At 44.7% G+C, this 60948-nt stretch overlaps 1 protein-coding gene across 1 annotated transcript; it reads right to left on the reverse strand.

Annotated features, from left to right (window-relative positions):
- Window positions 1-26730: 26730 nt before the first annotated feature.
- LOC141258292 (zinc transporter ZIP9-like) lies at window positions 26731-53831 on the reverse strand. The gene is made up of 7 exons (XM_073673300.1): window positions 53551-53831; window positions 37471-37576; window positions 36987-37163; window positions 34374-34442; window positions 30760-30845; window positions 28970-29104; window positions 26731-27252 (listed from the first exon to the last, which is right to left on the reverse strand). Exons 1-7 carry the CDS (start codon window positions 53644-53646, stop codon window positions 27013-27015), a joined length of 909 nt encoding a protein of 302 aa, XP_073529401.1. The 5' UTR covers window positions 53647-53831; the 3' UTR covers window positions 26731-27012.
- Between the last annotated feature and the right edge of the window lie 7117 nt (window positions 53832-60948).

Raw genomic sequence — 60948 nt, forward strand, 5'->3', positions numbered from 1 at the left:
GTCCTGCAGGGAGCTCGCTGCACGTGGCCTGCAGGTGACTTTGCAGGCTGCCAGGTGGCGCTTGCTGCTGGTCATCATCACTCTCATCATCCACCTGCCTCTCAGGCTGCAGCCCCATCTGCCTCTGCTCTCTGTTATCAGCCATTTCTCTGAAGCGTTCTTCATTAATCAGTTTTTCCTTAAAAGGACCACACTGCTCCCTGATGGTGGCTTTCCTTAGTTCCAGCAGATGAATTTCACCGGTGAGTCTTTTTACCTCTGCTTGGAGTTTTGCCTTCCTCTGTTTGGAGGCCCCCGCAGCTTTTGCGCTTCTGCAGCGCAGCTCCTCCCGAAGTCTCCTGACCATCTTACTGGCATCTTCATACTCACGGAGGTGGATCATGACCCGGGAGGCATAGGTGGACACAGACTCCCGGGGTCCCTGCAGCGCCCAACCCCCGTCAGTGAGGTCAGCCTCACCTCCGTGAGCACTCAGCTTTCCTCCGGAAGGAGCACTATCATGCACGCCGCTGTCAGGCTTTACCTCCATGCTGGAAGCCTTGCGGCTTCTGGGAGTCTCCACAGTCCCGGGGGGAGTAGGAGCCACATTGCTGCGACTCCTGGTGGAGCGTCTCACCCCCGAGTCCTCCAATGTGCAGGCCCGGTTGCTGGTTTCTCCTGCCCCCCGCCGGCCTGGTTCGGGAAGCAGAAGCCTGGGACTTGGCTCCATCACTCATCCCAGAAACCCGCTCCCTCCCTAGGTAAGAGAGAGAGCAGATCCCCAGGTGGAGAGGTGTTGGTTCACAGAGAGATCAGGAGCTCACAGCCACCACACCCGTAATCAGCACACTGAGCAGCAGCTGATCCAGAGCTGCACTCACTATTCTGCTGGTGCAGTCACTGTGTATATACATTACATTACTGATCCTGAGTTACATCCTGTATTATACCCCAGAGCTGCACTCACTATTCTGCTGGTGCAGTCACTGTGTATATACATTACATTACTGATCCTGAGTTACATCCTGTATTATACTCCAGAGCTGCACTCACTATTCTGCTGGTGCAGTCACTGTTTACATACATTACATTACTGATCCTGAGTTACCTCCTGTATTATACTCCAGAGCTGCACTCACTATTCTGCTGGTGCAGTCACTGTGTACATACATTACATTACTGATCCTGAGTTACATCCTGTATTATACCCCAGAGCTGCACTCACTATTCTGCTGGTGCAGTCACTGTGTACATACATTACATTACTGATCCTGAGTTACCTTCTGTATTATACACCAGAGCTGCACTCACTATTCTGCTGGTGCAGTCACTGTATACATACATTACTGATCCTGAGTTACATCCTGTATTATACCCCAGAGCTGCACTCACTATTCTGCTGGTGCAGTCACTGTGTACATGCATTACATTACTGATCCTGAGTTATATCCTGTATTATGCTCCAGAGCTGCACTCACTATTCTGCTGGTGCAGTCACTGTGTACATACATTACATTACTGATCCTGAGTTACCTCCTGTATTATACTCCAGAGCTGCACTCACTATTCTGCTGGTGCAGTCACTGTGTACATACATTACATTACTGATCCTGTACTGACCCCGAGTTACATCCTGTATTATACTCCAGAGCTGCACTCACTATTCTGCTGGTGCAGTCACTGTGTACATACATTACATTACTGATCCTGAGTTACATCCTGTATTATACTCCAGAGCTGCACTCACTATTCTGCTGGTGCAGTCACTGTGTACATACATTACATTACTGATCCTGAGTTACATCCTGTATTATACTCCAGAGCTACACTCACTATTCTGCTGGAGCAGTCACTGTGTACATACATTACATTACTGATCCTGAGTTACATCCTGTATTATACTCCAGAGCAGCACTCACTATTCTGCTGGTGCAGTCACTGTGTACATACAATACATTACTGATCCTGAGTTACATCCTGTATTATACCCCAGAGCTGCACTCACTATTCTGCTGGTGCAGTTACTGTGTACATACATTAAATTACTGATCCTGAGTTACATCCTGTATTATACCTCAGAGCTGCACTCACTATTCTGCTGATGCAGTCTCTGTGTACATACATTACATTACTGATCCTGAGTTACATCCTGTATTATACTCCAGAGCTGCACTCACTATTCTGCTGGTGCAGTCACTGTGTACATACATCACATTACTGATCCTGTACTGATCCTGAGTTACAGCCTGTATTATACTCCAGAGCTGCACTCACTATTCTGCTGGTGCAGTCACTGTGTACATACATTACATTACTGATCCTGAGTTACCTCATGTATTATACTCCAGAGCTGCACTCACTATTCTGCTGGTGCAGTCACTGTGTACATACATTACATTACTGATCCTGAGTTACCTCCTGTATTATACTCCAGAGCTGCACTCACTATTCTGCTGGTGCAGTCACTGTGTACATACATTACATTACTGATCCTGAGTTACCTCATGTATTATACTCCAGAGCTGCACTCACTATTCTTCTGGTGCAGTCACTGTGTACATACATTACTGATCCTGAGTTACATCCTGTATTATACTCCAGAGCTGCACTCACTATTCTGCTGGTGCAGTCACTGTGTACATACATTACATTACTGATCCAGTACTGATCCTGAGTTACCTCATGTATTATACTCCAGAGCTGCACTCACTATTCTGCTGGTGCTGTCACTGTGTACATACATTACATTACTGACCCTGAGTTACATCCTGTATTATACTCCAGAGCTGCACTCACTATTCTGCTGGTGCAGTCACTGTGTACATACATTACATTACTGATCCAGTACTGATCCTGAGTTACCTCATGTATTATACTCCAGAGCTGCACTCACTATTCTGCTGGTGCAGTCACTGTGTACATACATTACATTACTGACCCTGAGTTACATCCTGTATTATACTCCAGAGCTGCACTCACTATTCTGCTGGTGCAGTCACTGTGTACATACATTTCATTACTGATCCTGAGTTACATCCTGTATTATACTCCAGAGCTGCACTCACTATTCTGCTGGTGCAGTCACTGTGTACATACATTACATTACTGATCCTGAGTTACATCCTGTATTATACTCCAGTGCTGCGCTCACTATTCTGCTGGCTTTAGAGTAGGAATCTCTCAGTAGTCCCTGCTTGTTCAGTGTTTGCAGAGCTGCCTTCATCACTCCAGGCTCCGTCATATAGTTCTTCCTTACAATAACTTATCTTCATCTTTCTCCCCTTTATTATTTATCGCCCATTGACTTCTTTGATGGTGCGGACTGCACTGGGGGAGTAGTTGCTCTTTGCATGGATCGCTGCTGTGTGTTACTTGCAGTTAATATACTTTGATATTACTGGACATTTGTCAGTCGGTCGACTCCGTTATGTTCAGTAACTTACACTTCTGTTTTTTTTTTTTCTTTCCAAGATTCCAGTTGCCTTTTGGTTTTTATGCAGTGGCCGAATGAAAGTAATGCTGTACTGCCATCTGCTGGACATGTTATATACTGCTTCTGACAATTCACATAAGAGGTGGCAGTGGGGCAGATTTATCAATACTGTCCAAGTTCTATACTGCAGGTGGCAATCCATCAGTTGCTTCACGGACTGTGCAGCTTAAATGCCGCGGTCAGGGATTGATAGCAGCAACGCGGGAGTTAACAGCAGCAATCAGGCATGGTCCATCCTCATGTTCAAGCATGGTCCATCCTTAGGTTGTAGCATGCTCCATGCGCCGTACATGGATGAGTGATGTCAGGAAGGGGTTAACTCTATCTATGCTGGAGATTTGGCGCTTTGTATAAAAAAAAAAACTGTTCTGGAGGCAAATTTTTAACATCAGAAACCTCCGAGAATGAGTCAAGCTGTGGATTTCAATAAACGCTGCAGACAGTCACTGTGCAGCCGCTCAACGAGTCCTATCACCATTTACTTTACCTCCACATTTCAAAGATGTTGGTTTTTTTTATATATCTGTTGGAAAAATTTCTGATCTTTGAAAAGTCTAGGTAAACTTTCTTTTATATGCTTTTTTTTTTTAATTAGAATTTTTTTTTCTCGTCATATCACAGGTACCTTTGACATAAGAAGTAAATGTAGAAAGAGGACAAAAAAAAGAAAAGAAAAAGCAACAACTGGGTGTGGGTAAACAATACAAATCCAAAGTTCAGGGGCATAGGAAGGACGACAATGGGTCAACTTTAGTAAGAGAAACATAAAAGGTTCCAAAATCGACTTCTCGCCCACCTGGATTGGGACACGGAGGGGCAAAAATAAAGGAATACTAAACCCAAAAATTAACTTAGCGCATCTCTATCTGTTTGTGCGCCATAAAGTGAAATCTATCATTTGTGCACTTGAAGCATTTATATGTCTTATCTCCCTACTGCCATCATTGGGGGGAGGCGCCTGCTGCAGCCTTAGAGAAACACGTAGTACGAAAGCTGAAGGGGTCTGATCTACCGAGACAGAAAAATACTATATTTCTTCCACTTTTGAATGCAATATGAGACAAGATGGGATTAAAGAAAAAAAGAATGAGTTTTAGCTTTCACTTTTTGTGTTTTTACATCTTTTACTTTCTATCTAAAAGGGGTATTCCTATCTCCCACATTCTATCCCAATATTTAGTAGGTATAATAATAATAGCAAATACATCCAATTAGAAATGTATCATAGTTCTCCTGATTAGCTATGTCACTTACCTCTTGTGCAGGACATTGCAGTAGCTTAGGTATCCATGGTTATGACCACTCGTATAGTGACATTAAGTTGCTAGTGGTTGTAACTGTGGATATCTAAGCAACTGCAATGCCCTGCACATGGGGTAAGCGACATAGCTAATCAGGAGAACTATATTGCATTTCTAATTGGAGGTACTGTATTTTTCGGACTATAAGACGCACCTAGGTTTTAGAGGAGGAAAATAAAAAAATAAAAATTTAAGCAAAAAATGTGGTCATGATGCACTTTTAAGGGGGAGGGGGGTCTTCTGCTGACTCTGGTATAGGGGTAATGTCCCCCAATTCTGACAATATCCCCCATCCTGGTATATATGCCGCCCCCCTTCCTTTTAGATGTGGTCCCCATCCCCACCCTGGTATGCCTGGCATCCCTCCATCCTGGTATGTATGGCACCCCTCATCCCTGTCCTGGTATGCATGGCACCCCTCATCCCTGTATGCATGGCACCCCTCATCCCTGTCCCGGTATGCTTGGCACCCCTCATCCCTGTCCTGGTATGCATGACACCCCTCATCCCTGTATGCATGGCACCCCTCATCCCTGTCCCGGTATGCTTGGCACCCCTCATCCCTATCCCGGTATGCATGGCACCCCTCATCCCTGTCCCGGTATGCATGGCACCCCTCATCCCTGTCCTGGTATGCATGACACCCCTCATCCCTGTATGCATGGCACCCCTCATCCCTGTCCCGGTATGCTTGGCACCCCTCATCCCTATCCCGGTATGCTTGGCGCCCCTCATCCCTGTCCCGGTATGCATGGCGCTCCTCATCCCTGTCCCGGTATGCATGGCGCCCCTCATCCCTGTCCCGGTATGCATGGCGCCCCTAATCCCGGTCCTGGTATGCATGGCACCCCTCATCCCTGTCCCGGTATGCTTGGCGCCCCTCATCCCTGTCCCGGTATGCATGGCGCCCCTCATCCCTGTCCCGGTATGCATGGCGCCCCTCATCCCTGTCCCGGTATGCATGGCGCCCCTAATCCCTGTCCCGGTATGCATGGCGCCCCTCATCCCTGTCCCGGTATGCTTGGCACCCCTCATCCCTGTCCCGGTATGCATGGCACCCCTCATCCCTGTCCCGGTATGCATGGCACCCCTCATCCCTGTCCCGGTATGCATGGCACCCCTCATCCCTGTCCCGGTATGCATGGCACCCCTCATCCCTGTCCCGGTATGCATGGCACCCCTCATCCCTGTCCCGGTATGCATGGCACCCCTCATCCCTATCCCGGTATGCATGGCACCCCTCATCCCTATCCCGGTATGCATGGCACCCCTCATCCCTGTCCCGGTATGCATGGCACCCCTCATCCCTGTCCCGGTATGCATGGCACCCCTCATCCCTGTCCCGGTATGCATGGCGCCCCTCATCCCTATCCCGGTATGCATGGCACCCCTCATCCCTGTCCCGGTATGCATGGCGCCCCTAATCCCTGTCCTGGTATGCATGGCACCCCTAATCCCATGGACGTGGAGAGAGGTTGAATATTCATGCCCTTTGACAGCGGGCACAGGAGATAGCCAGCAGCAGCGTGGCTACACTGTATACCGCTATTAAGGAGCATGAATATTCAGTGTTCACCACGCCCCATGGGCGTGGGGAGCAGTGAATATTCATTTTCTTTAGCAGCGGGGACAGTGTAGGCTGCAGTGGGCGGCTGCTGCCTCCTGTGCTCTGCACCTCCACCGATAACGCTCCCCCCACACCACACAAATATACACCCCCCAAACATTCAGACTATAAGACACCCCCCCCCCCCCATTTTCCTCCAAAATTTTGGAGGAAAAAAGTGCGTCTTATGGTCCAAAAAATACGATATTTGCTTATATTATTATTACTACATATTGGGATAGGATCTCGGAGATGGGAATACCCCTTTAATTCCTGATTTTGAATAGAATTTCCCTGGATCGGTTGCTTTTAAGCAGCTGTGAGGAAATCCTTACATGATGAATTTAGTGAGTAGAAGAGAGACTGGTACGGATATTTATAGAGCCAGAGGACAATGCCCGGCCTTCAGCACCGTCTCACTGTGTCACGGGGCATCATTGCCCCGAATCATCTGTTGCTCTCATCTTGGATCTTGTAGTAGTACAGGAGTGATCCGGGATTCCTATATTTTCTAAAAACCTCTGAAATCTGAAGATAATAAGAAAATAATAATTGTCGGGAAGAATTGTATCCACAGTGATGTTACATGACCACACGGTCCAATGGCTGCTGCGAGGCCTTTATTATAGACTATCACTGTGGCCTACAGCCGGGTCTAGTGAACATAGGGGAAAGATGAAAAGTTTTAACTTTATTTTTTTTCCACAGGTATTTGTTGATATTTTACTATTTCAGGCCAATGGAAAACCTTTCCAAATACTTAAAGGGTTTTTTTTTTTTTTTTTTTAAGTGAGGAAATATCACTATTTCTCAGGCCCTGAAAAAAACAGCCCATCATCTTGTGGTTTCCTGACTCAATTATTTAAAGACATGCCACAAGCTAGTGCTGAATTTCACGTCTCCGTGTTGTAACGTGACCACTGAGCAGATGTTCGGCTGCAATAACAGACAAGTCCCAGCGACTGTCGACACCACAGCGTTATATGGTATATTGGGCTACAAAAATCTCAGCCCGTGGAGAACTCGCTCTAGATATATTGTTCTCTGCCTGGTACTAATGCAAATCAGACAAAAACTGTGGACGCTAGACAAAGCTTTGATGCAGTAGAAGGGTCCAAAAATAATCCAAAAAGGCTTATACATGGAAAAATAAAAATCAGGTCCACGCTACACGCCGACTTCTGCCATCTGTGGCACAGACCTGGACCCCATAAGAGCGGTCTCAATGACATGAACACAGGGCCAGCGTCAGCACCCGGCGCACCCGGGCAAATGCCGGGGCCCTGTGACGTCTCAGGTCAGAGGGCGCGGTGACGCCTTTACACCGCGCCCTCCCCTGAGCCGTCACAGGGAGCGCTGAGCGGGACAACGCCGGAGACGCTGGAGTCCGGACCCGAGCAGTGGACAGCGGGCAGCGGGCGGTTGGTAGCAGGTGAGGAGACGGGAGGTGAGTATTTGATTTTTTTTTTTTTTAATGTATGGAGGCATGGGGCAGTATAAAGAGAGGGGGGGCATCCTGCATGGGGCATTATAAAGAGGAGGGGTGACAGCCTGCATGGGGCATTATAAAGAGGAGGGGTGACAGCCTGCATGGGGCATTATAAAGAGGGCGGGGGGCATCCTGCATGGGGCATTATAAAGAGGAGGGGTGACAGCCTGCATGGGGCAGTATAAAGAGAGGGGGGGGCATCCTGCATGGGGCATTATAAAGAGGAGGGGTGACAGCCTGCATGGGGCATTATAAAGAGGAGGGGTGACAGCCTGCATGGGGCAGTATAAAGAGAGGGGGGGCATCCTGCATGGGGCATTATAAAGAGGAGGGGTGACAGCCTGCATGGGGCATTATAAAGAGGAGGGGTGACAGCCTGCATGGGGCATTATAAAGAGGGCGGGGGGCATCCTGCATGGGGCATTATAAAGAGAGGGGGGGGCATCCTGCATGGGGCATTATAAAGAGGAGGGGTGACAGCCTGCATGGGGCAGTATAAAGAGAGGGGGGGGCATCCTGCATGGGGCATTATAAAGAGGAGGGGTGACAGCCTGCATGGGGCATTATAAAGAGGAGGGGTGACAGCCTGCATGGGGCAGTATAAAGAGGAGGGGTGACAGCCTGCATGGGGCATTATAAAGAGGAGGGGTGACAGCCTGCATGGGGCATTATAAAGAGGGCGGGGGGCATCCTGCATGGGGCATTATAAAGAGGAGGGGTGACAGCCTGCATGGGGCATTATAAAGAGGAGGGGTGACAGCCTGCATGGGGCATTATAAGGTGGGGAACAGCCTGCATGGGGCATTATAAAGAGGGGGGGCATCCTGCATGGGGCATTATAAAGAGGAGGGGTGACAGCCTGCATGGGGCATTATAAAGAGGGCGGGGGGCATCCTGCATGGGGCATTATAAAGAGAGGGGGGGGCATCCTGCATGGGGCATTATAAAGAGGAGGGGTGACAGCCTGCATGGGGCAGTATAAAGAGAGGGGGGGGGGCATCCTGCATGGGGCATTATAAAGAGGAGGGGTGACAGCCTGCATGGGGCATTATAAAGAGGAGGGGTGACAGCCTGCATGGGGCAGTATAAAGAGGAGGGGTGACAGCCTGCATGGGGCATTATAAAGAGGAGGGGTGACAGCCTGCATGGGGCATTATAAAGAGGGCGGGGGGCATCCTGCATGGGGCATTATAAAGAGGAGGGGTGACAGCCTGCATGGGGCATTATAAAGAGGAGGGGTGACAGCCTGCATGGGGCATTATAAGGTGGGGAACAGCCTGCATGGGGCATTATAAAGAGGGGGGGCATCCTGCATGGGGCATTATAAAGAGGAGGGGTGACAGCCTGCATGGGGCATTATAAGGTGGGGAACAGCCTGCATGGGGCATTATAAAGAGGGCGGGGGGCATCCTGCATGGGGCATTATAAAGAGAGGGGGGGACATCCTGCATGGGGCATTATAAAGAGGAGGGGTGACAGCCTGCATGGGGCATTATAAGGGGGGGGGACAGCCTGTATGGGGCATTATGTGGGGGGTAACAGCCTGCATGCAGCATTGTATGGGGGCCAGTATCCTGTATGGAGCGTTATAAGGGGACCGGTATCCTGTATGGAGCGTTATATGGGGGCCAGTATCCTGTATGTAGTTTTATAAGGGGACCAGTATCCTGTATGGAGCGTTATATAGGGGCCAGTATCCTGTATGGAGCTTTATAAGGGGACCAGTATCCTGTATGGAGCGTTATAAGGGGACCGGTATCCTGTATGGAGCGTTATATGGGGGCCAGTATCCTGTATGTAGTTTTATAAGGGGACCAGTATCCTGTATGGAGCGTTATATGGGGGCCAGTATCCTGTATGGAGCTTTATAAGGGGACCAGTATCCTGTATGGAGCGTTATATGGGGACCAGTATTCCGTATGGAGCCTTATATGGGGGCCAGTATTCCGTATGGAGCCTTATATGGAAGCCAGTATTCCGTATGGAGCCTTATATGGGGGCCAGTATTCCATATGGGGGCCAGTATTCCGTATGGAGCCTTATATGGGGGCCAGTATTCCGTATGGAGCCTTATATGGGGGCCAGTATTCCGTATGGAGCCTTATAGCATTATAAGGGGGGGACAGCCTGTATGGGGCATTATGTGGGGGGTAACAGCCTGCATGCAGCATTGTATGGGGGCCAGTATCCTGTATGGAGCGTTATAAGGGGACCAGTATCCTGTATGGAGCGTTATATGGGGGCCAGTATTCTGTATGGAGCCTTATATGGGGGCCAGTATTCCGCATGGAGCCTTATATGGGGGTCAGTATTCCGCATGGAGCCTTATATGGGGGTCAGTATTCCGCATGGAGCCTTATATGGGGGTCAGTATTCCGCATGGAGCCTTATATGGGGGTCAGTATTCCGCATGGAGCCTTATATGGGGGTCAGTATTCCGCATGGAGCCTTATATGGGGGTCAGAATTCCGCATGGGGCCTTATATGGGGGCCAGTATTCCTTATGGGGCCTTATATGGGGGCCAGTATTCCGTATGAAGCGTTATATGGGGGCCAGTATTCCGTATGGAGCCTTATATGGGGGCCAGTATTCCGTATTGAGCGATTCACCGGTTTCTGAGCTATTGTGGAATTTACAATAGATATCACTCATGTAATGTAAGAAGTGAAATCTTTGCATTGTACTATATATATATATATATATATATATATATATATATATATATATATATATATATATATATATATATATATTTCTCCGCCGTATCTTTGCATCATGAATCGTGGTATGTGTTAAAGGGGCCCACTGAGACTCTTTCGCCCGGGGCCCAGAAAAACCTGGAGCCGGCCCTGCATGAACACCCTTGCCAACCCGGATGTCAAGATGTAACTCTATGGATGAAGCTGGCAGCTGTGCCCTCTTACAGCTGGTTCCCCCCATCTCTCTCTAGGTTAAATAATTTTGTCACATGCAGGCATCCATAACATTGCCAGATTTTAGTAACAAAAGAATTAGCCACAAACCTAAACTTGAAATATAACCTGTGGCAAGACGACTCACTCGGCTGCAGTAGGAAGTAGACACAGGAACGGTTTCGGTTGCAGGTTTATTTTAACAGCATAAAGGACTGCAGACTTCAGCAAAATAAAACTCTGACTTGCTGGCATAAAGGTAAAACAAAAGACAAAGGATAACACAGTCCATATGTGTGTGGGTTCGCCTGCACCACCTTGCAGCAAACTTCAGCTCCTCCTGAGCTGAAACTCCACAGTCTGGAGACTTCACTCTCCAAACTCCCAACGACAAAAAAACAAACAAAAAAAACAGTGACTGAGCATTTAACCTTGCTCAGCCACACCCTGAGGTGGAGGTATGGTGAATGACTTCCCTCCCATCTCTATGTCATTCACCGAAAACCACTCCCTTCATGATGGGGATTTAACCCCCAACATACAACATGCTGGAGAAAAGTTGTTGGTTCAGTTCACTAAGGCTAGCAGCCATAGTGAAACATACCTCACCTCACAAATAACACCAGTGACTCTCACATATTCCCCCCCTCTGCCCAAAGCCAGGGGTTTGGGCACCTTCAGACACTAAACAGGGAAAGCAGGAGAGGGCATCAGCATTAGAGTGTAACTTCCCGGGTCTATGCTCTGCATGAAAATTAAAGTCGTGGAGACCTAAGAATCACCTAGTTACTTACCCTTCTTTTCCCTCAACCATCTCAAGGGGGCATGGTCTGACACCAGTTTAAACTTTTGGCCAAGTAGTTAATATCTTCGCGTGTCTATGGCCCATTTTATGGCTAAGCACTCTTTTTCCACAATGGCATAATTTTTCTTGTAGGACGAGAGCTTCCGGCTCATATACAGGATGAGATGCTCTTCACCATTTATTTGTTGGGACAGCACGATTCCTAGGCCAACTTCTGAGGTGTCTGTCTGGACAACAAATTCTTTAATAAAGTCTGGTGCAACCAGGAACGTCTGCTTACACAGTGCCAGCTTTAGCTGTTGGAACGTCATCTCAGTTTCAACTGTCCATTTCACCATCGTTGATTTGAGACCTTTCAGAAGGTCCGTCAGTGGTGCGGCAACCATAGCAAAATTTGGGATAAATCGCTGCTAATATCCCATGATTCCAAGAAACGCTCTCACCTGCTTCTTGGAGAGCGGTTGCTGCCAGTTCTGAATTGCCTCGATTTTATTGACCTGTGGCTTAGTTTCGCCTCTCCCAACGACATAGCCCAAGTACTTGACCTCCTCCTTTCCAATGGCACATTTTTTCGGATTTATAGTAAATCCCGCCATCCTCAGAGCATCCAGAATCGCCTGTCCCTTTGGCAGATGACTAGCCCAGTCTGGGCTAAACACGACAATGTCATCAAGGTAGGCTTTGGAATACTTCTTATGTGGGCTGAGGATCCAATCCATGGCCCTCTGGAAGTTGGCTGGGGCTCCCTGCAGTCCGAAAGGCATTCGGGATGCATTGGAAACACCCATCAGGCATTGAGAAAGCCATCTTCTCCTTCGCACTCTGTGACATGGGGGATCTGCCAGTAGCCCTTCGTCAAGTCGAGGGTGGTAATATACCTCGCAGGTCCAAGCCTCTCGATGAGTTCATAGACGCGGGGCATCAGGTACGCGTCACAATTCGATACCTCATTCAGCCTGCGGTAGTCATTACAAAATCTCCACTCCTTCGGGCTTTGGCACGAGAACGATTGGACTCGACCAATCGCTCTTTGATTCCTCGATCACACCGAGGTCCATCATCCTCTTCACCTTGGTTAAGATCACCTCACGGCGGGCTGCAGGAATCCTATAGGGCTTAAGGTTTACCCTAACATGTGCTTCCGTCAGGACGTCATGCTTGACCACCTGCGTACACTCTGGCAGCTCTGAAAACAGGTTACGGTTCCGCTGCAGCAGCTCTCTACACTGTTGCTTCTGTGCCGGTGATAGAGTCTCTGCTATAGTGACGTCCTCAACTTTGGTTTTGGGACTGGTTCCCAAACGAGGAGCCCCCAACGTTTCTCGATCTTGCCATGGCTTGAGCAAGTTCACATGGTACACTTGGTGTGGCTTTCTTAGGCCAGGCTGGTGGATTTTGTAGTTCACTTCGCTGTGTTTTTCTACCACCTCATACGGGCCTTGCCACTTGGCCAGGGACTTGCTCTCATTGGTGAGAATAAGCACCAGAACACGATCTCCAGGCTGGATCTGCCTCAGCCTCCCTGATCGGTTATAGACCCTTGCCTGGGCCTCTTGTGCCTGGGGGAGATGAACCTTCAAGATAGGCATCACTTTCACCATTCTCTCCTGCATCTGGGCGACGTGTTCTGTGATGCTACAGTGGGGCGTAACCTCGGCTTCGCAGGTTTCCTTGGCAATATCCAGGAGCCCTCGCGCATGTCGTCCATACACTAGCTTAAACGGGGAAAAACCAGTAGAGGCTTGTGGAACCCCTCTTACCGAGAAGAGCTGGAATGGTAGCAGGTAGTCCCAGTCACGACCATCCTTCTCTACGACCTTTTTGAGCATAGCTTTTAAGGTTTTATTAAAGCGTTCCACCAGGCCGTCTGTCTGCGGATGGTAAACGGAGGTTCGCAGCTGGGTAATCTGAAGGACTTTACACCGCTCCTTCATTACCTTGCTCATGAATGGGGTTCCTTGGTCCGTTAATCTCTCCTTCGGCAGACCGGTCCTGGCAAATATATGGACAAGTTCCCGGGCTATGCTCCTACTCGACGAGTTCGCATAGTCCATGACCACCAGGATGTATTGGTGGCCCCGTGCTGATTTAACTAAGGGCCCCACTAGGTCCATAGCAATCCTCTCAAAGGGGATTTCTATCATAGGTAGTGGGATTAAAGGACTACGGAAGTGGGAAGAGGGGGCAGTTATCTGGCAGGTGGGGCAGGACCAACAATAGTTTAGGATCTCCCGGTAACGCCCTGGCCAATAAAACCTTCTCAATATCCTCTCTTGAGTCTTCTCGACCCCCAGGTGTTCCCCCAGAACATGTGAATGGGTCATATCTAATACCCTCCGTCGGTATGGCCCTGGAACTAACAGCTGCTCCACTATCTCATCACCCCTTGGTTTGGTCACCCAATATAATAACTTCCCCTGAACTGCGAAGTGTGGGTACCTGGTGTCTGCCCCCGGCTCTTGAGCAACCCCATTACAGACAGTAACATTATCCCACGCCCCCTTCAAGGTCAATGCTCAACCTCGAGCAGACCCAAAGTTCTCTCCGGGCACCTCTAACTCAGGGAGGTCGGCCTCCTCAATCACAGTCTCGTCCTAGTCGCCGGCAAGGACACACAATGGGAACTCATCCCCTTCAGATTTCGACGGGGCTATTTCCCTAGGGACCTGGCTTTTGCCCATGCTACTCAGTCTGGTTCCCTTCCCCCACAAAACCCAGAACAAAGAAAAATCGTGCCCCAATATGACCAGATGTATGAGGTCCTTGACCACCCGGACCTCGTGGGATTGGGCACCACAGTCTGTTTCCACTGTCACTCTGGCCACAGGGTAGTCCTTGGCGTCGCCATGTATGCAGCAAATGCCCACAGTTTTGACAGGGATCACCTGGTGGGGAAGGGTGGCACTGATTAGGGTCACCAGACTCCCTGAGTCCAATAGTCCAAGCACCATCACCCCATTAATGGACACGGCACATGCCTACGGCCCCTCTCCGGGTTGACCATCCACGCTACACGCCAGTTAGGCATAATAGGAGCAACGCCGGCCTAGGCTGCAGTCCATTGGTTCAGGGGACATATGGCACCGGGCGGCTATGAATCCAGGATTATGACACTGCCAACATACCACATCCCTCACAGCAGTCTTTGCCGGGCCCTCAGTGGGATTGGGACGACCCCAGTTTGTGACTCTAGACCACATACGTGGTGAGCCCGATCCCCTTTGGGTACTCCAGTACGGGGAAATGTCTATGTCTGGTTTCCCAAGGGAATTTTCAACCACTTGGTACCCTTCTTCCAGGCCCAAGAGGTCGTCCGCGTTCCGAGGGTCGCCCTGGACAACCCAGGTATGTACCGGCCTGGGTAGGGAATGGATGAACCTGTCCATCACCACACACTCAACCATCTGGGCAGGAGAGGAAGACTGACTGCAGCCACTTCTGGACTAGATGTAGTAAGTCAAACATGTGCGAGCGAGGAGGTTTGTCGCTAGCATACGCCCAGTGGTGGACCCTTTGTGCTCTGACAGACAGTCACTCCTGAGCGTGCCAAGATCTCTGTTATTAATTTGGCGTACTCCTGTGGTGCATCCTGTAGGGCCAGGTCATAATAGGTCTTTGGGGGTTCACCCGTTAAATAGGGGGCCAGCATCTCCGCCCACTGCTCCGGCGGCATTTTATCCCGCTTTGCTACCCTTTCGAATACAGTCAGAAATGCCTCAATATCATCCCCTGGGGTCACTTTTGCATCGCATGCCTTACCGCCTTCCGGACGTATGAAACACCACCTGGACTTGGGTGAGGGGCGGTTTCCCTGCTGCAGATCTCCCCTGCTAGGAGGTCCATCTGCCGTTGCTGCTGTTGGATCTGCTGCATGAGGAGTTTATTTGTCTCTTGCTGTATTTGCTGGCTCTGCTGCTGCTGCTCTTGTTGCTGATGTAGAAGCTACCGATGCTGTTGCTGCATGTTCTGTTTACTCTGCAGGTGCTGCTGATGTTGCTGTTGTTGGCTCTGGAGAGGTTCTTGAGGAGTTCCTCCATGCTGCCGGACATCTCTGGCCTACTGGCGGCCTTTACCCAGGACATCCACTGATCTCTGTGGCAGGTACACGTGTTCCTGGAATCTTGTCCGCATTCTCCACCAACTGTGGCAAGACGGCTCACTCGGCTGCAGTCGGAAGTAGACACAGGAACGGTTTCGGCTGCAGGTTTATTTTAACAGCATAAAGCACTACAACCTTCAGCAAAATAAAACTCAGCCTTGCTGGTATAAAGGTAAAACATAATACAAAGGATAACAGTCCATGTGTGTTCGGGTTCACCTGCACCACCTTGCAGCAAACTTCAGCTCCTCCTGAACTGAAACTCCACAGTCTGGAGACTTCACTCTCCAAACTCCCAACAGCAGAAAAAAAACAGCGACTGAGCATTTAACCTTGCTCAGCCACACCCCGAGGTGGAGGTATGGTGATGACTTCCTTCCCATCTCTATGTCATTCACCCAAAACCACTCCCTTCACAATGGTGATTTACCCCCCCCAACATATAACCTGCTGGACAAAAGTTGTAGGTTCAGTTCACTATGGCTGCTGTAGTGAAACATACCTCACCTCACAAATAACAACAGTGTCACAAACCATATAGCCTCATTTTGGTTCAGTTGAAACGCGTGTAAAACAGCTGCAAAAAGCCTGTAACCCCTGATCTAGTCAAGATTGTTTCTACTAATAGGGCCGGATGGTGGAACAGTAGAACGTTTGAGATCTATGCAACTTGGATGACTAGTTCCAAGGCAGATTCCCGGCGTCTCCTCCACACCCTGCTCCACTAGACAGACACACATAGGGAGAGACCTGTCAGTCTAGGGGAGTGCGGTGTGGAGGTCCCCTAGTGGACTGGTATCTTGGACTGGACATTTGCGGCACATGGTCTCCGAACGGCTTTTCAAAGTCTATTCTCCTTTAAATACTGCAGCGTTTCAGAATAAAACAGATGGCTGCAATCAATTTCATGACAGGTTCCCTTTAACCAGGAGGAGAAATAAAGGTTTATGGTGACATAATCTGAAGCAGAGGGGCTCCTCAGACCCACCACCCTGGGCTTGCAGCAGTTATTACAATCCCTTCTATACTATGATACAACTCCATTGAATGAAACCTCGTTATAATATAAACTAAGTTCCCACTATACCCATGGGTGCAAAAGAAGAAACCTGCACAGACCAATTGCATATTTTTCAGCCCTCCTATATAACTAGGATTTTGCAGGCACCGGTGACGACTACTTTACTGGTACTTAGGTAATGGGAAGGGAAAAAAAAAAAAAACATTAAACCTAAAGATGGGGGATCTTGGTCCAGGCATCTATATTTGGGGCTCACAGTGACGTTTTTCTACATACATCTGTGACACCAGTGATCATGTTATACCGTAATACATTTTAATTAGAAAAATACATTTTAGTTGTGAAACACATCCAACAATTTAATTTCATTTCTGAGAGATCTCAAGTAAAAGGCAAAATACGACACGGACAGGCGGCTTATAATTAATGTAGGAATGATGAAAATAAAGTTAGCAGGAAACGTGAAAAATGACAAAAAAAATGCGAAAAATTCAGATTGAACCTCCGCTATCCCCCAGCTCGTCATGTCACACTCATATCGGATGCGGCTTTAGCTTTTCCTGTGATCTATTTATTACAAGACCCTCGCAAACAGCTCCTCATATCTCATCATCCAGGGCCGCTATGAATGTGGCATTGAGAGAAGAGGGTTATTAAGGTTTACTGCAGGTGTTGATTGGAGTTAAAGAAGAAAAAGTACAAAAAGGTATAAATCTAAAAAAGTACCTACTCCCCGCCACTGCTACAGTCACTCATATGGTATTTAAAGAGAATGCAGAATCCGAAAATTGCCTTTTTTTTAATGTTACATTTATTTTTAGCAATTTTCGTATCACAAGCTACATTTAGGCTAGGGCTCCACGACGACTTTGGCCACGATACCAGTCACGCAGAATCAGACTAGACTTTTTGAGACTTGCTTGTTGTGGCTGTGTAAGTATTGCAATTCTACCTCATTGACTTCTATAGCGCTGTAATGTACCAGCGGCTCCGAGCGAACTATGGTCGCATAATGGCTGTCAAGGCCAAAATCTCCGTGTAGCCCTAACCTTTAAAAAGAAAAAAATAAATAAATCTTGTAGTTTTCATACTGACCACTTGGGATTTTTTTAGTCTCATACTTCCTGTTCTTTTCAGAAGACTTTTCAGTAATCTCATTATCATCACAGACAGGATTACAATGACAGATAATAGCTCTACTTACAGTAGATAACATGATCCACCAATCACAATAGGTGATGTTACAGGTGACCTCCTCCTGTATAGCGATTGATAACAACGGGATCCATCATAGACAATAGGTATAGGTGATGTCACAGCACACCTCCTCCTTATCCTGTACAATGACTGATAACACTTCTATATACAGTAGGTAACACAGGATCCACCAATCACAATATGTATAGGTGATGTCACAGCTCACTTCCTCCTTATCCTGTACAATAACTGATAACACCTATATACAGTAGATAACAGGATACACCATTCACAATAGGTGATGTCACAGCTCACCTCCTCCCCCTCCTGTACAATGACTGATAACACCTCTATACACAGTAGATAACACAGGATCCACCAATCACAATAAGTATAGGTGATATCACAGCTCACCTCCTCCTCCTGTACAATGACTGATAACACCTTTATATACAGTAGATAACACAGGATCCACCAATCACAATAGCTATAGGTGATGTCACAGCTCACCTCCTCCTCCTCCTCCTCATTTCACATGCTCATTAGATGCTTCTAATGTACATGTGGATTTTCTGAAAGTACAAGTATCTGGTTTTGGTGAGAGTCGGCCCCAGCGGCAAATTTTGACAGGTAGAGCTAATAGGGACTAGGAACTGGTGTCATGAGGACATTGATGATCATCAATAATGATAAAAGGCACGGATTCATGATTGTTGGGTCACTCTGGACACATTTGTTAGGACTAGGTGGTCTTCGGTGGGTACTTATAGACCACAGTGGTTGGGTGATTTGACCTTTTTAGCTGATTGTGGTTATTTTTCCTGAGATAAGTCAGTAATGGAGACAAAAATATCTCCTAAAGGAATGAAGGTCATATTGGTAAAGGTCTTACATCTTGGATGGCCACCAAAGCCAAAGGATTACAAGTTTAGGAGTCAGACCTCTGACCGTGCAGCTCTCAAAGATAACCAGGATTGACTTGAATTACCCCTTTAATAGATTTAGTGCCAAGGGCTCCATCTTAGGCTCTGTGGCTCAATCCACACAATGGCTACCCACGTTATATCGTGACCAATAAAGGCCGCCGCTACAGGACTCAGTTTAATGAGCTGCCCATGTTGGAAATGCCTTATGTTTAGGATAATCCCTTGACTAAAAGCTAATTACAGGGAGCCTTGCTGCGGAGATCCTCAGCGATCAGCTTTAACCAGGTGGAAAGTATTCAATTCCTCTGCAGCACCACCACAGGGGAAACGAGGTATTACACAGTTCTTAGTGAGATCACTAGCCAGCCTAAACCAGGTAGATGGGCGCACATAGAAAAAAATTGACAGGCTGCATTTATTGCATGGAAGTGACTTTTATCTGTATTTTTTTCTTTCATTTTTTATCCCACTTTTTGTTAGTATAATGAAAAAGCTACATTTTTGGAATTTTTTTTACGGTGTTCATCGTATGGGTTATGGTACAGTGTTATAGCTTGTGGTCGTTTTGGACGTGCCAATAAGAAAAGTGTACTTTTTTGTTTACTTTTGATTTGACATAAAACAGCGTTTTTAGTGGCAAAATATTTTTACGCCATTTTTTTACAACTTATTCCCTATAACTTTTACTTGCCTAATTGCTGATCCAATATCCTGCAATACTTCTGTAACGCAGAATATTAGATCTGTCAGTTTAACACTGATTCTTCCCGCTAAACCTAGCGCCATGATTGCTCCGTGCATCTATGACAGGTTGCAGAAAGTCACCTCCAGCTGCGCTGTACATGTGCGGCTGCTGTTGTAAAGGGGTTAAAATAAAAATCCTCCTCTCCATACTCACCTCCCATCATCTATTCAACAACGCGGGAGACGCCGCCGTACCAAAACACTGTGCTCATCCGAATGTGTGTTGGGAGCTCCAGAGCCCAGCGGGCCGCAGATGGCACCCTCAGGACCCTAAATATAAGTCCAGTAACTTCCTGTTGTCACTTCAGCTCATGTGCTCAGATGGTAGTCACCCGGACAGGAAGTAAGTGATCACTGGGCAACCTGAGCTCACACGACTTGCAGAGCACAGGGGAGCTTTAACAAGTTTAGGATTGGGCCATTTTCCCCCCATTCCTGACCAGGCACATTTTCGGGTTTTAGTGTAGATTTTTTCGTTGCAGGCAAAAATTTGAATATTCTTCATACATAAAGCTTAATTGTTATTTCATTTTTATATTCTATTTTTTTTTTTTTGGGGGGGGGGGGGTTGCTGAAATCGGGTAAAAATGTAGAGAAAAATATTTTTTACGACCACCAAGGACAGCTAAAAAGTGTTCCCCTTTACGTTTAATTTATTTAATATATTGGATTTTTTTTTTCAACAAGAGCAATTCAGACTTGTGGCGTTTTTCAGTTTGTTTTTTTCCTTGATTTTTTAATTTATTTTACACACTTTAAAGACCTTATGGGGGAGGTAAAGACTTTTGGGGTGGCAACTGAACAAATTTATACATTATGTTTATTATATATAACAATAGTATATTAACCTCAGTTATCCTAGGACCCAGCAATAACATGATCACTGGGTTGGGAGGTGGAAGCACTGTCAGTGCTACCCAATCTCTATATACAAGCGCAAGTTCAGTGTTGTGTACATGGCAATCATGAAGGCAAACATGATAATAAATCAGGTCTGCCTTCTCTAAGGGGAATCTGACAGCTGGCTCCCCACCCACACAACATCTTGCAAACTGCTTACTCTGCATTGACATTTTACAATGTCAGTGCACAGTAAATTGTGGACCACCCAGATGTTTAAAGTCTATGGGCGGTCTAGAAGTAGCTAGGAAAAAACAACAATACACTAACATATGTTATAAAACCAATGATATCACATGTTGTCAGTACAGAGGCGTTAGGCAGTTTATAAGTTGTACGCTTGACTTATTCGGTAAACTTAAACAAGAAGGCAGCGAGGAAGCGCTAATATCTTATAGGGAAAAAAACTAAATCTGTAAGAAACAAATAAGAATAGCAAAAGAGGAGACAGAGAGACTAATTGCCAAGGAAAGTAAAACGAATCCCAAACTGTTCTTTAACTATATAAACAGTAAAAGGATTAAAACTGATGGAGTTGGCCCATTGAAAAATAACCTGGGTAAAATCATAGAGGGCGATGAGGGTAAAGCGAACCTACTCAATAGCTTCTTCTCCACTCTTTTCACAAAAGAAAACAATTTATCGGAGGAAATGCAGAGTGATAAAGTAAACCCTCCGCTAAATATCACCCACCTAACCCAGGAGGAAGTTCAGAAACGCCTAAATAATATCAAAATAGACAAGTCACCAGGCCCAGATGGCATACACCCCCGGGTACTAAAAGAATTAAGTAATGTGATAGACAGACCGCTGTATCTTATATTCAAGCACTCTTTATGGACAGTGACTGTCCCACTAGACTGGCGCCAAGCAAATGTGGTACCAATATTCAAAAAGGGGTCTAAAAGTGACCCTGGGAACTATAGACCAGTAAGCTTAACGTCTGTTGTGGGTAAATTGTTTGAAGGATTTCTTAGAGATGCTATTGTAGAATATCTTAATGATAATAACTGTCTAACTCCATATCAACATGGATTCATGAGGGATCGCTCCTGCCAAACAAACCTGATGGCCTTCTATGAGGAGGTGAGCTCACAGCTGGACCGGGGAGAGTCAGTGGATGTTGTATACCTGGACTTCTCCGAAGCGTTTGATACCGTGCCACACAAAAGGTTGGTATATAAAATGAGAATGCTTGGTCTGGGGGATAATGTGTGCAAGTGGGTAAATAGCTGGCTGAGTGATAGAAAGCAGAGGGTGGTTATCAATGGAGTAAGCTCAGGGGGTGTCAGGGTTACTAGCGGGGTGCCTCAAGGGTCTGTCTTGGGCCCTATATTATTTAATATATTTATTAATGATCTAGTGGGAGGGTTGCATAGTAAAATAGCAATATTTGCAGATGATACTAAACTTTGTAAAGTAGTTAATACAGATGAGGATAGGGCACAGCTACAGGAGGATTTAGATAAATTAGGGAGTTGGGCCAAAAAATGGCAAATGGGGTTCAATGCCAATAAATGTAAGGTCATGCACATGGGAAAGAAAAACAACAGTCACCCATACATATTAAATGGGAAACCGTTGGGGAAATCTGACATGGAGAAGGACCTGGGCATCTTGGTTAACAGCAAATTAAATTGGAGTGCCCAGTGTCAGGCAGCAGCTGCGAAGGCAAATAGAGTCATGGCATGCATCAGAAGAGGAATAGGGGCATATGATGAGAACATTGTTCTTCCTCTGTATAAAGCGCTGGTAAGGCCGCACTTAGAATATTGTGCACAGTTCTGGGCTCCGGTGCTCAGGAAAGACATATTGGAGCTAGAGAGGGTACAAAGGAGGGCGACTAAGGTAATAAAGGGAATGGAGGGACTAGAATACCCAGAGAGGTTGTCAAAATTAGGCCTATTTACGTTCGAAAAGAGAAGGCTTAGGGGAGACCTCATAAACATGTATAAATACATCAGGGGGCAGTACAGAGATCTCTCCCATGACCTGTTTATACCAAGGATGGTGACACAGACGAGGGGGCACACTATGCTTCTGAAGGAAAGGAGGTTCCTGCACCAGCATAGAAGGGGATTCTTTATGGTCAGAGCCGTGAGACTCTGGAACTCTCTGGGAGAGGAAGTGGTGATGTCCAACTCACTTAATGAGTTCAAGAGAGGCCTGGACGCCTTTCTTGAGAACAATAAAATTACATCTTATGCTTAGTGATAGTTAATTAATCCAGGGATTTAATCTGACTGCCAGATTGGAGTTGGGAAGTGAATTTTTCCTCAATGATGTAAATTGGCCTATACCGCATAGGGTTTTTTTTTGCCTTCCCCTGGATCAACGCTGCCGAATAGCTGCAGTGCACAAGAAATAGGCTGAACAGGATGGACGCTTGTCTTTTTTCGGCCTTATAAATTATGTAACTATTCCATCTTCTGTGTAAAACTAGGTAACATTGGTTTTCTCTTGCCTGATACTCGTGTCAGTAATTAAAGAGACAGAGACTGCCATTTATAAGGCCAACCTTATTCCTGCTGAGAAATTTGGCTATGTACGCACCATTTGGCCAATTAAGGCCTCAGAGGATAGGGTGTGATTTTTTGGCAACCTAACAATTAGTTATGAGATGTCCTGCTATTGGAAACCCCAGAAAATCAGCGATCACTGCGCATGAATCTGGCAACAAATGTTAGATTTCCCTGAAGCGCCTCCACAGGTGAAATGAAGCAGTACACAGCTCCAACCGGAAAAAATTGGACTGTCCATGTGCACCTCTAGGACTCAATGGGAGTTTGTAAGCTCAAAATGACTGTTCAAAATGAGCACAGGCACTCGGTGTACCCTTGTCATGGCCGAGCATTTAAGAGCAGCTTCCCATAAACTTGTGTTTAGTCTTTCTCTGCCCTCCTCTTTCTTGATTGACAGCTCTGGCTTTACACAGAAGGCCAGAGAAGGATGCAGATAAATGGAAAACTAGTTGGCGTGAAGGTGCACAGAACTGGTGGGCGATGCCAAGGGTGCACTGAGCGACTTTGCTTGGTTTGAACAGTCATGTTGTGCTGACAGACTCCTTTTACTCCCTGTGCTGTCCAAAAACGTTGCATAAATCAATAGCACAAGGAAACTTTGTAATATATTTTTTCAGAGGGTCCTGCTTCTTTCTCCACCTATGAGGGTCTTCTTACCATCCACTATGGAAAAAAAAACCCAGCTCAAATCCTTCTTGTGCGGGACAAGATGGACTGCCAGCACAGCGAGGTGCTGGAGTACGATAGGAGGTGTAATCTATAATGAGGGGATGGGGAATGAGATGTGAGGAGCAGTGTGAGAAAACAGGCAGAGGCAGACACAGACAGATAGTGCTGAGCTTTGCATAATGTCTTCTCTCACTCTGGAGCTGGATTCACAGCTACACTGCTCAGTACTGCTGTATAATTTCCTCCATTCTGCTGCTGATTCTGTGTGCAAACTAATGAATAAAAACAAAAATCTTCGTGTGTTGTGGGGTTTATATATTACAGCAGCTAATCTACTCCAACTAGCTCAGAGTTAATTGTAAATTAAGAGATGGAACATACAGAGGGGAAGACTGTTTAAAATGCAGGATACAAGTCATATAATGGTCAGATATAGTGTTAATTCTTCACAAACAGGACAGCTTCTTCTGAAAAGTTATTCTAAAGTTCGGTTACTATTTAAAGACCACAGGGCAGGGGTGTACCGTCCGTAGCGGCTCATATAGGGTCTGTGAGTCAGGGGCCAGATGAAACTTCACACCGGGCCCGCTCACCTCCCATCATCATAATTTCATCAGTGTCTGCATCCTCAGGACGTGGATACCATTGGATAATATGGTGGGTCAGGGAACCGTTATCAACCATTCAGCATGTACCTGTGAGTCATACTCTGTACTGCAGGCGTGATGATGTCACTACATTGCGCCTGCTGTGCTTAAAGGGGTTTTCCCATGAACAAAAGTTGATTTTAATCAATAGGTCTTGGAATAATAATAACTTCCACAATTGGATGTGTTTTAAAAAAATGTTCCTGTGCTGAGCTAATCTTATAAATGTGCCCCTGCTATGTACTGTGTAATGTCTGTGTCTGACCGTACAGGAACATGATCTGATCATACCACATCTCCTGGGCAGGGGAGGAAGAAAAAGAGTATACAGACACTACAGCACGGGATTGCAGCTGATTCCTTCTTTGAAGTAAAACATTGTTTAAAAACAGGCAGGGAAATGTTTTACCTCACAAAAAGAACCAGCTGTGATCCTCTGCTGTAATGTCTGTATACTCTTTTGCTTCCTCCCCTGCCCAGGAGATGTGGTATGATCAGACCAGGTTCCTGCACGGTCAGACACAGCCATTACACAGTACATAGCAGGGGCACATTTATAAGATTATCTCAGCACAGGAACATATTTTTTTAAACACATCCAATTGTGGAAGTAATTATTATTCCTAGATCTATTGATGAAAATCAACTTTCGTTCATGGGAAAACCCCTTTAAGAATCTGTACTCACACAGCACAGACAGGCGCAGCGGGTGAATGGGGCAAGGCGAGTAGTGTTTTTTTTTTTTTTTTTTTAAATGTCAGTAATTGTGGGGGCCAATCATACTGAACGGGGGCAGGTGGAGGCCAATCATACTGAATTGGTGGAAGGTGGGGGCCAATCATACTGAAAGGAGGGCTGGTGGGGGCCATTATGCTGAGAGGGGGCCACATACTGAATGGGAGGCTGAGAGAACTGTGAGGACCCCCATACTAAATTGGGGATTGTGAGGATCCCTGTACTGAGTGGTGTGCTGTGGGAGTCCTCATTCTGTGTGGGGGACTGTTTTGGTCTTAATTCTGAGTGGTGCACTGTGGGGGCCAATATACTGCATTGAAGCCCTCATACTATGTGGGGGCCCTTATACTGAGTAGAGGGCGGTGGGGGGGGGGGGGGGACTATGGAGACCAATATACTGCGTTGGGGCCCTCATTCTGTGTGGGGGGCTGTGGTGGCCTTCATACGTGTAGGGGCCCTTGTACTGAGTAGAGGTGCTGGGGGGGGGTAGGACGACGACTATGGAGACATACTATAGAAAGGCACTTTAGGGGCATCATGCTGTGGGGTTATTATATGGTGTTGGTGGCACTGGGGAGACATCATACTTTGCTGGAGGCAATGTGGTGTCATCGCGTACAATACTGTGTGGGGTGAAAAATTATTAATTTTTTTTTTTTTTAGGTGGCAATTAGAGCTTTTGCTGTGGGATCCTGTGATTTCTATGTATGCCAGTGTCCCAGAGGTCTGGAGCGGAGTTGACCTAAGTCAAAATCCAAGAATAATGGGACAACACGATCTACAAAGCGGCCATGAGAACGCACCTTAAACTCCACAAATCTACAAGAATCTACAGTACAGTGAATGTAGTGTTCACATCTAGAGGAAGAAATCCGTGCTGAAATACGAAAATGTAATTGAAATGCAATGGGTGAAACCTGTGCCCAGCCTGACATCCCTAAACCTGTATAAGTGTAGATTTAGCGCTGGATGAATACAATCCTATTACTACTGCAAGGAACATACAGGGAAGAGAAAAATGTACAAGATGGATTTTTATGCCCAAAGTACATCAGGTCCTATAGGACATTGTATAGATTGTAACTTCCTCTGGGCACTTTCCATCATTGGTACCAAGAGGAGTGAATTAAATGGAAGCGTTTCTAATGAGAAACTCCCTAAAATTACTGATATTGTTATTATAGGTGAGGACTGATGACCAGCGACTCTCCTTCTGCAAAGCCAATCAGTTGCTTCTCTTAAAAGGAACCAGTCAGGCCTATTTTACTACTGAATCTAGTGGATTGGCTGTATTCGTCTTAGCACAACGATAAAAATGATACCTGTTTTGTAGTAATCCGATGTACCAGTGCTGAGAAATTGAGCTTTTAAGCCACATGCAAATAAACCCGGAAGTGCATCGACACGCCCCCATGCACTTCCAAGTTCATTTGCATGCAGTTTCAAAGTTCGATTTCTCAGAACTGGTACATCCGATTACTACAAGACAGGTATCATTTTTATCGTTGTTCTAAAACCTACACAGCTGTACCACTAATTCCAGGCATAAAATCGCCCTAAGAGGTCCCCTTTAATTTTCCAACCTCATAATTGTTATGGATAACTCCTCCAATTTTCTCCCTCGTATTCATTTGGATAAACTTTCCACACTTAGTCAGAAAACATTCAATAAAAGGTATAGACCTAAAGTAATAAAAGTGTGTATTGGTCCTTGCTCATCATTCTAGAGCCTGTCCTCACATCCCGGATGTGACATAAGGCCAGGCTTAGGATCACTGCCTCACATATGTCATTGTTACACTACAACTCCCAACATGTGCAGTTTAAAACAAAAAATAGAATCCATCATACAAAAAGTTCATCGCTGTGGACTGAAGACTTCATTCACCGGTCACTATCGTGCAAGACTTAGAAACTGCAGTATCTACTAGAGACAAGGTGGAAGGCACGGACACCGCAGACATTTTCATCCTTCGTGGAGTCCTAAGGAAAGCAGCACCGGGAGAAAGGCTCCGACCACCAGCGTCAGGCTCTCCAACAGTCCCAGGCCTTGAGGTCTGAACTCTGAGGTTTCATGGTGTTGATGGTGCCCCCTGCCACTAATCTCTGGTAACACGTGGACAGTCGCTACGTAAAGGAAAGTTCCGGCAGAGAACAACATCCCATTTCCCGTTGCGCTTAGTCTGTGCTGAACGGAGCCCCCTGTCTGTGACAAAAGGAAAAACAAGAATCAGTAATTCATGCTTTATCCAAAACTGGTAGATAATAAACCTGTTGTTCAGTCCTTTTACACCAATCTATTGGCCGTGTGGTAGATCGTCCCCGGTTATCTCCTATTAGTCAAGATCTGTACATTCCTACCTAGTGATTTACTCAGTTAATGTTTTTTTTACTTATCCTTTCATTTTGCAGAGTGTGGATATCTGGGGGCCGTTAAAAGGAAAGTATCATCAGAACATGACCTTTTGTTTCAATGTATTTTTAAAAAAGGTTTGGCAATGTTTTTTATTTTCATAGCAGTCTGTATTAAAAGTAATAAATAAGAAATCTTGCAAATTTCACACTGATCACTGGAGCCATTTTAGATTTCTACTTCCAGTTAATTACAGAAGATTTTGCAGAAGTCTCAATCATCACAGGCAGGATTACAATGACTGATAACAGCTCTATATACAGTAGATAACAAAGGATCCACTATTCACAATAGGTGAAGTCACAGCTCACTTCCTCCTCCTGTACAATGACTGATAACACCTCTATTTACAGTAGATAACACAGGATCCAGCAATCACAATAGATGATATCACAGCTCACCTCCTCCTGTACAATGACTGATAACACCTCTATATACAGTAGATAACACAGGATCCACCATTCACAATAGGTGATGTCACAGCTCACCTCCTCCTCCTGTACAATGACTGGTAACACCTCTATATACAGTAGATAACACAGGATCCACCATTCACAATAGGTGATGTCACAGCTCACCTCCTCCTGTACAATGACTGATAACACCTCTATATACAGTAGATAACACAGGATCCACCATTCACAATATGTGATATCACAGCTCACCTCCTCTACCCCCCTCCCTTCACAATGACCTTTGCACACGTTCAGTAGATGCTTCAATACAAAAAGTAGGATCGGAGTCAGTCTATTGCTGCTAATAGCCATTGGTAGTTGTGAAAATTGCAAGACTTCTGTATTTTTTATACAGAATGTGATATGAAAAATATAAGAAAAATATTACCAAAATTGAAAAAAGAAATTTCCCATAAAAAAACTTTTTAAAACAGTAGGTCATTTTATGATGACAAATTGCCTTTAATAGGGGTCTTGTTGTTCATGGTGGTCTAGGGGAAGGTTAACTTTGGAGGACAGCATGTGATAAGGTCTCCTTGAGACACATCTATCCTTCATCAACTTTGTTACATATCTATTCCTTGTTAAGATAAGAAAACATCTACATAGAAGGTATCACTAGAACTAGATCTGGTCAGACCCCAGCTGTGACCTTCTGCAGGATTTAGGACACCATGCGTGGATTTAGGCCACTGAATAGGTGATGATCACTGAGGATCCAGCTGCTGAGATTCCAACCTACCAACATGGCTCAGAAGTGATGGTCGAACATTGAGGCCACTGCTCCATTCACTGTCTGTAGGGCTGAGGTCAGCGTCAGTACAGAATACAGAGGGGTGATGCGCATGGATGACCATTGCTCCATAGAAATGGGACTTCAGTGGGCCATTCTTGGATGATCCCAGCAGCTGGACCACCAGTGGTCAGCAACTTATCTCTGTTCTCTGCATAGTCCCTGGACTTGTCAGATGCCCAATAACCGGCACCAGATGCCATATCCTTGTGACGGATGCTGCTACTACACTTTCTTCGATCGGTCTTCAGTTTCCACTTACCATACTAAGAATTAAATAAGTTGTGATGGTAAGGAGCGGAGCTGCGATTGAAAATGCCAAGAGATGCTTCTGAATTTGCTTTTTCTCCAATCCAGCATGCATGAGAAACGAGACCAGGCCGAACGCCGCTGGTGCCTGCGGACGGAAAAGTCACAACACAATCAGTAATGTCTCATCTAATGCCAGATCGCAGCATTTTGTTTCTCTAAAGTTTGTGTATCCTTGGGGGCGGTCAATAAGGGAACTGCTGCTCACTGTCACGGGTGTGTCAGGTTTGACAGGCAGTCATTCTGGATCCGGCTGTAGAGGGTCGCTGCGCTTGGCCTTGCAGACACCTTCTTGATTCTTTCATCATCCCTCCCTTTCTAGGACCCAGCGGTGATCTCCACCTTCTGCTGCTAATTAACACATCCTTGCTGGATCTTTAAATACACTCAGTTGCTCCAGGGAATCGCTGGTGATGGAGTAAATTCCTTTGTTCAGGTCTGGAGTTCTAGCAGTAGGCTACATTCATTTTGGGCTAAAGTATCCTACTCGGCGATAGGTGCGGAGCCTATTTAGGGACGATAGGGGAGTCAGAGTGTTGTTAGATCTGTTTAGGGGGTCTCCACTCTCCCTTTCCCTAGTTGCTGGGCTCCCCCCCCCCCTTTTTCCCATCGTCGTTGGGTCCTTCCCATGACACTCACCCTCTATTCACAGCATGAGAAGGTATACTTTGTATCCCACTCGGCACAACATTGGATTTCTATATGCTTTTAGATGCTGCTGCTACTTATCTTGGTCCAGGCAGTACAAGAGACTTGTTCTTGACTGCCACCTATAAATTGACTTTATTATGTATTTTCCTACATTAACTTTACCAACTTTCTGTTTGCAACATGGTAAGGTACTTTTTATAGCAGTATCAATAGGGTGTGGGACCGGTTCATAACATCATCCTTTATGACCCCATACCTTAAGACAAAAGTTGGTAGAATGCACCAGATTTGGTGGGATCAGCTGTCCATGTAATGTGTATAGGGGCCTTCCGACTCTCCCCCGACAGATAATATCAGTGGAGATCAGGATTGGAATTCAAGCACCGATCCTTTTGTTTACCACCTAGATGAGCTTAGCAATGGCTTATTCCCCTCTCCCCATACAGAACATATGAGCATTTGTCTAAGCTGAGCGTTCATGTGTGTTGGGGAGTCGGGAGAGTTAGCTGGTGGACAATCTTTTAATCGGGCAACAGTTAACTAAGGCTGCGTTCACTCTGCATTGGCTTTCAACATTTTTCCTCTGATATTTTCATACTGTAGGCTGCCTATCTTGATTCAGGCAATTAAAATTAAGTAATAACTTATGGTACTTGCAGAAAACTTCAACCTTATAAACGTAGGATCTAAACAGTTATGCCTATAACCGCATGGTCTCCTTTTTTAGAACCTGTTGCCATCCTATTCATTGGGTGTCTTGGCTCAGTTGCAGTCCAATTCAAATGACACTTCTGAATGCAGTCCTGCATATTTATTTTGCCTTATTTGATTGTTTTAGGGTCATTAATGCAATAAGGGTACATTTACACACATGATGAGATTTTATACCATACTATAAACTACATTCATTACAGCAAAAATAACTCCCACCAGTGCAACATAAGAACCTAATGCATGGTGAAGACAAAAGATGGGGCCAAGATAAGCAGGGCATACACAACACACACTAGAATAGGCTGATTAAAAAACAAACATGGATTATTGTGCCTGCTATTTATTTATAAGTCCATTTTACAATGAAGTCCTTGTTACCTTGTGTAGTATTACTGCAAAGAAGACTATGACTTGTACCGACACCTGAGAAGACGCAACTGCGGCTCCGAGAGCAACGCCATCAGCTGTGGAGTAAGATGAAAAGCGCTTAGCTACATAATAAAGACATGGTTCTCAAACGGATTTCTGAGATATCTGAAGACTCTACAAAGTGGTTGCATGGGTTAATCATGATGAAAAAGGGTAACATTAAAAAGGTGAGAGGCATTGCACCATCTTGTGTTAAGTAATACTCTTACTTGTTAAAAAAGTAATCCCACAGTAGATATTTTTGTACAAAAATAATACTGCCCCCTATGTACAAGAATATAACTACTATAATACTGCCCCCTATGTACAAGAATATAACTACTATAATACTGCCCCTATGTACAAGAATATAACTACTATAATACTGCTCCCTATGTGCAAGAATATAACTACTATAATACTGCTCCCTATGTACAAGAATATAACTACTATAATACCGCCACTATGTACAAGAATATAACGACTATAATACTGCTCCTATGTACAAGAATATAACTACTATAATACTGCCCCCTATGTACAAGAATATAACTACTATAATACTGCTCCTATGTACAAGAATATAACTACTATAATACTACCCCCTATGTACAAGAATATAACTACTATAATACTGCTCCTATGTACAAGAATATAACTACTATAATACTGCCCCTATATACAAGAATATAACTACTATAATACTGCTCCTATGTACAAGAATATAACTACTATAATACTGCTTCTATGTACAAGAATATAACTACTATAATACTACCCCCTATGTACAAGAATGTAACTACTATAATACTGCTCCTATGTACAAGAATATAACTACTATAATACTGCCCCCTATGTACAAGAATATAACTACTATAATACTACCCCTATGTACAAGAATATAACTACTATAATACTACCCCTATGTACAAGAATATAACTACTATAATACTACCACCATGTACAAGAATATAACTACTATAATACTGTCCCCTATGTACAAGAATATAACTACTATAATACTGCTGCTATGTAAAGAATATAACTACTATACTAATTATATTTTGTACGTGGCATAGAAGTTTTTTCAGTACATACAAAAGCCAAAACCTCCATCACAAGAGCCTTGTATAAGCCCCAGTTGTGGAGGGAGATAAATAGGGCAGACTAAGGTGCGAGTTCCAGGCAGCTGTAATAAGATACGAGTCCTGGCCCTGGGATAACAGCAAGTGCAGTCATTACCGAATTAACCCACTCTGATAATCCTATTTATTAGGATCCTGTCTTGATAAAGGTGAATTAATCATGTAATTGTTCCTAATTTATGAAGAACAGGCCATTCCTGTTAATGTCAGAATAAGGTCTGGTTGGGTTAATTAGTTTCTGTTGGGGCACAGGACTGGATTTAAAGTTACACTGTAGATATATACAACATTCAGATCACACAAAATCGTAGCTGCGCTTTTCTAGAGCATCATCTTCCACATCCAGCTTGTAATTTCCTCAAAACGATGGCCTTCCTCACTAGTGCCCTCCAAGGACAGTCATTCATTTTTGAGGATGGCCCTTTCTAAAGAAGATTAAAGCCTAGCCACCTTGGCAGTATTAGACCTGTCTTGTACAAGTTCATAATAGGGCAACCACAGAGGTGCATGGTGCCTTTAGTCTACCTCTGTATTTATGGAGGTATATGGACATTAAATTGGGGTCTGTTCAGATTCTGAATATTAACAAACATATGTCACTCGACCATGCATTGCTTGGCATCTGAGATTCCATAGTATAGAGCTATATAAGACTCTGTATGGTTGTAATTTGTAGGGAAAACCTGGCAAAAAAATATTTAAATTCCTTGCAGCGCCACCACAAGGGGAAATTAAGAATTACACCTAGTGACAGATGCGCTTTGCGACCACTCACTTCTCTAGCTGATTTATGGAGTTTCTGTAAGAGAGTGACCCCCTTCTGCTAATTTCAGATTCCCTTATAGGGTTTCTAATTGTTTTAGATGCCCATGGAACAAAAAAAGTATTATAAGTTCTTCCAGACTTCTGGGAGTCAGTAGTGAGACTATTTTCTAGTTTACTAACCCATAAGAAGAAGGATATCCTGTCCCTCAGGAGTTAAATCGTACAAGACGACCATGAGAATAGAGTAAGAAAGTACACTTTTGTCACAAGTTTTCTCCTAGACGACGACTTTTCCGTTTCTGTCGTCTCATATGGTTTAGAGAAGTTTTGCAGAATTTTAAAACTTTATTGGTACCAGCAGGATGTTGATTTTCAGCCATATTTAGGGTGGCGAGAACCTCATTCAATGACATAAATTAATTTCAATATAAAATTTGCCAAAAATAATGAAACAGAAGTCGTGTAATAATAGGAAAGAATGGGTTCGGGCCCTTGATGAGGATTGGTGTGACTGTCGAGCATGTCATCTGAGGATCCATCAGTGAACTCATACTGACAGAGTGCTTGTAGCTTGTGTCTGTCTTTTTCTGAGGCTCCTCGAAGCATATTTATGGCCACATCAAGGTTGAGCTTAAAGGGGTTCTCCAAGAAGGAGATAAAATGGAGTACCTGATATAATTCAAATTGCAACCCTTCCTAGTCACGTTTCAGACTGGAGACATAATGCTCCAGAGACCTGTGTCTCAACTGACATGAGCTGTATCACATATACCTCAGTCGGCCGGGAGCAGGGCTGTATATGGGAAGAAATAAATCTATTCCTCACTGAGCACAAAGAGTGTTATCTCCAACTTCATCCTCCTCAACGTCTATTTGTTTTCTAGTTGGGCGCAATCATTCTCTGTGCACTGCTATAAAGCGGTCAGATTGACAGAGGCAGACGAAGCTGGAGGTTTCCTCGCTGAGCACAACGCGGGTTAAAATATATTTCTGCACACATCACAGCCATGCTCCCGGCCTCCAACTGAGGCATGTGTGATACAACTCATGTCAGTTGAGACACAGGTCACAGGAGCTGTAAGTATTCAGTCTGCAGCCGGTATTGACATGAGAATTGGACAGGCGGCAGTATGAATTCTATCAGGGACTCCATATTATCTCATTCTTGGAGAACTCCTTTAACTTTCATGTGGTCTGAGGTCATAATTCAGCACAAAGAATTTCAGAAGAGAGTGATAAATTCTCCATTAGAATGAGCTCACTGACTCAATCTGTAGCCAGTAAGAGACGGTGCAACACAGAGGCTGTAGAAGGCAGTAAGATCCATTTGCAAAAATATCTTTTATGGTAAAATACACGCATTTAAGAAAAAAAATGCATCTGAACAGTGGTGTAACTTGAAACTCATGGGCCCCAGTACAAAAGCTCCCATGGGGCCCCCAATTATTTCAAATCTTTAATAGTATTGGTCTTTTTAAATGGGACAAATAGATTTTTTGGGCCCCCTAGGCTCCAGGGTCTGGGTGCAATTGCAACCCCTGTACCCACTGTAGTTACGCCCCTGCCTTGGAAGGTGTTCACATGTCTTAAGTGGCATTCCTATCTCAGACATTTATGGCACAGGACAGAATGAGGCGAATATTACATATGTGAAGCATGTCATAACTGTATCACCTGCAGCATGGATTACCAGGCCCAGTGTGGCCGTTATACTGGTGCCGGCCGACATTCCTGTCCGGGGATCTGCATGCAGAAAACAAGAAAGATTTCAGCACTGAGCAGTCAGGTTCCCCATCCAAGACACAAGCATCAACCCGAGCATGGCGACATAGAATCCATATGGTTATCTGTATCTTCCATTCATGTAAATGTAGAATTTCCCCTCCACCAAGTACTATAAAAGGGATCTCCTCATATGGGGTGTAACGATCGTGGTCGCAGAGGTTGTCGGGCTCGTGTGGGTGAGGGGCCCACCAACGCCAGCGCAAACTTCAACTGGATTTGCATCCTCGGACGCACATTCAGCTGAAGTGTATTGCGGTGCTTGGGTCTGTGCAATGCAATACACAATGCCGGCCAATCAGAGACCAGCAGCTGATGTCAGCATGCACATGACGGGGGGTGCATGGCAGTGACGTCATGCCGTTCCGTCGCTTGCACGCTGATGTCAGCTGCCGGCTTCAGAAGAGGATGCCGCGTGGCGGGGGAGCGGATGGGAGGGGAGTAGAATCATTTTTTTTTTTTTTAAAATGAAGAACATATATACCAGGATGGGGGATATATATATACACCAGGATGGGGGATATATATATACCAGGATGGGGGATATATATATACCAGGATGGGGGATATATATATACCAGGATGGGGGATATATATATACCAGGATGGGGGATATATGTATACCAGGATGGGGCCCAGGACAAGGGACATATATACCAGGATGGGGCACATATATACTAGGAGGAGGAACATATATACTAGGATGAGGAACATATATAACAGGATGGGGAACCTATATAACAGGATGGGGAACCTATATAACAGGATGGGGAACCTATATAACAGGATGGGGCATATACAGGGGAAAATATGTATTTGATACACTGACAATTTTGCAAGTGTTCCCACCTACAAAGAGGGGAGAGGTCTATGCTTTGTATCGTAGGTACACTTCACCTGCGAGACAGAATCTAAAAATAAAAACCAGAAAATCACATTGTATGATTTTGAAATAATTAAATTGCATTTTATTGCATGAAATAAGTATTTGATCACCGACCAACCAGCAAGAATTCTGCCTCTCACAGACCTGTTAGTTTTTCTTTATGAAGCCTCCTACTCTGCACTCATTACCTGTATTAATTGCACCTGTTTGAACTCATTACCTGTATAAAAGACACATGCTCACACACTCAATAACGCTTCAACGTCTCCACCATGGCCAAAAACAAAGAGCTGTCTAAGGACACTGGGGACAAAATTGTACAACGCTGGGATGGGTTACAGGACAATAGGCAAGCAGCTTGGTGAGAAGGCAGCAATTGTTGGCACAATTATTAGAAAATGGAAGAAACACAAGATGACTGTCAATCTTCCTTAGTCTGGGGCTCCATGCAGGATCTCGCCTCGTGGGGTAAGGATGATTTTGAGAAAGGTCAGGAATCAGCCCAGAACTACACAGGAGGACCTAGTCAATGACCTGAAGAGAGCTGGGACCAAAGTCTCAAACATTACCATTAGTAACATACTACGCCATCATGGATTAAAATCCTGCAGGGCACGCAAGGTCCACCTGCTCACGCCAGCACATGTTCAGGCCCGTTTGGAGATTGCCAATGACCATCTGGATGATCCAGAGGAGGAGTGGGAGAAAGTCATGTGGTCAAATTAGACCAAAATAGAACTTTTTGGCATCAACTTCACTCATCGCATTTGGAGGAAGAAGGATGAGTATAACCCCAAGAACACCATCCCAACCGTGAAGCATGGTGGGGGAAACATCATACTTTGAGGGTGCTTTTCTGCAAAGGGGACAGGACAACTGCACCGTATTAAAGGGAGGATTGATGGGGTCATGTATCGTGAGATTTTGGCCAACAACCTCCTTCCCTCAGTAAGAGCATGGAATACGGGTCATGGCTGGATCTTCCAGCATGACAATGACCTGAAACACACAGCCAGGACAACTAAGGAGTGGCTCCGTTAGAAGCATCTCAAGGTCCTGGAGTAGCCTAGCCAGTCTCCAGACCAGAACCCAATAGAAAATCTTTGGAGGGAGCTGAAACTCAATGTTGCCCAGCGACAGCCCCGAAACCTGAAAGATCTGGAGAAGATCTGTATGGAGGAGTGGGCCAAAATCCCTGCTGCACTGCGTGCAAACCTGGTCAAGAACTACAGGAAACGTCTGTCCTCTGTAATTGCAAAGAAATGTTTCTGTACCAAATATTAAGTTCTGTTTTACTATTGTATCAAATACTTATTTCATGCAATAAAATGCAAATTAATTATATAAAAATCATACAATGGGATTTTCTAGCATTTATTTTAGATTCTGTCTCTCACAGGTGAAGTGACCTACGATAATAATTACAGACCTCTCCATTCTTTGCAGGTGGGAGAAATTGCTAAATCTCCAGTGTATCAAATACTTATTTTCTGCGCTGTATATACCAGGATGGGGAACATATACACCAGATGTGTGTGTGGGGGCCTAATTTTGCACCCATTGAACTCTAGTTACTCCACTGCTCTCATCCTCGGCAAAATCCACCGTAATCATCTCACCATGATAGGAGCAGTAGCTGCTGATCTGATCCACAATGAACATAAGGACAAACCCAGTGACCAGGAAGACCCCGATGAAGAAGTGCGGGGGCACAGAACTGATCTCGGCTACCTCCTCTTCCACCGTCTCCGTCAGGTTCATATTCTGCGCAATATTTAGACATTTCCCCGGGGAACCTGAAAAATGCAGCAAAATCAGAGAGAGAAATCTAATCAGGCGCCGCTTATCAGATCACTATTGTAGAACCTTGCTATATCTTTTGCATAGTAATTATTTAATGCTTCTTCTTATCCGGTGAGTAAGCTGTAAAAAAAAAAAAAAAAATAGCATATATTTCCCATCGCAGATTCGGCCAGGGGACTGTTTGTGCTGGCGTAGGCTACGACATCTTGAAAGATTAGTGGTGGCTGGATGCAGCCAAGTGAAGGATAACACATCCTGTCCATATACAACAAAAGAGTCCAGAGCGTTCGTTTTTCTAACCTTTGGAGGAGCCGTCAAGCAGTTCAATCCCTTCTGGTATAATTATGGCCAGCGCAGTCCCACAGAGTAATCCAGCGCCCAGGACGCTCACAAACTGCAGCTTTTGCTGTAAGAGATTAGGGCAGAGATCAGTGATTGTTTGGAACAAATGCAGAATCAATAAAAACAAAACAAAAAAAAAATCTAGGAGACTAAGAATTTATCGGCTATGGATAAGTGGCGCCAGGTTGTATGGCAGCTGCTCATCTCCTTCTACTGAAGTGGGTGATGACAGCTATGGTAAAATTGGCCCCGAGCAGTAATTATATGCAGTGGGGAGGATAAATTAAAGACACAAGAGTCAGAAATGTTCAGAATCCCACTGAGAAGCCGCGAGTGATAGATCTCGTACATCCATGCGGCTTGGCATCGTGAAGAGAACAGAAGAGTCTGGTTTGATCTTTGTTCTATAGAAGTTGCTTTTATATTATAATCACAGGGACGATTTCCTCACTTGTCCGAACCTTTAGAGCAGATTTTACAATGAAGCTTTGATGCTTTTCATAGAGACGCCACACTGGGCGTTATATGTTATATTATAAGCTATGTTCACACTGGGCATTTTTTCAGCGTTTTTATTTCGGCAGCAAAACCTGATCTCTTGGCAGCAAAAACGCTGCGTCAAAAATGAAGGTTTTATTGCATTTTTAGGATCCTAAAGTTCAGCTTTGCTTCCACCACAGAAGCATGAACACAGGTCACCAATGCAAGACATACTGTATGTGAAACCATATTAACCAGAATTACAAATGTAACAGTGGGAGGAGGTGAATTGTTCAGGAATAGTTTTTCTAAGACATTGGCAGTGCATGGAGTTTGTAGGACACTATTTATTTTTACACTATGGGGTCTGCCATTGAGTTGCTCAGGGATTGTTCAATTTCACACCTCCATGGGCCACAGATATTGTTAAATCCAGGGCTGTGGAGTCGGAGTCGTGGAGTCGGAGTTAGTTTTGGTTGGAGTCGGTAGAAATGTACCGACTCCAGCTTTAAAAAAAATGTATTAATATTTCATAATTGAACTTTCATATGAATTTTATAAATATTACTCAAATATATATGTTCTATCAAACTATGAACAACAGTGATAAGCAGTTCTGCTGGAGATAGAGACATTTATTACTTCTTGTGTGTCACTGTTCTCCACTGCCCTTATCTAATCTTATACTTGGTTAACCTCATGCTGCCCCAACCCCCCTACTTACAATGTATGAAACTGAAAGTGAAAATGTGTTGCAAATTCTTAGTAGTAAAGCTCCTTCTCTAGACTAGATGTTTACTAGGTGTGCGTCTTCCAAGCATCTCACAGCGCCTACTCAGAAGAGGAAGACTGTAAGAAGTATTATCCTTTCAACAAACTTTGCATCAGTTAACTGTGAGTACATGTGGAATAACAGTATTACTGACCACTATATCAGTTGTACGACCTGGCAATAATTTTGTACAATTGTTTTTAGGAAAAACAATTGTCATTTGGATTGTGAATGCAGAATTAAAAACCTGAGAATGTCAAAGAAGCGTCACATTAAATCAGCTGTATTTCAACATCACTCAAGATAGAAAACATTATGTCTGTCAGTGTATGACAAATGATCCAGACGAAAACAAATGCTGTGAAGCCAAGATCAGTGCATATTCAGGCAAAGATAAAAATGCTCCTACCAGAGCTTCTAATCTAAAGAGACATTAAGGCTGTGTGCCCACGTAGCGTTTTTCAAGCGTATATGCTGCGGAATTTCCGCAGCGTAAACGCTTGAAAAACGCATGTAGATCCGCACCCCATGGTCCCCAATGGCATTCCGCAATGTCAATGCCCATGCTGCGGATTTTTCCGCAGCGTATATGCTGCAGTCAAAAATCCGCAGCATGTTCATTAATTTTGCGGAAGCGCAGCGGAATCAATGTGCGGATGGTACCCAAGTCTGGAGGAGAGGAGACTCTCCTCCAGACCTGGGTACCAAAGAACCTGTAAAAAAAAGAATAAAATAAAGTTTATACTTATCTTATGATGTTTTCCCTCCGTCGCGCTGTTGTCTGAAGGACCTGCCACGTCATTGAGTCATGTGACCCACCACATGACTCAATGACGTCACTGCAGGTCCTGCACACAACAGCGTGAGCCGCTCAAGCCTCCGGACGGGGCAGAGAATGCATCAGAAGGTGAGTATAAAGTTTATTTTTTTATTTTTTACCATTCTGAACAAGTTGTCAAGCACTTTTCCAAGTGATGCTTGGAGAAGTGCTTGATAACCCGCATGCGGAAATGCATGCAAAGACGCCTCACAAACGCTTCTACCTGGCGGGAAAACCGCATGTAATATCCGCATGCGATTTTCCCGCCAGGGAGAAGCGTAAAAAATATGCTTCAGGTCCGCAACGTGGGCACATAGCCTTACAGCGCTTTCACCCAGAAGTACTGAAAGCAGTGGATGAGAAAGACTGCATCCAAACCAATGAACCAGTGCCCAGCTCTTCCAGCCAAACAAAGGAGCAGAGAACTTTGCAGCCATCAGTTGCAAGATATTTTGTCAGTGACAAAGATACTGTGACAATGACAGTAGATACATTTAAAAAACAGATCAAAGAGCTTGTTGTAAAGGATAGTGTGCCTATTTCATTATTTTCACGACCAGCTTTTAAGTGTCTGAATGGGGAAATGGCCCTCAAGCTTGGTGTTTCTCTGGAGAGAGAGAGTATTAGAAAATTAGTAATCGAAGAAGCTTTTAAACAAAAGGAAGAACTTAAAAAAACTCTCAAGGGACGCTTTCTGTTTCTTAAAATGGATGCCTGCACATGTCACAGTGAACTATTTTGCCATCAATGTCCGATTTGTTTGTGACAAAAATGAAATAGTTACCAAGACATTGGCAGTAAAAGACACCAAAGCTCATCACACCAGTGAGTTTCTCCAGGTCTTGGTGGAAAAGGTTCTGCAAGACTATGAACTTAAAAAAGAGCAAGTTCTTTCTGTCGTAAGTGACAATGCTTCAAATATGATAAGTACTATTAAGCTAATGAATGAGAGTAATGATGGTGACCAGCAGCTAGAAGAACATTCTGGGTCCACAGACACAGAAATGTTTGAAATAGAGGAACACAGTATTGTAACTGAGGAGCAAACTGAAGTTGCTTCAGATGAACAGCAACATGATAGTTTAGATGATCTTGTTGAAACTGTGACAATCCGTTCTTTCATTCATCACATGCGCTGTGTTGTGCATACGCTACAGCTGGCTATAAGAGACAGTCTGCAAGAAGGACATGCTGCTGCACTGATTGGCAAGGTGAGAAAATTGGCTACTGTTGCCAGAACCCCTAAAGTTGACTCAATTTTGAAGAGACGTGCTGGAAAAGGGGCAATTATTGATCAAGCCACACGATGGGGCAATACTTACTTAATGATTCAGCACTTGGTTGTACTGAAAACCTTTCTTGTAGACATGGCTAACCCTCAACTGACGCTAAATGAAAGTCAGTGGAATCAGGTGACTGAGCTGGAAAAATTGCTAGAGCACCCATTTACAGTGACTAAAAAATGACAAGCAGAGGACTTAACTCCAGGTATTTTCTTAAAGGAGTGGAAGAACCTGATGTTTCGCCTGTCCCAAAGAGGAGGGTTAATTGCAAGTGGCATTGCTACATCAATGAAACGGAGAGAGGAGCTACTATTACAAAATAACATTCTTTTGGCAGCTGTTTATGTAGACCCAATGCATCGGATTCTTCTAGATCAGGGGTCCTCAAACTTTTTAAACAGGGGGCCAGTTCACGGTCCCTCAGACCATTGGAGGGCCGGAATATAGTTTTTAAAAAAAACTATGAACAAATTCCTATGCACACTGCACATATCTTATTTTGTAGTAAAAAAACCAATACAGGAACAAATACAATATTTAAAATGAAGAACAAGTAAAGTTAAAATCAACCGGTATTTCAATAGGTAGGTAACTGTACCCAATATGCAGCATAGGTCCTTAATAGGCAGGTAAATATCCCCAATAGGCAGCATAGGTCCCCAATAGGCAGGTAAATGTCCCCAATAGGCAGGTAAATGTCCCCTATAGGCAGAGAAATATCCCCAATAGGCAGCATAGGTCCTCAATAGGCAGGTAAATATCCCCAATAGGCAGGTAAATGTCCCCAATAGGCAGGTAAATGTCCCCAATAGGCAGGTAAATGTCCCCAATAGGAAGCATAGGTCCTCAATGGGCAGGTAAATGTTCCCAATAGGCAGGCTGTTTCCCCCTTATAATGCCATATGCAGGCTGTTCCACCCCTTATAATGCCCCATGCAGGCTGTTCCCCCCTTATAATGCCCCATGCAGCATGTCACCCCCTCCCCATATTATGCCCCATGCAGCATGTCACCCCCCCATATTATGCCCCATGCAGCATGTCACTCCCCCCATATTATGCCCCATGCAGCATGTCACTCCCCCCATATTATGCCCCATGCAGCATGTCACCCCCCCATATTATGCCCCATGCAGCATGTCACCCCCCCATATTATGCCCCATGCAGCATGTCACCCCCCCATATTATGCCCCATGCAGCATGTCACCCCCCCCATATTATGCCCCATGCAGCATGTCACCCCCCCATATAATGCCCCATGCAGCATGTCCCTTTCCCCCCATATAATGCCCCATGCAGGATGTCCCTTTCCCCCCATATAATGCCCCATGCAGGATGTCCCTTTCCCCCCATATAATGCCCCATGCAGGATGTCCCTTTTCCCCCCATATAATGCCCCATGCAGGATGTCACCCCCCATATTATACCCCTTGCAGGATGTCACCCCCCCATATAATACCCCTTGCAGGATGTCACCCCCCCATATAATGACCTATACCTCCATACATTAAAGAAAAAAAAAAATCCAATACTCACCTCACTTCTCACTTGCTGCCGCTGCTCAGGTCTGGACTCCAGCGTTGCGGCGGCGCTGTCCCGCTCTGCGCTGCCTGTGACGGCACTCGGGAGGGCGCGGTGAAAAGACGTCACCGCGCCCTCTGACCTGAGACGTCACAGGGAGCGCAGAGCAGGAAGACAGCGGATCTGCGGAGGCACGGGGAGAGGTAAGTATACGCCTGCCCTGAGCAAGCGGCGGAGAAGGGCGGGCGCTGACACCGCTCTCCTCCGCCCATAGCCCGGCGGGCCGGATAAAAGTCCTCCACGGGCCGCATGTGGCCCGCGGGCCGTAGTTTGAGGATCCCTGTTCTAGATGATCAACAGCTAACTAAAGGAAAAGAAGCTCTGTTTGAAATAGCAGTAAGGATGAAAGGGTTGCAGAACAGTCAGGAGGAACAAGAAGAATTTGGTCGTCCTGCCACATCTTCACCCTCATCATCAACTGATGAAGAATTTAATTTCGAAAAATATTTGGATCACAAGGACCGTGCAAAGCGTTCCCGCATAGAAGAAGAGTCATCCCCATCAAAGAACACAGCCAGTACATTTCATGTGCACTAAAAGAAATTGATAAATTTGACCGTTCATCAAAAATAACAGTGCAAAAAGCGATTCCTCTGTATCCTGACATTGTCAGAGATGTTGCCCGAGTGGTTACTGCTTTGCCACCAACCCAAGTTAGTGTAGAGAGGTTGTTCTCTGCTCTCAAAATAATTAGATCAGATTTGAGGGCATCCATGAAGGAGGATCTGACAAATTTATAGATTTCTTCTTATTAACTGCATAACAGTGTTTACTGCATATTTACTTACAAGAGTTTAGAAAAGTTTATAAAAGTTATTTGCTATATTCTAATTGTATTCTAATAAATATAGTTTTTGCTCTAAGTGGTCTGATTACTTATATGATTGTGAGAAACTGAATAAGCACGATGTTAATATTTTACAACAGTAAATTTATTGTTACGAATTGGCCATTTATGAAAGAGTCTGAGTCGGAGCCTGATAAAATCCAGGAGTCGGAATCGCAACTGTGGCTTACAGACTCCACAGCCCTGATTAAATCTCACACCTAGGTGAGCCAATATTTACACCTTACACATAACTAATTTAATTTAACTGTCCTAATCCAAACTCAGGTGACAAAAACAAGATGGTAGAATCACAAAAATAAATGAGTTTCACATACTGCTGTACTTTTTTTTCCACTAAAAACACAGCAAATCCTGATTGTTATGTTCACACTAGCCATTTTTTCACCACCCATTACTTTTAATGGGTGAAAAACGCTGAAAGAAGTGACATGCTCTGTTGTGCAAAAAAATATGCAGAGCACAAATTACTGATGAAACAAAAACCAAGCTGTGTGCATGAGATTTCTGAAAGCTCATAGACTTTGCTGGTACTGTAAAATGCATCTGAAAATTTGCATAACAAAGTGCATAAAAAAAAACGGCTAGTGTAAACATAGCCTTACGGTGGCTCCGGGTGATTGACCCATTGTGTTTCTTAATTAGGATAATGTGAACAATAATGAGGAATCTAAAGGAGTACTCCACATTACACAAATGATCAGTTTTTTACATGACAACTGTCAGATCGGTGCTGGTCTGACTATTGGGATCACGTATCGCCAGAGCAAAGGACTTGTGCGCCCAGTTTCCCCACCTGCACGAAAACAGCACAGTAGAGAGGCTGAATTTTGTGCAAAGCGCTCCTGCACAAATATTTTGCAGCCTTCCGTGCTTGTTTGGTCTCAGTTTTAAAACAGTGGAAGGAGCGGAAAGGGAGCGGGCACAACCTACCAGGACACAGATCACATTTATGACTAGGCGTAAGGTGCCAACTCCAGTCAAAGTACAATTATTGACACAGGCTTTACAGCAGCTGCCTGACATCACCTGCAATTCATGAGCAATTCCGTTTCCTGCTACTTATATATAAATGTCCCCAGGAGCTCACATTCTAATTACTGCATCTCACATACCTAAGGAGGGTCCCCGGCTCATTATCCCCCACTATAAGTCATGGTACTTGGAGTTATCGCTCGCTCAGTCTCACAACTGTGATGACAGCGTTTTCAGTGCCAGCAGATCACAGCTGACCGGACAGGACAACCTCGGTCCATATGCCGATTTTCACAGCAGAGTCCAGAGATGATCTCAGGACACATAAGGGGCTCCAAGCATGATTGTAGGTCCGACGTCTCGCATATCACTATATATAGTAAAAAATGCTCGGAGACTGATTATATATATATCTTATATAATATCACACTGATGCAGGAAGTGGGTTTACAGTGGTTAAACCAGTTTAATTATTGTATACATAAGCCTAAGTAATTAGCTTAGACTCCCGGATCTAAATAAGGGAGGGTGGAAATCACAGACTGATCAAGTGAGAGGCAAGTCAAGCAGGAGTCTCACATAAGAAATAGCACAAAAGCCAAAATATATAGTAATATATATATATATATATATACACGCACACACACACACACACACACACACAGTACAGACCAAAAATTTGGACACACCTTCACATTTAAAGATTTTTCTGTATTTTCATGACTATGAAAATTGTACATTCACTCTGAAGGCATCAAAACTATGAATTAACACATGTGGAATTATATACTTAACAAAAAAGTGTGAAAGAACTGAAAATATGTCTTATATTCTAGGTTCTTCAAAGTAGCCACCTTTTGCTTTGATGACTGCTTTGCACACTCTTGGCATTCTCTTGATGAGCTTCAAGAGGTAGTCACCAGAAATGGTCTTCCAACAATCTTGAAGGAGTTCCCAGAGATGCTTAGCACTTGTTGGCCCTTTTGCCTTCACTCTGCGGTCCAGCTCACCCCAAACCATCTCGATTGGGTTCAGGTCTGGTGACTGTGGAGGCCAGGTCATCTGGCGTAGCACCCCATCACTCTCCTTCTTGGTCAAATAGACCTTACACAGCCTGGAGGTGTGTTTGGGGTCATTGTCCTGATGAAAAATAAATGATGGTCCAACTAAAAGCAAACCGGATGGAATAGCATGCCACTGCAAGATGCTGTGGTAGCCATGCTGGTTCAGTATGCCTTCAATTTTGAATAAATCCCCAACAGTGTCACCAGCAAAGCACCCCCACACCATCACACCTCCTCCTCCATGTTTCACGGTGGGAACCAGGCATGTAGAGTCCATCCGTTCACCTTTTCTGCGTCGCACAAAGACACGGTGGTTGGAACCAAAGATCTCAAATTTGGACTCCTCAGACCAAAGCACAGATTTCCACTGGTCTAATGTCCATTCCTTGTGTACTTTAGCCCAAACAAGTCTCTTCTGCTTGTTGCCTGCCCTTAGCAGTGGTTTCCTAGCAGCTATTTTACCATGAAGGCCTGCTGCACAACGTCTCCTCTTAACAGTTGTTGAAGAGATGTGTCTGCTGCTAGAACTCTGTGTGGCATTGACCTGGTCTCTAATCTGAGCTGCTGTTAACCTCCGATTTCTGAGGCTGGTGACTCAGATAAACTTATCCTCAGAAACAGAGGTGACTCTTGGTCTTCCTTTCCTGGGGCGGTCATCATGTGAGACAGTTTCTTTGTAGTGCTTCATGGTTTTTGCAACTGCACTTGGGGACACTTTCAAAGTTTGCCCAATTTTTTGGACTGACTGACCTTCATTTCTTAAAGTAATGATGGCCACTCGTTTTTCTTTACTTAACTGCTTTTTTTTTTGCCATAATACAAATTCTAACAGTCTATTCAGTAGGACTATCAGCTGTGTATTCACCTGACTTCTGCACAACACAACTGATGGTCCCAACCCCATTTATAAGGCAAGAAATCCCACTTATTAAACCTGACAGGGCACACCTGTGAAGTGAAAACCATTTCCAGTGACTACCTCTTGAAGCTCATCAAGAGAATGCCAAGAGTGTGCAAAGCAGTCATCAAAGCAAAAGGTGGCTACTTTGAAGAACCAAGAATATAAGACATATTTTCAGATGTTTCACACTTTTTTGTTAAGTATATAATTCCACATGTGTTAATTCATGGTTTTGATGCCTTCAGTGTGAATGTCCAATTTTCAAAGTCATGACAATACATAAAAATCTTTAAATGAGAAGGTGTGTCCAAACTTTTGGTCTGTACTGTATAATTATATATATATATATATATATATATATATATATATATATATATATATATATATATATATATATATATATATATATATATATATATATATATATATATATATATATATATATATATATATATATATATACACACACACACACACATACACAGGGTGGGCCATTTATATGGATACACCTAAATTAAATGGGAATGGTTGGTGATATCAACTTCCTGTTTGTGGCACATTAGTATATGGGAGGGGAAAAACTTTTCCAGATGGGTGATGACCATTTTGAAGTCAGACATTTTGGATCCAACTTTTTTTTTTTTTTCAATGGGAAGAGGGTCATGTGACACATCAAACTCATTGAGAATTTCATAAGAAAAACAATGGTGTGCTTGATTTTAACGTAACTTTATTCTTTCATTAGTTTTTTTACAAGTTTATGACCACTTATAAAATGTGTTCAAAGTGCTGCCGATTGTGTTGGATTGTGAATGCAACCCTCTTCTCCCTCTCTTGACACACTGATAGCAACACCACAGAAGAAATGCTAGCACAGGCTTCCAGTATCCGTTGTTTCAGATGCTGCACATCTCGTATCCTCACAGCATAGACAATTGCCTTCAGATGACCCCAAAGATAAAAGTCTAAGGGGGTCAGATCTGGAGACCTTGGTGGCCATTCAACTGGCCCACAATGACCAATCTACTTTCCAGGAAACTGTTCATGTAGGAATGCTCCGACCTGACACCCATAATGTGGTGGTGACCATCTTGTTGAAAAAACTCAGGGAACGTGCCATCTTCAGTGCATAAAGGGGGCAACACATCATCATGTAGCAATTTCAGATATCCAGTGGCATTGAAGTTTCCATTGATGAAGAATGACCCCACTATCTTTTTACCCAATATACCACACCATACCATCAAGATAAGAGATGTGTAGCATCTGAAACAACGGATACTGGAAGCCTGTGCTAGCATCTCTTCTGCGGTGTTGCTATCAGTGTGTCAAGAGTGGGAGAAGAGGGTTGTATTGACAATCCAACACAATGGGCAGCTCTTTGAACACATTTTATAAGTGGTCATAAACTTGTAAAAGACTCATGAAAGAATAAAGTTATGTTAAAACCAAGCACACCATTGTTTTTCTTATGGAATTCTCAATAAGTCTGATGTGTCACATGACCCTCTTCCATTGAAAAAAATGAAGTTGGATACAAAATGACTGTCTTCAAAATGGCCGCCATGGTCACCACCCATCTGGAAAAGTTTTCCCCCTCCCATATACTAATGTGCTACAAACAGGAATTTGATATCACCAACCATTCCCATTTAATTTAGGTGTATCCATATAAATGGGCCACCCTGTATTTATGTATGTGTGTGTACATAAAAAAACAAACAAAACAGCATGCACTAATCCAATCAGTTTAATCTCATTGTGTGCATTTCAGGAAACAACACATGTGCATAGCCACAATAGTCACCTCCTGACCCTATCTTTTGTCCTGAAGCATCTAATCATTGCAAAGGTCATTGTGAAGGGAGGGGGAGCAGGAGAGCTGTGATATCCCCTACTATGTATGATTGGTGGATCAGCTGCATATAGAGGTGTTATCAGTCATTGTACAGGAGGAGGTGAGCTGTGACATCATCTATTGTGAATAGTGGATCCTGTGTTATCTGCTGTATGTAGAGGTGTTATCAGTCATTGTACAGGAGGAGGAGGTGAGCTGTGACATCACCTATTGTGAATGGAGGATCCTGTGTTATCCACAGTCATTGTAATGCTGCCTGTGATGAAAATGAGATAGCTGAAAACTCTCTTTCTGAAATGACAGGAGCAATGAGTCTTAAAAAAAAATAAAAATAAAAAAATACACGATAAAAACTACTAATATGAGGTGTACCAAAAGGTGAGATTTTGCTGTGTTTCTGTGACAAAAACTTTGCCCAAAAACACATAAAAAATGCAATGATAATGCGCACGTTGATGCGATTTACATGCAGAAGACTTGCCAAAGAATTGACACGGAGCTTTTTCTACAACGCACAGAAAATAAAAACGTAACATGTGCACTATAGACATGCTTCACCCATTCAAATACATATTTTTTTAATGTAGATTTTCGCATGGAATTCGGGCAAATAAACGCAGCAAAAAATGTGCAAATGTAACCTTAAAAAGTATACCCACTCGTTAAAATTGTTTAAAGGGGTATCTCCATCTCCAAGATCCTATCCCAATATGTAGAAGGTGTAATAATAATAATATTAGCAAATACCTCCAATTAGAAATGTAGTATATTTTTTCTGACTCGCTATGTCTCTTACCTCATGTGCAGGCATCGCAGGACTTTAGGTATCCATGGTTACGTCCACTGATAAAGTCACAGTTAGCTAGCTAGTTGCTAGTGGTCGTAACCATGGATACTTAAGGTCCTGCGATGCCTGCACATGAGGAAAGAGACATAGCGAGTCAGAAAAACTATACTACGTTTCTAATTGGAGGTATTTGCTAATATTATTATTATTCATACATCTACTACATATTGGGATAGGATCTTAGAGATGGGAATACCTCTTTAAGTCTCTGGTGCATAAATCAAAATAAAAAAAAAAATTGCAAATTTACAATTTTTTTTTTGCAGAAACCGTGTGTTGCTATGGTAACAGACTACAACTTTGTGTAGTCTGATCCAGCAGCTATGTGTTATCTGTCTCTTCTTTTATCTGCCACCCGTCCACGTGTCATGGCCTGGCAATCACCCAGGATGAGTATACATTAAGGAGCCGCTGCCCTGCCTGACATCCGCGCTCCACTGATTACTGTACACAAACCGCTAATCCGACCTGCCATACTCCACTAATACACAAGCAAATATCTCCGGGTCGTCGCTCCCGCCACGTTCCCAGGCTCATTCTTATAGTAAGGTTACAGATGTTGATGGGAAATTAGGGGTGCACTTTCACACTCGCCCCCTGTTAGTAGGCAGACGGAGTCATTCTGTGACATGGGTCTGCATAGGAGCTGTATACACAAAACGAGAAACTTTCAATTAAAAAAATATATAACTTTCAAGCTCACTTTTTTTTTATTTTTTTTTAAACTTAGATGTATTGCAGCAGTATTAAAAGAAAACCGATTGCAAAAGTGTACACACCCTTTAAATTCACAACAGGCGGGAGTACAGTTGATCCAATGTGACATAAACCTTGGAACAAACATTTGGTCCCACAAGGTGAAATATTCCCCTGAGGTCCCGGCTAATAAGCAACCTGTGTCTGCGGAGGGAGGACATCGCCTGCTCTATCTGGATTATGGGATTATACACCACGGCCGCTCTTTATAATAATCCCTTGTCATTTTACAGATGCGACAAACTCCCTGACCACCTTATAGAGATGGCGGTGTACAGGGCACTGCGCTCTACGGACGGGTTTATTATACACTTTATACAGATCTGATTATTACATTATTACCACGCAGTGATTGTGTTATAACATATGATAACTATCTATAGTGTTTCGATAAATTATCAAAATGAATAGCAAAACTGTTATTGTTGCCTGTACCAACCATTCAGAGAGCAGCTTTCATTTTACCAGAGCTGTTTAAGAAATGAAAGCTGTGCTCTGATTGGTTGTTACAGGCAACAAAGACAGTTCAGTGTTAAACAGGCTCTGCCCTCATACTAGGCCTCAATTATCAAAGCTACGGAAAATAACAAGAAAAACTGTCTGTCGCCCATAGCAACCAATCAGAGCTCAGCTTTCATTTCTTAGAAAGCTCTGTTAAAATGAAAGCTGAGCTCTAATTGGTTGCTATGGTTAACAGTTTTAATAAATTTGACCCAAATTCTGGTTTACTGAGTGTACAGGGCCCGGTCATGGCTGAGATTCTTGGCACATTAACTTAGATACTGTTTCTAAGCAGCACCCCCCAAAATAAGAGGCTCTTACTTAAAGGGGTATTCCACTTTTGATGAATATCGCATATTGATTATGTAATTTGAAGTTTAGCAATTTTATGTAAGTTATGTATAAATTTCTTGCTTGCTGTCAGTAAATGGAAGCCGTCATGGTCATTACTGCAGTATATCAGACTGTATGTAGTTCAGGGCTTCTAGCAGTAGATGTGGTCTGATAACGCGACCAGAACCTCCTCCTCGCTTTCCAAGGGCTAAAACTTTTTATATTTCGGCCTATAAGGTTGTATCTGGGCTTGTCTTTGTGCTGTAGCTTTTATCATCACCATTTTTGGGTGCGTATGGCTTTCTGATCTCTTTTTATATCAATTTTTCTTAGGCAAAGTGACCATAAAACAATGATTCCCCCGTTCTGCCGCTGTTCTTTAATGCATAAAAAAAAATGGTGTTACTCACCTTCCCTCCGCTCCCCCACCGCGCGGCGTCCTCTTTTGAAGCCGGCAGCTGACTTCAGCGGGCAAGCGACGGGAGAGTATGACGTCACTGCCATGAGTCCCCGGTCACGTGTCGTGCCCGCTGATGTCAGCAACTGGCCTCTGATTGGCCAGCAGCTTGTATTGCAGCGTACAGACTCAGCGGGTCTCTGCTCCGCAGTACACTTCAGCTGAATGTGCATCCAAGGACGCATATTCGGTTGAAGTTTGCACTGGTGTTGGCGGGCCCCTCACCCACACGGGCTCGGTCGCAACCTCTACGACCGCGTTAGTTACGCCCATGATTCCAGGAAAAACGAGTACTGGGAATATATATATTTTATTTTTCATCTTTCTTAGGGATCTATTTTTTGTACAATACACCTTTAGGCGAGGTTTACACTAATAAAGCGCTCTCCGTTGAGATCTACATCAGAGGTTTCTGGCGGATTCCCTGAAAAACTATTGTGGTGGGAATCCCGGCAGACGGAGTCACTGTGGAGACTTTCTGGCCTCTGTCTTGGCAGAATTAGTTCTTTTTCAGATGTGCACAAAAATGGGGTTAACCAGGATGGAGGTGAAGGCCATGTCGAATGTTATTCCCTCCACTTCATACAAGTACAAGTGAATGGCCTCGTTAGGGGGTTGCCAACAGAATACAGTTTTTCGGAGATTACAACAGTAACCCCCGAAGCAGTGCTTGGCGTAAAGAGCAGTATAAGTGTGAATGGAGCTCAAGACTGTAATATTATAGTTTATGGTAAAAAATCATCCCCTGTGAGGCCCAGATACAGGCATATATAGGGGTACAAATATGGCAAACATCGGGGCTACCATAACTATACTATCCACACTCATAATACGCAATAAAAATGTCTGATTATTGCGTTTTTTGTTGCATTTTTCCCCTTATTTGATGCATTTTTGGTGCATTTTTCCCTAGCATAGGAAAGCTTTGATGCTGCACTTAAAAACGCGACTGCTTTTTTTTTTTTTTTTTTCAACAAGTTTTTACATATTTTTTTTCAGGTGCCCCATAGAAGCCTACAGAGAAAACAAAATTCACCAAAAACTTTGCGTCTTTAAATGCACAATTTCTGCACAAAAAAAGTGGGAAAAAAAAAATCATCATTTTTTCCTAAGGTGTTGAGGGAGGTTAAAAATAACAAACGTTGCTATATTCACCCATCATTGCGCTTCGTCATAAAATAGGCCCTTTTACACAGATCGCAGAAACTGTATGGGGAAGAGCGGCCCCTAATGTAACTGTTTGGTCCCCTTACAGTTCACACATTGTCGCTGTCATGTTTACACGAGCCAATGATTGGGAACAAGAGATCTTACTTTTGGCCTATGTAAAATGGCTTCTAAGCCTGGTTCACACGTCAGCGTTTGTCATCCATGGACTCATCTTATTCTATAGGGCCATTTACATTGCTGGCTTTTGTTAGGGGCCGATGTATTAAAGTCCACGGTAAGAGAGTCGCAACTGATGACGGAAAATCCAACACATTTAGAAACTTTTGCAACTTGTATTTTGTCACTACAGCAAATCAATAAGTACGAGGTCACATGCGATATCGCGATCTCGATATAACGCTACACCGGACGCCGTGCGACCCTAGGCTTAGGCCACGTTCAGTATTTGTAAGTTAAAATCAGGTGAGGAACAATCCGAGGGAAAGTATAAGGGTTTGTGCCCACGATGCAGATTTCAAGCAGAAATTTCCTGAGCGTTTTTTCATGCGTTTTTTCTGCCAGGGAGAAGCGTTTTTTTAAGCGTTTTTACGTGCGTTTTTTTTTCAAGCGAGTTTGAGCATCACTTGGAAAGTGCTTGACAAGTTGGTCACACAATATAAATCCATGCAACTGGATGTTATGCGGTTCAATGCAAGTCAATGGCAGCGATTTCGTCGCGAAATCATTGCACAATAAATGGACGTGCTGCGGATTTTTCCGCAACGGAAATTTGCACAGCACATGCAGATTATCATTGGGGAACATGGCTGCGGAAACGCATTGAATCCGCATCGTGGGCACACAGCCTCGTAGAAACACGTCACCACTTCTGCATTTTTCCCCCACTCCTGGTTTTCGGCTTACAAATACTGACCGTGTGAACATGGCCATACTGTGATTTCCTTTTCGTCACATGGTGTCCGTGCTGTCACGGGACCGGACTGCCCGCCAGCGACTATGCTGCTAAGTGAATTATTACTAACTCAATTTCAAAGACAGCAGTTCCCACAATACTTAGAAATATATATATTTTTACATATTACAGATGCTGAAATTGCATGAAATAAATGGAGTTTGCGCTGAATGACCATATATATTTTTTTTGCCAAATGCATCATTATACATTGCCAGAAAAAAAAAAAGTAGGTGGCCCCTGAATGTGACTGATTTACTAACAATGCCAATGATGAGGCGGGCACACAGACTGGCACATCTCAAGGTCTTGATACTATTTACAATAATATTGACACATTCACACACAGACAATGTATCAGCAGCAGGGCAACATTCCATAACCTCTGCACTGGTTATTAACCCCCTCCCTGCCAACATCCTGCAGATACCATAACACTCACCTCGGATAGTTTCACTGCTAAAGGGATCAGACCCAAGAGAAAGCAGCCCAGGAACATGCCCAGGGATATGAGGAAGACAACAAGCAGCCCATCCATGCTGGCTGGAGGGCAGGGAGTTACACAAGGGAGCGAGCACACAGCTTCACTTCATCTCCAAGGCGAGGAGCAGCACACAGGGCACAAGCTGCTCCCTCCTCATGCTTCACACGTCGCCTCCTTCCCACCCTGCAGCCAACAACAAACTGAATGAAAACTGAAGCCTCAACTTGTTCAATAGGATGAGATCATTGAAAAATTCTCAGCTTGCAGCGCCATCTGCTGGATGCAAGATGTGAACTGCAACTAAAAAAAAACAAACCCTCTGCTGGATGTCACTAAGAACTGCAATTCTAAAAACTGCAAACCTGCGCCCTCTGCTGGCTGCGCGGCTGGAACTGCAATTTTGAGAACATTGCAAACCTGCGCCCTCTGCTGGATGTCACTAGGAAGTGCAATTATGAAAACTGCAAACCTGCGCCCTCTGCTGGCTGCGCGATTGGAACTGCAATTTTGAAAACATTGCAAACCTGCGCCCTCTGCTGGCTGCGCGACTGGAACTGCAATTTTGAAAACATTGCAAACCTGCGCCCTCTGCTGGATGTAGGGACAAACTGCAACTAGATTGCATTGAAGCTGGTGATATCAGTGTGTCATTGTTTCCAGTAGTAAAATCAAAGGTCAGCTAGGAAGAGCTTTGAGTGTGTAGACATTTAGACTTTATTCACATGCAAGTAATGTTTCTTTTTTTAAAGTGAACAGCAGAAAAACCCCGACAATTGAAAGTCCCTATAGAACATAATGTGTCCATGTTGTCAATAATAATAATAATAATAATTTCTATAGCACCAAAAGATTTCGCAGCGCTTTACCAATCAGAGGGGACCTGTACAAACTATATAAGATATTACATAGCAATACATAATTCAACCAAGAGGCGTGAGGGTCCTGCTTACAAAGCACAAGGAAATAGGGGGGACACAAAAGGTAAAAAAATTGCTTGTCATGTACACCAGCCATCAAAATAATAAATGGGGGCTTTCAAATAACGCTGAATGGTCATCAGCCAGTACAGGTGCATCTCAGTAAATTAGAATATCATCAAAAAGTTCATTTATTTCAGTTCTTCAATACAAAAAGTGAAACTCCTATATTATATAGAGTCATTACACACAGAGTGATCTATTCCAAGTGTTTATTTCTGTTAATGTTGGTGATTATGGCTTACAGCTAATGAAAACACAAAAGTCATTATCTCTGTAAATTAGAATACTTTATAACAACAGCTTGAAAAATGATTTTAAAATCCGTTGTATATAATCCTGTATATATACACTGCACAGTACCACTTCTCCTGTATATACACTGCACAGTACCACTTCTCCTGTCCTGTATATATACACTGCACAGTACCACTTCTCCTGTATATACACTGCACAGTACCACTTCTCCTGTCCTGTATATATACACTGCACAGTACCACTTCTCCTGTATATACACTGCACAGTACCACTTCTCCTGTCCTGTATATATACACTGCACAGTACCACTTCTCCTGTATATATACACTGCACAGTACCACTTCTACTGTATATATACACTGCACAGTACCACTTCTCCTGTCCTGTATATATACACTGCACAGTACCACTTCTCCTGTATATATACACTGCACAGTACCACTTCTCCTGTATATATACACTGCACAGCACCACTTCTCCTGTATATATACACTGCACAGTACCACTTCTCCTGTATATATACACTGCACAGTACCACTTCTCCTGTATATATACACTGCACAGCACCACTTCTCCTGTATATATACACTGCACAGTACCACTTCTCCTGTATATATACACTGCACAGTACCACTTCTCCTGTATATATTCACTGCACAGTACCACTTCTCCTGTATATATACACTGCACAGTACCACTTCTCCTGTATATATACACTGCACAGTACCACTTCTCCTGTATATATACACTGCACAGTACCACTTCTCCTGTATATATACACTGCACAGTACCACTCCTCCTGTCCTGTATATATACACTGCACAGTACCACTTCTCCTGTATATATTCACTGCACAGTACCACTTCTCCTGTATATATACACTGCACAGTACCACTTCTCCTGTATATATACACTGCACAGTACCACTTCTCCTGTATATATACACTGCACAGTACCACTCCTCCTGTCCTGTATATATACACTGCAGGTCTTTTTTTTATTGATAGAATAAGTACAGTACATGACAGAACAATAATACATTACAGGACACCAAACATATGAACAAAACAAGACGACAAATCACAGAAAATAAATCCCCCCAGGAATATATACATATACAAGAAATAACTATTATAAAACCTATAAAACCCCCGGCCCAGCTTCATTCATACTACTATATACAATCCCACACAACGCTCACACCGTCCTATATACACATAAAACACCGTCCTATATACAAGATTATATACAATAAAACACTAAACCTAATATAACGTATATACAACCGAACACTAACACTAACCTACTGGTCCCACTGCCTGACCTTAGTCACCCCCTTACCGCACCTCATTCACACCACAGAAAACCAAAAATACCAATATATACAATAGTGACATGAACAATTTTAAACCTTTTTTTTTTTTTGTCATTTTTTAATATATATATATATATAAAACACAGCCCTACACTAACTATCCCGCCACCCCTGATCCAGCTCTGGCCACAAAGTTCAGGATTACTCCGAGCTAGGATCAGGCCCCAAAGTTTTTCCCCAGGCGGGGCCTGGACCAGGCCAGATCAGTCCTCTTATCACCACTGATGAAGAAATCCCCCAAATCCCCCACCCAACCTAACTAAAACCCCCTATTATACATTATATACAATATATACAGAACACAACCTACACACTCACCATCCAAGGCTCAAGTTCGATGCCGGCAAACCTTCTATTCAGGAGACAGAAATACAAAACAAAAATCTAGGGTGGAAAGACATCAGCCCACCACCAGGATATAGGAGTACTACCGGACTAAGGCACCCTGAAGGAAAAGCCCCTCCAGAGACGACCCAGTCCTTCATACTCCAGAGAACGTACCTTCACCAGGTCACCTAGGATGTTCCTACAGACTTCATCTACATGGAGGATTTTACTCTGCGTCGAAACTAAAACTCGTGCGTTCCACGTGAAATACCTGACCACTGCGCTGACTATGAATAAAGTGTCTCGGTCCCTTCTCCCAAGGTCTCCGAACGCTCCATAGGCCCACCCGGCGTAGGACAGAGTAGCCAGCCGCGGCCAACCAATGGAAGCCCCCACCCTGTTGTACACCTCTGTATTAAAGGGACAATGAAGCAGGAAGTGCTCCATGCTTTCCAGCACGTTAGCACAAGCCTCACGGGGGCAATTCCTGTCCTCGGAGCTCCTGTACTTCAAATTGTCCCTCACATACAGCTTACCATGGAAGCAGCGCCAAGTCAAGTCCCAGTACTTCTCGGGGATCCTGCTAGAATTTAACAAACTCAACCCAACCTCCAGATCCCGACTTGGGCAGTCTTTGAGGGCCAATGGACTCTGAAAATGAGAAAGCAAGACCCTCATATCGAGGAGTTTCCTCGGGAGGGACCTCACCTCCCACATTCCCAGACCCCACCGGCGGATCATTTTCAGAACCGGGGTAACATAAGCCGGGAGATGCCCGTGTGGTGTGCGAAGATCCTTCAATCTTCCCCCTGTCTCCCATTCCTGGAAGAAAGGCTGAAATCATCCCTTGCAGGAGAATACCCACGGAGGAGCCCTCTCTTTCCAGAGGTTTGCCACGTTCACTTTCAAGAAGGTGTTCACTAGGAACACCACGGGGTTCACCATATTCAAACCCCCTAGTCTCCTCGTGCGGTAAGTGACCTCCCGCTTGACTAGGTTCAGTCTGTTCCCCCATAACATCTGGAAGAACAGACTGTAGACTCGTGTCCAGAGAGGCTCTGGCAAGACACAGATGCTGCCCAGGTAGATTAGCAAGGGGAGCAGGAAAGTTTTGCACAGGCCAACCCTTTCCCTCAGGGTCAAAGACCAACCCCTCCATTGGTCCACTCTTTGGGCGACACCTTTGATTCTGCCTTCCCAGTTTTTCGTGGGGTAATCACCCTGGCCGAATTCGATGCCCAGGACTTAGCAAAGGGCTAAGAGGACAGCCCTGACGGACACCGGATCCTACCCCGAAAGGTCGTCCAATCCACCCATTCACCAGAGGGAAAGTCTCAGCCCCTGCATACAAGGTCTTAAGCCAGTCCACAAACCCTCCAGGCAGACCATACCTCAAAAGAGTGGACCAGAGGTACTCGTGGTTAACCCGATCAAAGGCTTTTGCCTGATCCAGGGTCAGCAAGAACCCCTTCCAGAGGCCCGCCCTGCCTTGCTCCACGGCCTCTCGGACACCTAGAACAGCACTAAAAGTGCTACGGCCAGGAACGCAACAGTGCTGAACCTCCGAAAAGAGCCGGGGTGCAAACTTCACCAGCCTGTTGAAAAGTATCTTAGCCAAAATCTTCCTGTCCACATTGAGAAGTGCTATGGGACGCCAGTTCTCAATGCGTGACGGATCCTTACCCTTTGACAAAATGATCAAAGCTGACCTCCTTAATGATCTCGGCAGAGTGCCCGAGGAGAGACACTCGTTAAACACCTGCGTCAAGAGGGGGACCAAAGAGTCCCTAAAGGTCCTAAAGAACTCGGATGCTAAGCCATCCGGACTTGGCGACTTTTTGGGCCTAAGCCCATCGATCGCCAGTCTCACTTCCTCTTCTTTGATCGCTTCTGCCAAATCGCCCAGCGAGAGGTCAGCCCCTGGCTCAGGAATGGATTCAGCCAGGAAAGCCGACATCCCGTCACGATCAAGCTCCCTCCTTCCCAAGAGGTGCGAGTAATAGGAACTGACGACCTCCAAGATCCCTGATCTGGACCTTCTCAGGGACCCCGTACTGTCCACCAGCCCCGTCACTATCTTACTATTCACTGACATCTTACAGTTTCTGTAAGGGTCGGGTGAGCAGTACTTCCCATAGTCCCTCTCGAAAACCAAAGATGCGTGCCTATCGTACTGACACCTCTTCAGCAAGGACTTCACTCTGGAGATCTCCTCGCGGCTACCTCCAGTCGAGACAAGATGCTCGAGTTTCCTCCTCAGGCTCTGATGCAGGCGATCCCTGTTCAGGCTTCTGAGGTTCGAGAGCTGCCGGAAGAATCTCGCCACCCGATGTTTGAACATCTCCCACCACTTTGACTTAGTGTTACTTAGGCCCAGCAATGGTACCTGGCTCTGAAAGAATTCCCCAAAAGACCGTCTTACAGCTTCTTCCTCAAGGAGTGACGAATTCAGCTTCCAATAGCCTCTTCCCATCCGAGGAGTCTCTGTAACGTTCAGAGAAAACATAATCAAACAGTGATCGGAGAACTCCACCTCCACAACCGACAACGGTGAAGAGACGGCCTCCTCCTTCAAATAAAACCTGTCTAGCCTAGACCTGCACTGACTACCTCTAAAAAAGGTGAATCCCGTGTCGCCCGGGTTGTGCCGGATGTGGACATCCACCAGGCGAGCCTCACTCACTATCCTGTTTAACGCGACGCAGTCATAAGCCAGCCGGTCTCCGGAACCTCCTCTATCACAGGATCTCGTGACATTGTTGAAATCCCCTCCGAAGACCACCTGCCGACTCAAAAATAAAAAAGGTTTGATCTTCAGGAAGAGACATTTGCGGTCCCACTTGGACTGGGGACCATAGATGTTAATGAGCCGAAGCTCTTGTCCCCCCATGGAGACATCTAGGATCAAGCATCTCCCCATTTCTAATTCGATCATTCGTCTGCATTCAACCGCTGCGGTCTTAAAAAGGACCGCCACCCCGCTATACGGCTCGGCCGCAAGAGACCAGTAGGAGGGCCCATGCCTCCACTCCCGCCTTGCTTTATGCAAGGTTGATATATCGGTCAACCTGGTCTCCTGCAAAAACAAAATGTCGGCGTCAAGTTGGCGGAGAAAATGAAAGGCCGTGTACCTTGCCGCATCTGACTTTATGCTGCAAACATTAATAGCTGCCAGCGTCAACGGGGTGGGTGGCGCCATCATGAATGATTGAATTAGATAGCCTTTTTCTTCCCACCACTGACAGTCCCAACCTCTTCCTCCGATAATGACGGGTTTTTAGTGCGCTTAAGACAAACAGACTCGTCCTTTCTCTCCTTACATACATTCTTGCCCTCGTCTGGTGGTCCTGGGTTAGTCGTCCCCCCAGAGGGCTTTGTATTTGCCCCCCGAGAGGAAGACCCAGCCATCTCCTGAGCCCCAACCACCTTGTCCGCAACCTCTGGCCCCGGGGTCCCCACTTCCCCCCTCCAGAGGGAGGTCCTGGAGAGCCCCGAACCGGTTGGAGAGATCCACCAGAGGGGGGGCGGCTGAACCCTCCAATGGCGCTTGGATCACGGCCAGAGAGTCAGAGGGGTCGCACTCCAAAGAGGCAGCTCGAGACCTGGTCCCCTCCTTCCTCTGGCCGTTTTCCTGTTACCCTTTTTCTTTTTCTGTGACCACTCCCCCTCTCCCTCATCTAGAGTGTCACCAGAAGAGGGTTCCTGGGAAGATGTGGCGTCCTCTCGCTCTTCCCTTTCAAGTCTCTTGACCTCCTCGCTCAATTCCCTGTCTTTAGGATCCTCAGCTGCAAGTGAAGTACCTGGGTCAGAGTTTAGGGACATTACTCCCTGCCCCCTGTCCCCACGGCGCTGCTCCTGCCGCCTGATGGTGGATGGCGGCAGCTTGCTCCTCACTGGATCCCTGCCTCCCCCGCCTCTACTGGTCCCTTCACCGGCAAGATTAGTCCCGGCTTTCGCCTGTCCCTCACTCGCCGCTTTCAGGACTGCATTGGCGAAGGAACGCGGACAGCGACTGAACGGGTGACCGAGGTCACCACACAAGTTACACCTAATCCTGCGACAGGCAGCAGCAAGATGACCGAGGTCCCCACACAGTGCGCATTTCTGGGTGGTACACTGCGCACTGAAGTGTGTGGGGCTACCGCACCTGTGACAGACCTTAGGCTGCCCCCGGTAGAAAATCAAGATCCTATCCCTCCCCAAAAAGGTTGAGGAGGGGATATGGGTAACAGTGTTTCCCGAAACCTTCAATCTCACCATAAAGGTCCAGGCCCCTGACCAGATACCATAGTCATCTAGATTCTTTTCGGGAATATTGGTGACCTCTCCGTATCGACTCACCCAGGTGGTAATGTCCATACAGGAAAGCGACTCGTTACTAGTCAAAACGGTCACTTTCCTGACTGAATCTTGGCGGGT

This window comes from Phyllobates terribilis, unplaced genomic scaffold, assembly GCF_046119375.1.
Source record: "Phyllobates terribilis strain yellow unplaced genomic scaffold, ASM4611937v1 Scaffold_3__8_contigs__length_932513732, whole genome shotgun sequence".
Classification (NCBI taxonomy): domain Eukaryota; kingdom Metazoa; phylum Chordata; class Amphibia; order Anura; family Dendrobatidae; genus Phyllobates; species Phyllobates terribilis.

What these genes read in the sequence shown, in the direction of transcription:
- LOC141258292 (XM_073673300.1), bottom strand. Translation starts at nt 53,646, where the DNA reads ATGGATGGGCTGCTTGTTGTCTTCCTCATATCCCTGGGCATGTTCCTG. An exon ending in TAGCAGTGAAACTATCCGAG is followed by an intron (nt 37,577 to 53,550) that starts GTGAGTGTTATG and finishes AATCTCTTACAG; the next exon opens with CAAAAGCTGCAGTTTGTGAG. An exon ending in CTTATTTAATTCTTAGTATG is followed by an intron (nt 27,253 to 28,969) that starts GTAAGTGGAAAC and finishes CTTTTGTCACAG; the next exon opens with ACAGGGGGCTCCGTTCAGCA.